Source organism: Vicia villosa, unplaced genomic scaffold (genome assembly GCF_029867415.1).
Source record: "Vicia villosa cultivar HV-30 ecotype Madison, WI unplaced genomic scaffold, Vvil1.0 ctg.000121F_1_1, whole genome shotgun sequence".
Lineage (NCBI taxonomy): Eukaryota > Viridiplantae > Streptophyta > Magnoliopsida > Fabales > Fabaceae > Vicia > Vicia villosa.
This window is the reverse complement of record NW_026705023.1, coordinates 648,646-720,734: the sequence shown is the minus strand read 5'-3', so window position 1 is coordinate 720,734 and position 72,089 is coordinate 648,646. Positions and strand designations below refer to the sequence as shown.

At 35.9% G+C, this 72,089-nt stretch overlaps 1 protein-coding gene, 2 long non-coding RNA genes and 1 pseudogene across 18 annotated transcripts; 3 read left to right on the top strand and 1 right to left on the bottom strand.

Moving 5' to 3' along the window:
• The first annotated feature begins 11,553 nt into the window (after window positions 1-11,553).
• LOC131624410 (uncharacterized) lies at window positions 11,554-13,046 on the top strand. 2 transcript variants are annotated; one of them, XR_009290581.1, is made up of 4 exons: window positions 11,554-11,648; window positions 11,812-11,892; window positions 12,257-12,380; window positions 12,742-13,046. It is a non-coding gene; the product is annotated as an uncharacterized LOC131624410 (long non-coding RNA). The 2 variants fall into 2 exon arrangements; XR_009290582.1 differs by having other exon boundaries at window positions 11,583-11,697.
• Window positions 13,047-36,309: 23,263 nt separating this feature from the next.
• Window positions 36,310-43,827, top strand: LOC131624429 (uncharacterized; annotated as a pseudogene).
• A 10,882-nt stretch (window positions 43,828-54,709) lies between these two features.
• LOC131624414 (uncharacterized) lies at window positions 54,710-58,139 on the bottom strand. Of its 15 annotated transcripts, none has more exons than XR_009290594.1 (5): window positions 57,213-58,037; window positions 56,942-56,992; window positions 55,528-56,854; window positions 55,401-55,420; window positions 54,710-55,320 (listed from the first exon to the last, which is right to left on the bottom strand). It is a non-coding gene; the product is annotated as an uncharacterized LOC131624414 (long non-coding RNA). The 15 variants fall into 15 exon arrangements; XR_009290596.1 differs by lacking the exon at window positions 55,401-55,420 and having other exon boundaries at window positions 55,528-55,618; window positions 55,794-56,854; window positions 57,213-58,034; XR_009290592.1 differs by lacking the exon at window positions 55,401-55,420 and having other exon boundaries at window positions 55,528-55,618; window positions 55,828-56,854; window positions 57,213-58,032.
• Window positions 58,140-68,836: 10,697 nt separating this feature from the next.
• Window positions 68,837-69,463, top strand: LOC131624428 (uncharacterized). Its single transcript, XM_058895368.1, has one exon. It carries the CDS (start codon window positions 68,837-68,839, stop codon window positions 69,461-69,463), a length of 627 nt encoding a protein of 208 aa, XP_058751351.1.
• The last annotated feature ends 2,626 nt before the right edge of the window (window positions 69,464-72,089 follow it).

Sequence of the window (72,089 nt, the reverse complement as noted above, 5' to 3'; positions counted from 1 at the left end):
TCTCATGCTTTCATACATTATGCATAAACGCTTGTGGAAAACAATTGAATTGCTATTAAAATTTCAATGAATATATCCCATACTATATTCATCTACCAAATTCGAATTAACATTTAAATCCACAATCTTGGCCACATAGCCTTAAACAACATATCCGAGATCTCAAACAAATACATCTGAATATCCAACAAAACATAGAGAATAGCAATATCCAAACATAAGCATAAGTCTAAATAAAATCCCCCCAAGTGTTACATGATCAGAGCATATGACTCGCTACCTAATCCAATAACAAACTCAGGAGCTCCTCGGCTAAATTCTCGGACAAGCTACTACTCGTCGGAACCTGCACGTTATCAACGAAGGATAACATTCAAACAGAAGGGTGAGAATTCAACTTCTTATAGAAAACATAATAATGGGAAATGTAAACATAACAAGCATACATTTTACTATTCATCACACTTCTCAATTAAGCAATTCACATATCATATACCAATCATCACTCCAAAACAAATCACATGTATACAAGACAATCACATAACACACAATGTGACTCGAAATGCAACAAATGTGACTCAATGCATGTGGTACCCAATGTGAATCCAATGTTTCACCGCATTCCGATTCAATGTTTAGAATCCAAGCCACGCTCCCGATCCGGACAAGATCAAAGCCAATACGCCTATCTCCAATTAAGGATCACATCTTCTACGCCTATTTCCATTCAAGGATCAACGTCTCTTACCATGTGAACCCAAGTTTCACCGCTTCCACCATAAAGCCGACCATGCTATTAATGTATGTACAAATACCAACAATTTATGCAATTAAGATTATCTCATCAATCTTAACTTACCGCATATCACCATAATCCAACTCTATGAATTATCCGCCAATTGTACACAACATTCACAACACAATTAACAATTACAACAAGGCATAACAACCATCATATATCCAGTCACAATCATCATGAATATATTACCACACATCTTACCAATAGTTGCTATTCATTACATACCAAAACGTAACGCATATAAAAGCATTTACATGTATTCAATCCACATCTCAATACATACACCTTTAAATGATCATTATCAACAAGACACATGAAAATAGTACATATAAATGTATATTTATATTCATTCCAACATATCATGGATATCACATCATTTAACACATATATGAATATTAACCACAAGTCTTAATTCATAATACACACATAAGTAATCACATGTTATCCATATATTAACATCCAATTTAAACTATTCCACATCAACTAGCATTTAGAATTCAATCACATAATTCACGGTTATCATATCACATAATACATCCATGAACATTGATCATGCACAATTCATCCATAACATACACATATAGGTAAATGTTATTCTCAATTATCATCATAATTTATAAAACAAGTGTCAATCCATTCTATTCTATCATATAGACAATCTCATTATCTTCCTAACGCTTCGAACGGCGCATAAAACGGAGTTACGGGTCAAATGTTATGGCCTTTCAAAGTTTGGAAAAAGTTCTGTAAAACAGGGTTCGCGGCGCCAACAAAGTTCGCGGCGCGAACTGAGTGAATCAAATATTCCTGAGTTTCTGCCAAGCAGTTCGCGGCTCGAACAATAGTTCGCGGCGCGAACTGGCGATTTCAAAAAATCCCAAATCTCAGAAAACAGCATGCGAATTTCATCCCAAAACCCTTAAACTCAACCCAAATCAACTGAAAACACCAACCATCGTGAACAACAATAGAATACATGTTATAACCACAAATATAGCACACATTTATGGGCCTTCTAACATCATAACATCATCAAACATCAATTAAAACACAGTCCAAATCATCAACTCATGCATTTGTTCATAAACCCTAACTTTTCTATGTTTCCATGAAATTGCACAAATGAAGAGATAATCACAACAACACACATTACCCAATCATATAGTCTATAAGAACTTGTATTCAAACCCTTACCTCTAACTCTTAAATCCACCCTCTTCAAGAAATCTACAATTTCCTTCTTCTTCTCTTCTATGTTCTTTCTCCTCTCTTCTCTTCTTTCTCTTCCTTTCCCCCAAATTGTGTTATCTCTAAAACCCTAATTTTCCTCTTCTTACTATCTTTCTCTTAATGGGCTTAGTTATGTTATTATCCACCCATCCAATTATTAATTAGGCCCAATACATAGTATACTACTAATAACCTAATTAAACCATAAAACACAAATATGCATATAATTAGATATTTCAATTAATTAGTAATGCCACATAATAATTAAATAAACAAATAATTAATAAAACACACAAATAAGCTAATAAATAAAATATCTAATAAAATCGAGCTGTTACAACTCTCCCCCACTTAAAAGATTTTCGTCCTCGAAAATTCTCTTCAAGCAACTAACCCCAAGTACAAATCCTTCATTCAACCTTCAAGTATCTTCTCCTCTAATCTCAAATCACTCCGCAAACCTCTTATAAATCCAAAAGAAAAAACTCGGAGTTTTATCCAACCAATACCTGACGGAATACCATGCAAACACACAATCCTCTCGATGTACAACTTAGCAAGTCTTTCCATCAAATAACCCATCCTTATCGGAATAAAATGAATACATTTGTCCGTCTATCCATAATAATCCAAATCTCTTCACAGTTACTCGATGTTCTCGGCAAACTCAAAACAAAATCCGTAGAAATATGATCCCACTTCCACTCGGGAATAGATAGCTGTTGTACCAACTAAACAGTTTTTGATGCTCAATCTTTGACTTTTGACAAGTCAAACATGAATAAACAAATTCCGCTATATCTTTCTTCATACTTTACCACTAAATAGTTTCCTCAAATCTTGTTACATTTTAGTAGCATTATGATGTATGCTCAAACCATTACGATGTCCTTCATTTCAAAATTCTCTTATCCAACTTCGAAGTATCAGAAAGGCAAACTCGATCACGACCTTTCATGACTCTAATCTCGTCAATCCGAAAGTGATTACCTTTACCTTGATTAATCAATGTCATCTCGTTAACCAATTGCAATCCAATTTCTGACTCTCTCTAATCTCGTTAAGAACACCAGACGCAGGCTTCAACATACTAATCTTAACGCAAGAAGACGTCGCTTCACAACCAAACTCAACTCTCTAGATTGTTCCAACGATTTTCAACTCTTGAATCCACCACATAGAAATATGCAATGATTTCCTACTCAATGCATCGGCTACAACATTCGCTCTTCCAGAATGGTAGTTCAAACTAAAATCATAATCTCTCAAGAATCTAATCATCTTCTTTACTTCATTCTCAACTCTTGTAGTCACTACGTGCCTTAATTCTCGATCCAAACAAAAATGCCTCAAAAGTTTTAAAACAAACACAACGGCGGCCAACTCTAAATCATGCGTCGGATAATTTCTCTCATGAACTTTAAGTTTCCTTGAAGCATAAGCTACCACTTTCCCTTTTTCTCAAAACACCACCCAAAACCAACAATAAAGCATCACAATACATAACAAACGGTTCCAACAGATCCGGCAAAATCAAAATAGGAGCAGAAGTCAGCCTTCTCTTAAGCTCTTGAAAATTCGCTTCACATTGCGAAGTCCAAATGAAAGCTTGACTTTTCCTAGTCAACAACGTCTACGGCAAAGATAACTTAGAAAATCCCTCAATGAACTTCCTATAATAACCAGCCAAACCAAGAAAACTTCTAATCTCAGAAACAGACTTAGGAGCTTCCCATTGAGATATAGCTTTAATCTTCGACGGGTCAACAGAAATACCTCCACTAGAGATCACATGGCCAAGAAAACTCACTTCCTTTAACTAAAATTCGCACTTAGAAAGCTTAGCAAACAACCTCTTCTCTTTCAACACCGACAACACAATTCTCAAATGCTCAGCATGATCATCGCCACTCTTAGAATCAAAACATCCTCAAAACATTACCTCATTAGGACATTCCTTCTTCTTACTCGACAAAACAAGTGCAAATCTATGACCATACACTTAGACAAATGAACCTCTTCTCAACAACTCCTCAACTCGACTCCTCAACCTCTCCTTAGTCGCTTTACAAAATACCAAGTTAGCAAGATAAGTTTATCACGTCCAGTACGATCTCGTTTTCTATCAACAATAGATTAAGGGTGATCAAGTCCTCAATTTGTCAATAGACAGTCGAAAATCATAATGAAACATAAACCATCGTTACTAAACCATAATAGTGTTCCTTCGGAACTCGCACTCGAAATTACTTAAAACACCAAGATCCAAAATTCTTCTTAAGATTACAATTACTTGCTTCAACTCCAAACAATTTGTACCAAAATTCTCATCAACTTGCTCTAACAAAAATTAACTAAATCAATTCTCAAAATCTCTACCAAAGATACTCAACAGACAATTCAAACACACATAAGAAGTTGAAACAAAACCCATAGCAGGTGTATCAATAACCATACTTCCATGCATATCAGGTGACACAAGATTCAACCTCTTAGCACAATCCAAAGAAATAAATGAATACGTTGCACCACTATCAATAATAAAACATGTACCTCAGATTAGCTTATCCTTAGTAGTGGTCTTAGCACCAGACAACGCAAGTACTTTTCCCTTCGCTTGTTCCTTCTTCGGTTTGTCACACTTGGTACTAATGTGACCTTGCTCTCCACAGTTAGCAGCTATGTGGCCTGGCCTGCTACACTTGAAACAAGTAGTAACCTCTTTCTTACACTCAGCAGCACGATGACCTTCAACACCACATCTGAAACACTTAAGTGGAGTAGGAGTCCCTCCCCCACTTAGCTTCTTGCCAAAACCAGATTGTTTCCTCTTGATATCATACAGTCTCCTACTGGATTGTCCTCTTCCTCGTTTCAACTTTAGAAACTCCACTTCTTTCTTCCCACGCACATCTTCTGGAAAATATTTTTCCAAAAATTCATCACGAAAAAGAGTCCAAGTGACTTCAATACCTTCTCTTTCAAATCTCTGCACTGTATTACTCCACCAATCGTCAGCTCCTTTCGTCAACATGTGAGTACCCAACTGCACCTTCTGTACATCCGTACAAATCATGATTTGAAAAATCCTTTCCATTTCTCTCATCCATGCATGTGCTTTGTCCGGTCCATACTTTCCTTCAAAAGTCGGCAGATTGCACCTTAGGAAGTCTCTAAAAGCACATAACTCATCCTTTCCTCCATAACCGGAATTCTCTTGCGGCACTTGTCCAATCGCACCAGTCCACCTCATCACCGCCTCAACATTAATGTCAACATTCCTTCCTGCAGCCATTGTCCTAAGACATCCAGCGACCGACAAACAAACAGTATCGATTGTGTCAGACACACAAATCTAATACAACGGAAATAAAGACATTAACGACTCTGACCAACTGGTCGACCAGGCTCTGATACCACTAATGTAACACCCCTTTTCTAACCCCAAATATATCATACAATCAAGCAGAGTAAGCATGCATAAAGGAAAAAGGGCGTCACATGTTATTTTCATCACAATGAAAACCTAAAATAAAACATCCAATATTCTTAATATGCAAAGATCATTTTGTAACACAAATGTATATCTCATGCTTTCATACATTATGCATAAACGCTTGTGGAAAACAATTGAATTGCTATTAAAATTTCAATGAATATATCCCATACTATATTCATCTACCAAATTCGAATTAACATTTAAATCCACAATCTTGGCCACATAGCCTTAAACAACATATCCGAGATCTCAAACAAATACATCTGAATATCCAACAAAACATAGAGAATAGCAATATCCAAACATAAGCATAAGTCTAAATAAAATCCCCCCAAGTGTTACATGATCAGAGCATATGACTCGCTACCTAATCCAATAACAAACTCAGGAGCTCCTCGGCTAAATCCTCGGACAAGCTACTACTCGTCGGAACCTGCACGTTATCAACGAAGGATAACATTCAAAGAGAAGGGTGAGAATTCAACTTCTTATAGAAAACATAATAATGGGAAATGTAAACATAACAAGCATACATTTTACTATTCATCACACTTCTCAATTAAGCAATTCACATATCATATACCAATCATCACTCCAAAACAAATCACAAGTATACAAGACAATCACATAACACACAATGTGACTCGAAATGCAACAAATGTGACTCAATGCATGTGGTACCCAATGTGAATCCAATGTTTCACCGCTTTCCGATTCAATGTTTAGAATCCAAGCCACGCTCCCGATCCGGACAAGATCAAAGCCAATACGCCTATCTCCAATTAAGGATCACGTCTTCTACGCCTATTCCATTCAAGGATCAACGTCTCTTACCATGTGAACCCAAGTTTCACCGCTTCCACCATAAAGCCGACCATGCTATGAATGTATGTACAAATACCAACAATTTATGCAATTAAGATTATCTCATCAATCTTAACTTACCGCATATCACCATAATCCAACTCTATGAATTTTCCGCCAATTGTACACAACATTCACAACACAATTAACAATTACAACAAGGCATAACAACCATCATATATCCAGTCACAATCATCATGAATATAATACCACACATCTTACCAATAGTTGCTATTCATTACATACCAAAACGTAACGCATATAAAAGCATTTACATGTATTCAATCCACATCTCAATACATACACCTTTAAATGATCATTATCAACAAGACACATGAAAATAGTACATATAAATGTATATTTATATTCATTCCAACATATCATGGATATCACATCATTTAACACATATATGAATATTAACCACAAGTCTTAATTCATAATACACACATAAGTAATCACATGTTATCCATATATTAACATCCAATTTAAACTATTCCACATCAACTAGCATTTAGAATTCAATCACATAATTCACGGTTATCATATCACATAATACATCCATGAACATTGATCATGCACAATTCATCCATAACATACACATATAGGTAAATGTTATTCCCAATTATCATCATAATTTATAAAACAAGTGTCAATCCATTCTATTCTATCATATAGACAATCTCATTAGCTTCCTAACGCTTCGAACGGCGCATAAAACGGAGTTACGGGTCAAAAGTTATGGCCTTTCAAAGTTTGGAAAAAGTTCTGTAAAACAGGGTTCGCGGCGCCAACAAAGTTCGCGGCGCGAAATGAGTGAATCAAATATTCTTGAGTTTCTGCCAAGCAGTTCGCGGCTCGAACAATAGTTCGCGGCGCGAACTGGCGATTTCAGAAAATCCCAAATCTTAGAAAACAGCATGCGAATTTCATCCCAAAACCCTTAAACTCAACCCAAATCAACTGAAAACACCAACCATCGTGAACAACAATAGAATACATGTTATAACCACAAATATAGCACACATTTATGGGCCTTCTAACATCATAACATCATCAAACATCAATTAAAACACAGTCCAAATCATCAACTCATGCATTTGTTCATAAACCCTAACTTTTCTATGTTTCCATGAAATTGCACAAATGAAGAGATAATCACAACAACACACATTACCCAATCATATAGTCTATAAGAACTTGTATTCAAACCCTTACCTCTAACTCTTAAATCCACCCTCTTCAAGAAATCTACAATTTCCTTCTTCTTCTCTTCTATGTTCTTTCTCCTCTCTTCTCTTCTTTCTCTTCCTTTCCCCCAAATTGTGTTATCTCTAAAACCCTAGTTTTCCTCTTCTTACTATCTTTCTCTTAATGGGCTTAGTTATGTTATTACCCACCCATCCAATTATTAATTAGGCCCAATACATAGTATACTACTAATAACCTAATTAAACCATAAAACACAAATATGCATATAATTAGATATTTCAATTAATTAGTAATGCCACATAATAATTAAATAAACAAATAATTAATAAAACACACAAATAAGCTAATAAATAAAATATCTAATAAAATCGGGCTGTTACAACTCTCCCCCACTTAAAAGATTTTCGTCCTCGAAAATTCTCTTCAAGCAACTAACCCCAAGTACAAATCCTTCATTCAACCTTCAAGTATCTTCTCCTCTAATCTCAAATCACTCCGCAAACCTCTTATAAATCCAAAAGAAAAAACTCGGAGTTTTATCCAACCAATACCTGACGGAATACCATGCAAACACACAATCCTCTCGATGTACAACTTAGCAAGTCTTTCCATCAAATAACCCATCCTTATCGGAATAAAATGAATACATTTGTCCGTCTATCCATAATAATCCAAATCTCTTCACAGTTACTCGACGTTCTCGGCAAACTTGTCGCACGCTCGCGAAAAATGAACAGAGTCGCCACCAATATATTTATCCCATAAGGGAAAGGAATATCAGAAAACCTAACAAAGGAAGGAACAGGGTCTTGCGACCAGAGAATCAAGGTACGGGAGTCGGTTACGCAAGGGGAAGGTATTAGCACCCCTCGCGCCCATCGTACTCGATGGTATCCACCTATGTTTGTTTCTATCTAAAGGGTGTGTATCTATGTCTATGTCTACATGCGAAATGAATGCAAAATGTAGGGAAAAGAAAGAATTGTACTCGCACGGGCCCTACCCCGCTGCCTACGTATCCTTTTCAGGAATCAGAGTTACCGTAGCTCGGCTCACGATTTCCTGTTTGTTTTTGTGTTTTTTAGTTGGGCGGCGTTAACGTTCGCGCTCTTGCATAAGGGATCGCCTACGATGCGTACGAGCGGAAATAACGGTGCCCTTAGGTGCCAACGAGGCAAAAGAGAAAGAAATGATTGGTTTGTGTCTTTTAGGGTAATTCCATGATGACGAAAACCCACTACAAGGCTTCGCATCACTTCCTTACTTTTGTTTTAAATCTGACCATTTATTAGTGTTTTAAGTGTTTTTGGTTGGTGTTTTTTAAAGGGAATTTATTTGTGACTTAGATCATACCAAAAAGAGTTTTTGTTTGTTTTTGAATATTTAGAGAACGCACATCGAGGCCTACGCCACAATCGTTTCTCTAAATAGCGGTCGAGAAATACATCGAGGCCTCACACCTCAATCATTTCTTCTCCGCTAAGTAAAGGAAATACAAAAAGGAGTTCTTTTGTGAATATTTAGAGAATGCACATCGAGGCCTACGCCACAATCGTTTCTCTAAATAACGGTTAAGAAATACACCGAGGCCTCACACCTCAATCATTTCTTCTCCGCTAAGTAGAAAAGAACATACATCGGGGCCTACGCCCCAATCATTTCTTTCCTACTATGAAATGTAGTAACGGTATGATCTTCATCGATATTTATTAAGTATTTTAAAAGTTGAAAAGAAAAAGAAAATGAAAGACGGGAACTAATCCTACGTTCTAATCTAAGTTGTCTATACAAGTCTAAATCCTAATGTTAACATGGGGTAGGTTCTAAAAGAAGCATTAAAATGGTACCAACAAAATAGGCCAAAAATATGGCCAAAAGCTAAGCAACAAAGTCACACAACAACTATACAAAACGAACATAGAAATAGTGCAAAAACGATTCAAGCATTAGTACAAAAATGAAACTAAGAAAAACTGCTATTATTTTTATGACCTTTTTGTAGGAAATTAAATGCCAAAATTAAACTAAAAATTCTACTATTTTTGGTATTCTTACTATCTTTTATGGTTTTTTGTGAAGGAAATTGAATTCTAATTAACCAAAAAGAGTTAGCCTAAACTAACATTTTTTATAAGCTTTTTAATGTCAATGATCACCTAAAAATCTAACAAAGTGTTAAAGGTTTTATCAAAAGGAGATTTAATAAACAAAAAAAAAAAACTAATGTCAATAGCTAAAATCTAACAAGAGAAACATGTGGTTAGGGGGGTGAAAATGGAATATAGTGGTGTAGTTTAATAAACTGGCGCAGGGCCACTGGAATTAAGCCCAACAGCTATTTTTTTGTTCAGAATTTGTATCAAATGGCCAAAAGCGTGTGAAATGGGCTCACAGGGGGGTGAATGGAAGCAATTCATGAAGGCCCTTTGATCTCTTTTTCAGAATTTTGTTAATCAAATTTATTTACAAAAAACAAAATAAAAATAAAATAAATAAATAAATGACAGAAAGGGGGAGATTAGGCTTACTTGATGCAACGATTGAAATTCATCTCTTCTTCTCCCATGGCCGCGGCGGTGATCTCTGATCAAAATTCCGGCCATTCCCTCCGTCACGATCTCGCCTCTCTTGCTCTCCGGTTTTGTTTGATTCCTTAATCTTCTCTTCCTCTGAATCGTGATAGTGTTATTGCAAGTGGTGAGGATACGATGAAGATGAAACGTGAAGGTTTGGAAATCGTCCTGCTACGGATGAAGATTGATGAGGATTGTCATGTGAAGGAACGAATTCGGTGTAGCTTGATGATTTTCCGAGTTTTGTGATCGTTGTTGCCGATTTTGAAGATGAAGTTGTGAAGATGGTGAAGCTTCGAAATGTTGAAGCTACTTGCTCTGAGATTGGTGCGATGATGAAGTTGTTATTGAATGGTTGCATATTGTTGAAGTTGCAGCGAAAAGAGGTTGAAGAATTGTCGAAGAGGTTCAATCAAGAGTGTAGAAAGTGTCGAATGTTCAAGATTTGTGAATCAGTAAGTTTTAATTTTTCTCTGATGTTGTTGATGTCCGCATAGCCTTCTTCTTCTACCACTTCTTCTTCCTCTTTTTCTGCTTGATTTCTTTGAGTTGTTGCGTGAGATTGAGGGCGTATGTAGGAGTCACGGCAGTGAATGGTGGCTGAGCTCGATTGAATGGAGCTTCAAAGGTTGAAGCTTCTTCAATGGTGAATAGAGCGTGTGGTGAGGGTGATTGAATGAAAGTGCAGAGAAGGTTCAGAGAGAGATGTTAACAATGGAGAAGATTGAGAGTGTGGAGTGAAATTGAAGGTGATGAAGTTGCAGAGAGTGAGAGGATGAAGATGGAATGAATGTATGAAAATGGTTAAGATGAATGAAGTGAGAATGGAGAAAGTGGCGTGAAGAAAAATGGTTGAAGTTTGAATTATGGAGGGAGAGGAGAATATATAGGTGAGAAGGTTGAAGAGATTCAGTTAGAGAGTGATTTAGAACCCTTGGATTGAGAGGATTCTGTTATGAATTGAAGGGTGAGGATTAATGGATTGCAGAGTTAGTTAGAATGAAGTTGAAGTTTGTTAGGGAAGTTATAAATCTGTTGGGAGTTCTGTTAGGTTAGAAAACAGTTATTTTGAGAGTGCTTGATAGGAATAGAAGTTAGTAAATCGAGGTGTGAGGCTGGGTTTGGATCTCTGTTAAAGGTTAGCTAGTAACTTGTTGAGAGTTCTGTTAGGATGTTAGTTACACGTTAATTAGGTTGTTGTAAATTTGGAAAGTTAGTTTTAAAAAACTGTTAGTGTATGAAAGACAGTTACAGGTTGTTAGTTAGGAACTGAAATGTTAGTTTTGCTATAAGCCAGCTAGGAAGTTAGATATTGAAGTTAGAATGGGAAGTTATGCTAGTTATGCAATGTTAGTAATTTTGGTTTCTGAAACTCTGCTTTTTAATTTGATACAGGCTTGCAAGCTTTGGTTCGAATCAGATTCATCATCGAATTTTCCGGTAACGAAGACTTTGAGAAGACTTTGAATCGTTGGTACGAAACCCTTATACCCTTGGTAAAGCAGAGAGTATGTCTAAACAATGTCATAAGTCTGTTCTGATTTTTCAGTCTCTTCTCTTTTCTTTTTGTAACCGTTTTGATTCTGAATGTAAGACATGTTTTTTCCTTGGGCTGGCTTTGGAATTTTTATGCACAGGTCCGCGGAAGGCAGGCTCATGAACATGGCATCGGGGGTTAATGAACAAATGGCGAATGGGTGAAGACGAGGAAGCTTGAGGTAAGTCATGTCTAGCTGAGTCATTTGTATTGAACATAGGCCTGACATGTTCTTGTGAGTAGTATGTGAGCCATGATGTGAATGAGTTCATATGGTGTAGGTTTTGATTTGTCTTTGAATTAACTTCAACAGTGAGTTACAATCCTGTTATGAACTGTTTCGGTTTGGACTCGTTTGAGACACTGTTTGGTAACTGCTAGGTTAATACCATGTGATTTAGAAAAATTTGGATAGGTATGTGTATTGAATGAATGGATGAATCTTAGCAATGATGGACATGTTTGTGTATGAATAGATTATGCATGACTGAAGTAGGTTTACGCCGAGCCTGATTGTGTTTTGTGTATGCTTTCGGTTAATACAGGTTAGGAAGAGGTACATGGTTGTGCGGGACTGCTCTGGTTCACGGTACGGGGCTGCTGACTCGTATTCTCTTCCTTGTGTCAAAGCTGCAGGGATGGCATTAAACAAGTGAATGATGAAGCAAGGTATGGTTTCTATTGATGCTGAATCTGGTGTAAGCCTTATGATAGGAGCCTGTCTTGAATATATGTCCAGTTGGTGTATAAATATGCTGCAAGTGTTTGGTAGATGTGGGTTAGGGAAAGTTTGCGGGCTGTGTATACATCATGTATGAGATGGCTTTATATGTATGAAATTTGCTCTAGTTTTGTATGATTTTGTGAGAACTTTGGTAGTGATGCTGTAGGGATTTGTTATGGTTTTCTGAACATTGAGCAGGTGTTTTGAATGTATGGTTTGTGGCTGCCTTGGTTTCTTTGTATGCAGGGTTTATACAATTTTAAGGGATTATGAATGGTATTTGATGTTGTTATTGGTGTAATGCAGGCTGGTGGTTATGAAGAGATTCTAAGCAAACTTGAAAATCAACCTGATCATGATGTACAGAAGCAGCTTGTGGATGAATATGGATTTGAGATTCATAGAGGCGAACGGTAATGAATGACGATGAAGCCTGATGCAGCTTGAAAGAATATTGGACATAGGCTTAGGAACAGGATTTTCTCTTTTGCATTTGTAATTGAAATTTGTAATGGATTCGGGTTTTTGTATGAACATTTGAATTTGTAACAGAACATCTCTTTATGGATGAAGTTGAATTGTAACAGAATCTTGTGTAGATGAGGTATTGATATGTAACTCCCCTTTTTTCTGTGTAATCCAAGATACAATGGCATGGTGCAACATTATATTGATGAAATTATGATGGAAACAAAAGGCTTTAGGAAGTAGGAATTCAATGTATTTTTGTATAACTCTTCTCTTGGTGCAACCATGGACTTGGATCTTGTAGTAGATCCTTTTGTAAGAACTTGAAATGAACTTTGAATTTATATTTCCCTCCACGTGCTTCAATTCCAATTCAAATTCCCCACTTCTTATACTCTCACTTACACCTTGCAAATTAATCCATGGGTCCCATTTTGCCTTGATGAAGTTCCTTATTGAAGATAATATTTGAAATATAGAGGAAAGCCTTGACCTGAAGTACACAGTAACCACGAATCCAAACCGTGCTTTCACAGTCCAATGCTTCAAGAAGCACAAGATGAATACGTGTTATTTGATATGTACACCTCAAAATCATTATGAACCCTTAATAATTTTAAGATCCTTGATCCCAATGCCAATTTTGTTGGTTAATGGTGCATGTTATGTTAAATGACCTAGTGGAGGGTATGTACATGAGATTATGAAATGCATAAGCCTAAGCGAGATAAAATTGAAAGGGTAGGACAAATTTGGGGTATGACAAAACTCAAAACAAAATCCGTAGAAATATGATCCCACTTCCACTCGGGAATAGATAGCTGTTGTACCAACTAAACAGTTTTTGATGCTCAATCTTTGACTTTTGACAAGTCAAACATGAATAAACAAATTCCGCTATATCTTTCTTCATACTTTACCACTAAATAGTTTCCTCAAATCTTGTTACATTTTAGTAGCATTATGATGTATGCTCAAACCATTACGATGTCCTTCATTTCAAAATTCTCTTATCCAACTTCGAAGTATCAGAAAGGCAAACTCGATCACGACCTTTCATGACTCTAATCTCGTCAATCCGAAAGTGATTACCTTTACCTTGATTAATCAATGTCATCTCGTTAACCAATTGCAATCCAATTTCTGACTCTCTCTAATCTCGTTAAGAACACCAGACGCAGGCTTGAACATACTAATCTTAACGCAAGAAGACGTCGCTTCACAACCAAACTCAACTCTCTAGATTGTTCCAACGATTTTCAACTCTTGAATCCTCCACATAGAAATATGCAATGATTTCCTACTCAATGCATCGGCTACAACATTCGCTCTTCCAGAATGGTAGTTCAAACTAAAATCATAATCTCTCAAGAATCTAATCATCTTCTTTACTTCATTCTCAACTCTTGTAGTCACTACGTGCCTTAATTCTCGATCCAAACAAAAATGCCTCAAAAGTTTTAAAACAAACACGACGGCGGCCAACTCTAAATCATGCGTCGGATAATTTCTCTCATGAACTTTAAGTTTCCTTGAAGCATAAGCTACCACTTTCCCTTTTTCTCAAAACACCACCCAAAACCAACAATAAAGCATCACAATACATTACAAACGGTTCCAACGGATCCGGCAAAATCAAAATAGGAGCAGAAGTCAGCCTTCTCTTAAGCTCTTGAAAATTCGCTTCACATTGCGAAGTCCAAATGAAAGCTTGACTTTTCCTAGTCAACAACGTCAACGGCAAAGATAACTTAGAAAATCCCTCAATGAACTTCCTATAATAACCAGCCAAACCAAGAAAACTTCTAATCTCAGAAACAGACTTAGGAGCTTCCCATTGAGATATAGCTTTAATCTTCGACGGGTCAACAGAAATACCTCCACTAGAGATCACATGGCCAAGAAAACTCACTTCATTTAACTAAAATTCGCACTTAGAAAGCTTAGCAAACAACCTCTTCTCTTTCAACACCGACAACACAATTCTCAAATGCTCAGCATGATCATCGCCACTCTTAGAATCAAAACATCCTCAAAACATTACCTCATTAGGACATTCCTTCTTCTTACTCGACAAAACAAGTGCAAATCTATGACCATACACTTAGACAAATGAACCTCTTCTCAACAACTCCTCAACTCGACTCTTCAACCTCTCCTTAGTCGCTTTACAAAATACCAAGTTAGCAAGATAAGTTTATCACGTCCAATACGATCTCGTTTTCTATCAACAATAGATTAAGGGTGATCAAGTCCTCAATTTGTCAATAGACAGTCGAAAATCATAATGAAACATAAACCATCGTTACTAAACCATAATAGTGTTCCTTCGGAACTCGCACTCGAAATTACTTAAAACACCAAGATCCAAAATTCTTCTTAAGATTACAATTACTTGCTTCAACTCCAAACAATTTGTACCAAAATTCTCATCAACTTGCTCTAACAAAAATTAACTAAATCAATTCTCAAAATCTCTACCAAAGATACTCAACAGACAATTCAAACACACATAAGAAGTTGAAACAAAACCCATAGCAGGTGTATCAATAACCATACTTCCATGCATATCAGGTGACACAAGATTCAACCTCTTAGCACAATCCAAAGAAATAAATGAATACGTTGCACCACTATCAATAATAAAACATGTACCTCAGATTAGCTTATCCTTAGTAGTGGTCTTAGCACCAGACAACGCAAGTACTTTTCCCTTCGCTTGTTCCTTCTTCGGTTTGTCACACTTGGTACTAATGTGACCTTGCTCTCCACAGTTAGCAGCTATGTGGCCTGGCCTGCTACACTTGAAACAAGTAGTAACCTCTTTCTTACACTCAGCAGCACGATGACCTTCAACACCACATCTGAAACACTTAAGTGGAGTAGGAGTCCCTCCCCCACTTAGCTTCTTGCCAAAACCAGATTGTTTCCTCTTGATATCATACAGTCTCCTACTGGATTGTCCTCTTCCTCGTTTCAACTTTAGAAACTCCACTTCTTTCTTCCCACGCACATCTTCTGGAAAATATTTTTCCAAAAATTCATCACGAAAAAGAGTCCAAGTGACTTCAATACCTTCTCTTTCAAATCTCTGCACTGTATTACTCCACCAATCGTCAGCTCCTTTCGTCAACATGTGAGTACCCAACTGCACCTTCTGTACATCCGTACAAATCATGATTTGAAAAATCCTTTCCATTTCTCTCATCCATGCATGTGCTTTGTCCGGTCCATACTTTCCTTCAAAAGTCGGCAGATTGCACCTTAGGAAGTCTCCAAAAGCACATAACTCATCCTTTCCTCCATAACCGGAATTCTCTTGCGGCACTTGTCCAATCGCACCAGTCCACCTCATCACCGCCTCAACATTAATGTCAACATTCCTTCCTGCAGCCATTGTCCTAAGACATCCAGCGACCGACAAACAAACAGTATCGATTGTGTCAGACACACAAATCTAATACAACGGAAATAAAGACATTAACGACTCTGACCAACTGGTCGACCAGGCTCTGATACCACTAATGTAACACCCCTTTTCTAACCCCAAATATATCATACAATCAAGCAGAGTAAGCATGCATAAAGGAAAAAGGGCGTCACATGTTATTTTCATCACAATGAAAACCTAAAATAAAACATCCAATATTCTTAATATGCAAAGATCATATTTGTAACACAAATGTATATCTCATGCTTTCATACATTATGCATAAACGCTTGTGGAAAACAATTGAATTGCTATTAAAATTTCAATGAATATATCCCATACTATATTCATCTACCAAATTCGAATTAACATTTAAATCCACAATCTTGGCCACATAGCCTTAAACAACATATCCGAGATCTCAAACAAATACATCTGAATATCCAACAAAACATAGAGAATAGCAATATCCAAACATAAGCATAAGTCTAAATAAAATCCCCCCAAGTGTTACATGATCAGAGCATATGACTCGCTACCTAATCCAATAACAAACTCAGGAGCTCCTCGGCTAAATCCTCGGACAAGCTACTACTCGTCGGAACCTGCACGTTATCAACGAAGGATAACATTCAAAGAGAAGGGTGAGAATTCAACTTCTTATAGAAAACATAATAATGGGAAATGTAAACATAACAAGCATACATTTTACTATTCATCACACTTCTCAATTAAGCAATTCACATATCATATACCAATCATCACTCCAAAACAAATCACAAGTATACAAGACAATCACATAACACACAATGTGACTCGAAATGCAACAAATGTGACTCAATGCATGTGGTACCCAATGTGAATCCAATGTTTCACCGCTTTCCGATTCAATGTTTAGAATCCAAGCCACGCTCCCGATCCGGACAAGATCAAAGCCAATACGCCTATCTCCAATTAAGGATCACGTCTTCTACGCCTATTTCCATTCAAGGATCAACGTCTCTTACCATGTGAACCCAAGTTTCACCGCTTCCACCATAAAGCCGACCATGCTATGAATGTATGTACAAATACCAACAATTTATGCAATTAAGATTATCTCATCAATCTTAACTTACCGCATATCACCATAATCCAACTCTATGAATTATCCGCCAATTGTACACAACATTCACAACACAATTAACAATTACAACAAGGCATAACAACCATCATATATCCAGTCACAATCATCATGAATATATTACCACACATCTTACCAATAGTTGCTATTCATTACATACCAAAACGTAACGCATATAAAAGCATTTACATGTATTCAATCCACATCTCAATACATACACCTTTAAATGATCATTATCAACAAGACACATGAAAATAGTACATATAAATGTATATTTATATTCATTCCAACATATCATGGATATCACATCATTTAACACATATATGAATATTAACCACAAGTCTTAATTCATAATACACACATAAGTAATCACATGTTATCCATATATTAACATCCAATTTAAACTATTCCACATCAACTAGCATTTAGAATTCAATCACATAATTCACGGTTATCATATCACATAATACATCCATGAACATTGATCATGCACAATTCATCCATAACATACACATATAGGTAAATGTTATTCTCAATTATCATCATAATTTATAAAACAAGTGTTAATCCATTATATTCTATCATATAGACAATCTCATTAGCTTCCTAACGCTTCGAACGGCACATAAAACGGAGTTACGGGTCAAAAGTTATGGCCTTTCAAAGTTTGGAAAAAGTTCTGTAAAACAGGGTTCGCGGCGCCAACAAAGTTCGCGGCGCGAACTGAGTGAATCAAATATTCCTGAGTTTCTGCCAAGCAGTTCGCGGCTCGAACAATAGTTTGCAGCGCGAACTGGCGATTTCAGAAAATCCCAAATCTCAGAAAACAGCATGCGAATTTCATCCCAAAACCCTTAAACTCAACCCAAATCAACTGAAAACACCAACCATCGTGAACAACAATAGAATACATGTTATAACCACAAATATAGCACACATTTATGGGCCTTCTAACATCATAACATCATCAAACATCAATTAAAACACAGTCCAAATCATCAACTCATGCATTTGTTCATAAACCCTAACTTTTCTATGTTTCCATGAAATTGCAAAGATGAAGAGATAATCACAACAACACACATTACCCAATCATATAGTCTATAAGAACTTGTATTCAAACCCTTACCTCTAACTCTTAAATCCACCCTCTTCAAGAAATCTACAATTTCCTTCTTCTTCTCTTCTATGTTCTTTCTCCTCTCTTCTCTTCTTTCTCTTCCTTTCCCCCAAATTGTGTTATCTCTAAAACCCTAGTTTTCCTCTTCTTACTATCTTTCTCTTAATGGGCTTAGTTATGTTATTACCCACCCATCCAATTATTAATTAGGCCCAATACATAGTATACTACTAATAACCTAATTAAACCATAAAACACAAATATGCATATAATTAGATATTTCAATTAATTAGTAATGCCACATAATAATTAAATAAACAAATAATTAATAAAACACACAAATAAGCTAATAAATAAAATATCTAATAAAACCGGGCTGTTACACCCATAATATAGTCCAGGATGCGAGAAAATAAACATGATATGCAAGCAGTAAATAGACTTGATATGCAAGCATAAAACAAATGAGGCAAAACATAAACAATATATAAGCACACCCAAAAAACAAACAACAAACAAAGGCTAAGATCGACTTGCTTAGTACGGACCCGCAATAGGTCTGACGTCCCCAGCAGAGTCGCCAGCTGTCGCACGCTCGCGAAATATGAACAACAGAGTTGCCACTAACATATCTATCCTAAAAGGAAAGGAACGTCAGCAAACCTAAAACGAATAAGAGCGAGGTCTTACGACCAGAGGTAGGGTACGGAAGTCGGTTGCGCAAGGGGAAGGTGCTAGCACCCCTCACGCCCATCGTACTCGATGGTATCCACCTATGTTTGTTGCTATCTAAAGGGTGTATAACTCTAAAGCTTAATTACTAAGGGAATGTATGCAAATGAAAGAAAAGAAACACGGGGAAAACAGGGTTTATAAATAGTTGTGCTCGCTTAGGCCCCGCGGCCTAATGCCTACGTATCCTTTTCATGAATCAGAGCGCCGTAGTTCGGATCACATATTTTTGTGTTTTTTAGTGGACGGAGTTACATTCGCAATCTAGCGTCAGGATAACAGCTCGTTGAGTGGAGTCTTATGCGTTACCAGTCTGCGATCGAAAGGAAGCAACATGTCCGATTAAGGGAAAGAATGCCTCGGAGGCGAGATGAAGAAGAGATTCTGAGCGTTTCGAGTGGAACCCTAAAGCAAGGGAGACTCGAGTTGCTCTTTGGTTTGTGTTTTTTAGAAATTGGGAACTTACGCTCGAATGGTTCCCTTAAGCAAGGGAGATCCAAGCACTCGAATGATTCCCTTAAGCAAGGGAGATTCAAGCTTCCATTCCCTATTTAATGATTTTCACTTTTTTATTAATGACTTTTAGTATTTTCTTGGTATTTTTTTGTGGGATTTAATTTGGATAGTTGTTAGGTGTTTTAAAGTTGAAAAGAAAAAGAAACTAGCCTAAGTATGAAGGGAATTTCTACCTAATGTTATCATGGTTTCTACCTAAGGTTAGGAATAAAAGAATATGAAAAATAAAGCAAACAATGGAATATACGAAAATAGCATAAGAGCATGAAAAAGAACAAGTAGAAAATATAGTAAAAGTGGACTAAAAATACTACTATTTTTATTGATTTTTATGGGAGAAATTGAATTGCAAATCAAGTAAAAGACTAAAACAAATAGCCTAAAACTAATATTCTTATGTGACCATTTTTATATGTCAAAAATTGTATTAAAAGTCTAACAAATTCTAAGAAGAAAAATAATGATCATGGAGGTGAAAACTGGAAATTAGGTGTGAACTAGCAAAGGGGCGCAGGCCCAGGTGGATAGGCCCAAGGGCGTTTTTGTTGAGTTTTCAAGTTTGTCAAAAAAGTGTTATGGGCTCAGAGGTGGTGTGAATATCAATTCGTTGGCCCAAGCTTAATGATCCAGATTGATTATTCAATTATCATTCATATTAGTCCAATTAATCCTAATTAGTCCTAACTAATTATAATCATATCTATTTAATATTAATGTTAATTAAAAGAAAAATGAAAAAAAAGGGATAGGGTTGAGAAGTGTCGTTCCCAATTCTTCTTCAATCTCAGAGCACTCACGCTCTTCTTCGTCTCTCATCTCTCATACTAACAACGGCGCACAAACGACGGCATAGCATCCTCTTCTCCAGCGAGCATTTGAATGCCGCCGTGAGCCTATGTCCTCCTCTTTCAATCTCATCTGCCGCTCACTCTAAACTAAACGAAATCGAATCGAAACACACTAAGAATCGGTTGAATGAAGATAGCGGAGTAGTGAAGGATCAAGCCGAAGGATCTCGATTTAACAGAGTTCGTATAGCACTGAAGCAAGGAGGAAATGACTTACCTGGAGTGACGAACACACGCGAATTGAAGAGAAAGCCGGGGAAGAGGATCCGATGCAAGCTTGTGCGAAATAAACGCAACAAGCAGATAGCTTTTTCAGGTAATCTTGATTTCACGCTTTATCATTCTTCTTCTTGTGCACTTTCTTCTTTCCTCGTTTCAATTTCTTTCTATTCTTTTTTCATTTCTGTTGATACTCTCTAATTCTACTCTTCTATAATTGAAGATGAAGAAAATGAAGATTGATTATTGGTGAGGCTGTGATGATGATGCAGGGAGAATTGAAGACGATGATGATTGGAAGGAGATTGAGAGATGAAGAGAATCCATGGTGATTGAAGTTGTTGCGTGAGGATGAGTTTGGAGTTGGGGATTGAGGAGATTTGAGTGTGGTCTTTTCTGGAGAATTTGTGTGATTTGAAGGTTGGAGAATGAAGCTTGATGATGATGAAGGTGAATTGTGGAGAAGGTTAAGAAGCTGAGTGAAGGTGGAAAAGATGATGAATGGTGATAGTGAAAATGGAAGAGTGGAAGAGAGGTGGTGAAGATGATGATTTCTGGAGAAAATGGTGGAGAGAGCTTTGAATTGGGTGGAGGTTTGTTTAAATAGAGATTGATGGAGAAGAAGTTAGTTAGGAATCAGTTACAAAGTGGAGAGCCCAGAGCCATTGGATTCGAATCTCAATTATCAAAGGAATGGTGAGGATTGAAGTTGGTTTGAGGTTAGTTATCATCCAGATTCTTCTGTTATCTGTTAGTTTAATTTGTAGAAGTTAGTTACAAGCTGTTGTAGGGTGGTTAATTCTGTTATAAGTGGAAATGTTAGTTACAAAAGTGAAGGGAGAGTTTAGGACTTGTTAGAAGTTAGGGTGAAACTGAATTGACAGTTAGCGGTTGGTTTAGTTAGGAAAAGGTTAGAAAATATGTCAATAGGGCTTGTTAGTAACTGTTAGCAGAACTAGAAAATTATGAAGAGAAAATTGTCAATGTGTTAGAAATTTTGTAAAGGATTAGTGGCTGTTGGCAGGATCATGGAAAATTATTGAGTTTGAAATGGAGCCATAGGGATTTGGTTGTTGAGTATATTATGCAGGGACTGGTTATGTTAACTGATATAGGAAGTTAAGGGAAAGGTTTAGGAGTTATTTGTGGTTAGCTTTGATGAATAAATAGGAAACTCGGAATTGAATGGTTAAGAGAAATTTTTGGTTTATTTGATTGAGTTTGTGAACTGTGTTGTATTCAATGGGACTGATGTGTGGTTTTGTGTATATGCAGGGCTGCTGAATTGGTAGCAAGTTGGATGGTTTGGCAAGATGTGGCACATGAGGACCATATATGGAAGCAGTATTGGAGACGGGAACAAAGATGATGCATTTGAAGTTAGTTATGTGGCGAGGTCAGAATGAAGATGACGTGGAACTAGATAGCACGAGCCAAAAGATAACATGTTAACTTTGGTTGAAATGTGTATTTTTTATGCCTTTCCCTGATGTAATATAGTTTTGGTATTTGAATGCCATGTTTGTAATGAGGTTTGTACTTGTAATTTTGATCTTGTACTTTGATGGCTTTCTTCTTCAAGAACATCCAAATAATTTCAAACTTTACAAATTACAAATGAATCCAATCCTTTTGGGAAGTCTTGAACCAAATCGCATCCATATTATTAGATCGTCTCTTGAATAAATGTTTCCACATATTAAAATCAGACCACCTTTCATCTCTCAGTTTTATCAACTTCAAACTAATTACTTATAACACAAGTAAGTTCAAATAGGCCAAATCATCATGACGATCTATGTTTGAAGCTGATCAAGGATCTTGAATTTTATCTGTTCACCCTGCGTATAAGATCATACAATCTTGATGGAGAGTAGTTCTGATTAATGGGAACTCATGATACCATACCAATGAATGAATGCAATGTTATGTACATGACCTAATGGAAGATGTACGTGAACGGAAAAGTCTAAGCCAGTTATTTCAATATTTTAAAGTGCAACCTGTAATTTAAGCCTCCCAGTTCGACCTGTAATTTATTTTTATTTTCATCCTGTAATATTTTTGGAAATAATCCCTAAACCTGTAATTCAACAAAAACCTTTATTTCAACAAAAACCCGTATGTAAGACATTATATACCAACATAATACCATTATAATCCAAAATAAACTATATACACCAATATAGTTCAATTCACATATGTTTGCAACAGATACATATATCTAAATCATCTCTAACATAACTAAATCAGAATAAGTCCGAAATTCTCAAAATCCGACGAGCGGACGGTTTTGGTCCTACAAAGTATGAACAGAACAACACGGTCAACTAAACTAACTTTGCTCAAACACAATTAAAGGCTCCAACACAAAGTCATTATCGAAATCTGTCACACAATAATGTATTCATAACACTTTTCACACAATAATGTATTCATACCTATATGATTCTTTGCTGAATATAAAATTGACACAATTCCTCTTTGATTTCTTCCAACTTAAGTTTCGTGTAAGAAGCAGAATAAAATTCATCAAAGTACTACATAGCAAAAACATAATATGCTTGATTTAGTTAAATGTAATAAATTATAAGAAATTATCCTAAGTTATAAATCCATACCGTGATTGGAATCTCTAATTGATTCATTTGAAGGATTTCTTTCAAAAACCTCAAAACAAAGTATCCGCAATCTGTACTGTTTCGCTGTTGCGGACACTACATAGAAAAACAAAATAAGATTTTATAGTTGTCTTGTTTTATCAAGTAGCATAACTATTATAAGTAAAATTGTGAAAATTAATGTACCTACACTTTGATCCAAGTAATGTTTTTTGATTTAGTCCGTGATACCTGTGCATCTCTTTGACTTCGGAATACTTGTATTGATCTAACAAAATAAAAACATATATTTAGATGAATCTCACATAAATAATTAAATATATAAATATACACGAATATTTAGAACTAAATCACTTACCTATCAATAATTGACTTCATATCCGAATAATTGGTCCACTCACCATCTACCGAATTCAGATAATAGACCACTTCTTTTATAGGATCAATAGCAAGCAACAACCAGTGTGTTCTATAAATTAAAACAAAAGTTTATATGAAAATTTTGCTACGTAAAAGAAACAAAGATTAGATGAACTAAGACTAAAAAACTAACCCTATTGGTTGAGTATTATACGCCCAAAGATACAAGCTTTATGTATTGTCGGTGGCCATGAATCTCACGACTAAGCGCTGTCTAACTGAATCCGGTTTCCTATCAATTGTCGCTCCACTGACATGGGAGGAAGACACGAAATGGAATCTGTTTGACAATTCAGTCCCGCTCATCATTTTGTCATACAACAACCTTAAATAAAAACATAATAAACATTAGACTATTTTAATTGAAATGTGTAAATAAATTGTTCAACTAATTAAATAATATATTTATCGAATTACCGGATGTATGAGTGAATATTACAGACGCCTAATTGTTCATGCTTAAAAATCTCTTCCATGTCCTCTAGTGCAACTTGTTCGTTGAATTCAAAACCAAAGATAGCTTCATCCATATTAATTTCACGAATAGCACATGTCGTCAAATTTGACATATCCACATGTGTTTCAAGCGCCTGTCGGTATCGAGGCACAAAAGCACCTCTTTTTGCCACGGCCTTCGGAAGACCCTTTTCCTTTTCCTTGGGCGGTACGCTACGAGTTTGCTGGCTCACTTGTTGTGACCCTTGAGCAGATACCTAAAAATGATCTAACTTAGCTAAATTATAAAATCATGCAGTTTTAGATTCAGATCATATAATTAACACTTTAAATGTACCTCTTTTAGTGATGCAACAGACTCGTCGTGCTGTAAAATCCCTTTACCCTTAATTGCGGGTTTTGTAGGAGTCTAAAATTATCATGTAAAAAATAATTAACGTAACGGTTCAGAATTGACATTTGAAAACTAAATTATTCATAATGGTTTGCAACATACCTCATCATCAATGAAAATGAGTTCCGAGGGCCATGCAACAAATGACCCTATCTCGCAGCAATGTTGTCTCTGAGACCATGTCAGGTACAGGTAGCAACGCATCATGATCTAATACAACATCATTTGATACTTTCAGGTGTCCATCCGGGAGCGGTCTGTCATACCCCAAAATTTTCCCATCATATTTCAATATATCTTGACTCATATGATCTTCAGTTAATCAAGCATATGCAAGAATTGGGCACACTTACTTATCTCCTAAGCAATCAACCCACAACTAGGGTTTTGTTTTTCTCGAGATCAAATAAAGTTCTAAGACCTCAAATGGATCCCATGTCCTCTCATATGCTTCAAAGGGTCCTCATGCCATTTTTCAAGCTTCAAATTCCCAAGATTGCTTAGTCAATTGCTCAGATAGTCAACAGTCGACTAGTTTGACCTAGAAGTCAACTGTGGTCAAAGTACAACCAAAATTCCTGATTTTTGGTCAACAGGAACATTTTGAAGTAGCATTCATCATTTGATCAAGGATTGATCATGATTCATCAAGGAAAGTTCAGAAATCAACAAAACCTAAAGTTTCTAAATTAGGGTTTTTTTGACCTAAAGTCAACTAAACTTTGACTAGCCATAACTTCCACATGGAACATCAGAAATTTCCCATCCAAAGCTCATTTTGAAGGAAATTGAATTCTCTACAACTTTGTCTCTCACAGGCCAAGTCTAAAAATGCTTCATTTGAGAGATATGGATCAAAAGGTTATAGGTCATTTTTGAAAGTCAACAAAACAACTTTTGGGTCAAAGCTCATAACTTGAGCATGGTAAACTCAATTGAGATGAAACCAAAAGGAGATTTTAGAGGACATTTTGAGCTTTCTAAAATGATCAATAACACCTTCATAGGGTTAAAATTGAGAGAGATACGCATTGCTAAAGTTGGGTTATTTTGGGAAAATGCATGCAAGCCAATATGAGCAAAAATGATCTTTTGAATTAATGGGCCTAATTTTTGGATTCTAAGCTTATCCATGGGTTAATTCAAGGTCTACATATATTATCTTATTTTTATGAATTTTATTTATATTTATGTGAATTTTCATTCATTTAAATGTTAAATAAAATAAATAAAATATAAGATGAATATATTTAAATCATAGGATTTATTTTCCAATCATCAAATCATCAAATATTAATCCAAAATTCGTGCAAGAGTGATTGATACAAGATTGGATTAAAAAAAATCCAAATATAGAAATATTTCATGCATATTTTTTCCAAAATTCCAAGTGATCCAAAAACTCAATATTCAAGCCCATTATTTGACCTAGAGTGCTCCTATATATACCTACAATATATGCAGCCAGGAGGGGACGAAAAATCAGAGAAGGAGAATAGGGTTTACAAGAAGAGAAAAATCAAGGAAACTAGGGCAAGCGAAAATTGTTATTGCAGCCTCTTTCCATCCAAACCGATTGCACCAATCTCTTTTTTGAGCGTCCAAAGGTAAGAATAGCCCAAGGTTTGAGTCCCATAACACGTTAATATATGTATTGCATTTGTTCATATTCATTCATGTTTCAAAATTTCGTAAACCATGCATGACCGAGTTTTAATGTGATATGGTGCCACTAACGTGTTTACAGTGATGTTTAGTAAGGATTAGAATCATTACATTAAAGCTTTGACGCCTGTAGAAAGTTTCACCATGGCTAGGGCATCAACAATGGAGTTCATCGTTCTCATAGTTACAAGCCTTTTTAATCAAAACTACTAGCACCATTGAGTTCACAACCATCAATTTAGTGGATCTGGGCACCTTTTAGCATTGTTAGGTTCGTGTTTGTGGTGTTTCAAATTTGCAGGTTCAAAGATGAAAAACTCGAAGCAAAATTCGCAGGAAAAAGCATAACTAAATCCGCAGCAAAAAGGATGGCTAAATCTGCAGGTATTGCGAAGAAGAAGATGAACAGTAGCGCATGGGACCCCTTGACTTCCACGCAGGCCACTTTTCCGTCTCGCTATTGGCTAGTCAATGCCTGAGCCCTCTCTCTACGCGTGGCGTGCTCCCATTAGCCAGTCAACGATTCTCATTCTCTCTATGCGCGTGTGTCGCTGATTCACTGGCCAGTCAACATTCTCTGGGCCCACGCGTACCCTTTTTTTCATTAGTTTTCATTTTGTTTTTATATATATTGTTTTACTTGTTTATGATACAAATTGAATGTGCAGCCCAGTTGGCAATAAGGGTACGTGAGGAAGTAAGAGAGTTGGGTTCGATCCCCACTCTCAACATTATTTTGACAATTTTTCTTACGTTTTTTATGGCTGTAGATCTGACGTGTCCAGACAACAAAGGACCATCGTGCACCCACCTGTCATCAGCCTTCTGATCGTCAGCATCCAGGATCCAACGTATGAGGATTGCAGGCACATCATATGGTCTCCAGGCTTACCACACTCAATCAAAACCCTGTTTTTTTTTCTACTTTATTTAAATATTTGTTTTATAGTTTTAATTGAAACCTTCTTTAGCACTAGCCTTAGCATTTACAAATCCATATTCTCTATATTTTTTCAAATATTTGATCAAACCTTTTACTAGTTCTATAACCTCATCAATACGCATGTATTTTTTTTTGCAAACTTTTGCTAATTTCATTAACACCAGTTAATAATTCAAACCAAATAATCATAGCTACTAAAAATTCAAAGTTTCCAATAAATATTTGATCAAACCTTTTACTAGTTCTATAACCTCATCAATACGCATGTATTTTTTTTTTGCAAACTTTTGCTAATTTCATTAACACCAGTTAATAATTCAAACCAAATAATCATAGCTACTAAAAATTCAAAGTTTCCAATTGCATGAGTTGCTAAAGATTCAACTTCACTCTTAATTTTGAGATCATTATCTTGTTCATCTAGTTTAAGTAGTGTTTCTCTTACATCTGAAGTTTGAGATTTAATTGCATATATACTATTCACATGACTTTCCCAACGTGTTTGTAACAATGGTTTAATAGTTAAACCTTTCACATTGTCTCTAAGATAAATACAGATAAATATGTTAGCAGTTTAAATTAATATGTTGCATATACTACTTATTTCACTTATCTCACTTAATCTTATCTCACTTATTTCACTTAATTGCCCTAAAAAATATTTAATAAAAGCTTTCCAAATTTTATTCATACAGCTTGAATTAATATGTTGCATATACTACTTATCTCACTTAATCTTATCTCACTTATCTCACTTAATTTTATAATATATTTTTAATTTTAGTGTCTCAATTAAACTCTTTAGTCGCTAAAATTATAGATATAATATTAATTGATTTTATTTTAGGAGAATTAATTGATTTTATTTTACTCTATATTTTATTTATGAGAAATTACATTCTTTTATTAATTTTGACATTGTAATGCCCCTATAATTTTGTTAGTCAGTATTTTTTAAAAATAAAATTCTAGCAAATATTTTTATATTAGAATTTTTTTTTTAATATTTATAAAGGTAAAAATAAATTTGGTACCCCTAAAATTATGGACCCTGAGCTCCCGACCCACGAGCCCGTGCTCAGGGCCACTCTTGTATCCGGTTATCAAATCTTTTGCTTTGTTCTTTTTCATTAGTAACTGACATGAACGTCGTTACTGCCTCTTCTAGGAAGGTGCGTGTACATAAGGTATGCGTCAACAAAGACAAACGAATTTAGTTATAACCTCAACCTTAGGAGTACGAAGTTTATGCATGTGAGGTGGAGATGCCTAAGGTGCACATACCTGATGTGCAAACTCAGTAGGAAGACGAGGTATATGTATAGGAGGCTTGTATGTAACATATTGATTGTGTCATTATAGGGAACATTTTTGCTAGAGATATCTAGGAGGAAATTTGTATGGTATGTAGAGTTTTCCCAAGGTCCAAACTGCTAAAGACAGAGAATTAGGCCTTAGCGGAAGAATTTTGTTATTGTTTTTTCTAAAGGCACGTAGGCCTATAAATTAAAAAATAATAATCCATTACTCTTCATATAGAAACTTATTATAATTCATTTTACATTGAAATGCATAGTTGAAATTTTTATTTAAATATGATGAATAATCGATACATTTATATTATAAAGTATATCTTTTGTACGATATGAGTATTTCTAACATACAATTCAAATATTTTAAATATTAAAAGTACAAACCAATATATCAATCTATTAACCAAATAATTAATATTATAAATTTTCAAAAATAAAATATTCCAAGTTATTAACGAGACATGTTCAAGATGGGAATTTGTGTCTCCATTACCCACCTCGTACCCATCTTTAAAAATCGTTGGAAATCATAACCTAGATCCGAATCTAGTTAAAGAGGGTTTTTCTAGTCAAAATCGGGGTGAGTTTGTTTTCATATTTAAATATGCCTCTCCATGATTCAGTTTATAATGTTTCATTCTTGTTTCAAGGGGCTATAACTTGGACGCTTATCTTCATCTTATAATGGCAATGAATCTCGAAACTGTTGGTTAAGCCCATAAAACACTTGTAATAAACTAAATATTTTCCTAACTAATAGAGGGAAAAAGGGACCTTGGAGAAAATACATATTATCAATTTTGTTGGTTGCGACCATAGAGGATCACATAATAGCATGATTTATGATGATCATACGAGAATTCTAAAAAACTAAAATACTATGATTAGTGTTTTTCATTCAGTTTGCTTCATGATACCTCAAAATTGATTTGTGTAGTCATTATATTTGTTGCATTATAACTTACACTAGCATATTGTTTTGAGGCATCCATTATAAATTTGAAAAATGATTTAAGTATATGGAAGCTTATATTTTATTATAATTTCTGATAATTTTCTAGAATTTACTGTGCAGATCTTGGTGGGTTTTAAGGACTATTTGTTCAATGACATGAAACTTGTTTATATGACTATGTGCATGGCTTGCTTCACTATGCCAAACAGCAGCTTTTACAGCGTTTTTTTTGGGCTATTAGAGCGCTTAAAAGCGCTGCCATAGCCAGCGCTGCCATAGGTAAACACAGCGCTTTTTGGTACGCCAAAAGCGCTCTCGTAGCCTCGCCTATAGCAGCGCTTTTTCCAGAAAAGCGCTTTTGTAGCCTCCTCTATAGCAGCGCTTTTTCTAGAAAAGCGCTCTCGTAGCATCCCCTATAGCAGCGCTTTTTCCAGAAAAACGCTTTCTTAGGCCTACTTTCACTAAAAAACGCGGCTGATTTGCGGGACTTTTTAGCCAATTTGTGGGGGTTTTTGACCTCCGCAATATATTGTAAATATGTAAAAAAAAAGAATACTCAAACTTTCATTATTTTTCTTTACTTGAGAATGCAAATAATAAATATATCAATAAAATACATAAATGTTCTAAAACCAATACCCCAAACTTGGACAAATAATAAATATCAATAAATACACAGCCAATCTTATAAAGAAACAGGGCCTGCACAATACACAACCACAGTAAAATGTCATCGACACTATCAAAAGAACAACTTGATACCAAGCTCCCCTGGGAAATTGCAGCACACTTGCTGAAAGATATGCAACCTCTACAACGCCAAAACATAGCATAAAGCATGCATATATCAATAAATTCTTCTCCCAATACAAAGCGATGACTAGTGACATGAGGCTAGTTGTCACCAGCATTCCAGATATTATAGCGAAACCTGCAACAAATTGCGAGTTTAACCACAAGTTAAAGTCTAGCAGAAATGAAAAATAAACTAGAATTGCGAGTTTAACCAAAAGTAAACAATAGTATTATTTAAAGCATTAAGAAGCAATGATATGCATTGTTCATTAGTGATTAATGGAAAACATATACTATGGATCTAAGATATTATAAGAGATACATGTATGCTAAAAGTAAAAGGAATGCATGAATGATATACAAATTGAATCATATTAGTGTAGTTAGTGGAATTTCTAGGATGGGTGGTTCTACCCCTAGTGCAGAAAGGTAATGCATAGACTGGAACAAGTTAGTAGAAATTACGAAAAATCAGAAACACAAAATAGAGTTTTTTCAATCAACGAAAGAAAGTTATGAAAGTTTTTGAGATTACTGCACATAATAGCTGGTAGAGAATCACTGACTTGATCAAAGTACCATCTTGAATGCTAATGGCAAGAATGGATAAGTTGATGAGTAGCCACCCACCATTCCAGCTTTAACAAAGAAAAATCTGCAATTTATAACTTTATGAGACGTATAGCAGCATATCAGAATGACTTAAGCCATATTGAATTAAAAAATTGTCAGTTAAGATGCACGTGAGCCATACATTTAAATTTTGTTTAAAAAATATTATCTTGGAAAATAGGGACATTAACCTTAAATTTGGTCAAATGATACAACAACAATAACATTAAATGACATAAATTTTAAAATTAGGACATGAAATTAGAATGTAGAAGAAGCCACATATAATTTTTAGGAAAGTTATTCATATGTTTAGATCCATTTGAAACGTGTTTGGATTATTATTATAGTTTGTCAGTAACCACAAAACTAAACACACACCACAGAACAACAAGTCCTTTCTTCCTTCACGTTCACAAGTTCAGCAAGTGAAACAATCAATAAGAAACAGAAGCGAAAAAGGAAAAGAAACTTCGTTGAATGAAATTGGTTAAAGCCTTCTATCGAACACCTTGCGAGCAAGACTAAAAGCCGTATTTTTATGCATTTTTAACGGGTAAACGTTCAACCATTTAGCTTCATAATATTGTATGCTAGTATTTAAAATCAATACCGAAACCGCAAAAACGTACCTGACTCGAAATTGTGTCAAAAAATTAACTTGAAACTATGAAAACAGAACCATAAAAAGTTGGTTACCGTAAGAAAAGAAGACAAAACTTCTAAACATCAAAGAAATAGATGGAGGATTCACTTGATCTTTTTACTTCAATTTCAGATTTAGAATGCTTCAAAGTTTGTTTCCCATTGGAATGCGTAGTTTCAGCATAAATCTCCATTGCATCTTTTTACTTGCCAATCGTTACAACTGCGTAATGAGAAAATAACTTTAATATACAATTTCGTATAATAATAAAATAAACCTTAATCACAATTCCTAGCTCCTCCACAACTTACCTTGCCTGATAATACAGAAAAACAAAACTAAATACATGCTTGTACAAAAGGATATTACCGGAGAGATATTATCCAATTGAGATCTGAATCCGAATCAAGAAACAATCAAATAAAACACAATCAAAATTCAAAAAAAGAAGAAAAACTTAAGATTTATTGATTATGTCTTCATTTAGAAAAAAAACTTACATGTTTGACCAACAAAATGAACCGACGGAGAAACCAAAGAAAATCACTATTACGAAAAATGGGTTTTGGTCCAAACAAGCACTTAACCATAAGAAATAGCAAAAGGAGTCTCACCTGAACGTGAAGACCGCCTCTACTCTCGCCGGAAAAGCTCCGTTCACCTCCGTCTTTGTTCGTTTTCCGCCTTCGCACCTTCAGAAGGTCGTGGATCCTCCCATTCATCTGTATCCACCTTTATGTGATCGTTTTGTGTTTGATTTTGAGCTTAGGATTTCGAATCTTTCTTTATAGATCTGCGCTTTTCAGTGGTTGTTTTACAGGATCTACCTTCGGATTCGTGTTGAGAAGGACCAGACGAACGCATTGGTGTGAAAAAATCCTAATTCTGGAATCTACACGGCGGCGCCGCCGTGAGCACCGTCGTCCTCCGTCTTCACATTCATAACACCACCTGCGCGTTCTTGGATTTTGTTGTTGAGAGGTTTGTTAATGAGAGAGTTTGGTGAGATATTAAGAGAGGAGAGAGAGTTGATTTGAGAAATAAAATGAGAGAGAGAGTACAAGTAAAGAGATTTAAATGAGAAATAAAACTTAATTATAAAATTAGCTATATCAGCGCTTTTAAAAAAACGCTCTCGTACCCCCCATTTACCAGCGCTTTTAACAAAGCGCTCTCGTAACCTCCCATTTACCAGCGCTTTTAATAAGCGCTCTCGTATGCCCCCCCTTTACCAGCGCTTTTAACAAAGCGCTCTCGTACCCCCCCTCCTTTCCCAGCGCTTTCAAAAAGCGCTCTCGTACCCCCCCCCCCTTTACCAGCGCTTTTTCCCCTTGTTTTTTAGTTTTGTTTCTAGCGCAACCTATAGCAGCGCTTTTCTCAAAAGCGCTTTCGTAGATGCGCTGCTAAAAGATAAATTTGTTGTAGTGCTTATGCATATGATTGATGATAGCATGTGTTTTGTAAAGAAGATTACTAGTGTGTATATGCTTGCTGTAATGAGTTGTTGTTGTGATGATCTATAACATTACAAATATGAAGTACGTGTGGTGTAATTGATGTGGTTGTGATCTTTGTGTAATTTTGATGTATAATTTCTTTGATGAATTGATATGAGTATACCTTGATATAATATGATGTCTGCTCTCTTTGATGAACGGATATGATTATGCTTTGATATAATATGATGTATACTATCTATGATGAGTTAAAGTCGTTATAATGATGATGCAATTATTATGAAGTGTTTGATGATGATTATGTGATGGTGAATATGTGATGTGTTAAATGAAGTAATATTAAGCATGTTTCAATGTGCATACATGCTATGTGAAGGATGTTTTTATGATGAGTGATATGAATAATGATGCGTGTTGACTAGCCGTGGTCATGTTTTCTTGTGTTGTTGTGCATTATGCATTCATAACATTTCTAAGACTTCGGTCCAGTGATGATTTGTAGGACTCCGGTCTAGTGATGTTGGTAGGACAATTGGTCCACTAACGACCCTTAATCCTATTTAAGGATGACAACGGGTCGGGTCGAGTGCGGGTTTTACACTATCCAAACCCGCACCCGAAATCTTCACCCGAACCTGAACCCAAAGGATGTTCGGGTGGCAAAATAACACCCACGCCCACACCCGTTTTGTTCGAGTTTTTTCACCCAAACCCGAACCCGCAGCAAAATACATAAAATACATTTTTCCTACAACTTTACCCTATATATATATATATATATATATAAATATATTATTTAAATCTAATCTCCACCATTTATTTTAAAATCTAATGGTTCAAATTCATTCTCACATTCTCATACAAAGAAGGCATTCTCATATGATATGCCTTATATGTATATACATATATATATATATATATATATATATATACAAGCGGGTGTGATTTTAGGTTTTGGGTGCGGGTTTCACGCTACCCAAACCCAGTCAACTCAAGTTCGGGTGCGGGTGGGCCCCGCGGGTTTGACTTTGCTTGCCATTGCTAATTCCATTGTTCGGATTGAATGCAATTTGTTGATTTGCTCCGGTTTCAAGCGGGAATCGATCCTATTGTGGGGATCTTTGGAGAAGTATGAGTGAGTCATCAGTGAAGTATTGGTACCACATGCATGAGTCTATTGGTGTTGCATTGTATTATTTATGACATTGCATGATCGAATAATGTTTGATGGGATGTGTTGATGTGCATAAATACTCAAATATTGTTTATATTAATCAAAGTATTATATTTATTACTCAAAATAATATACAGATTAGTCAAAATAGTATAAATATTACTTAGAACAATGAATATATTACTCAAAATAGTTAAAATTCGATATTACTCAGAATGGTGTAAATATTACTCTGAATAGTGTACTCATTACTCACAATTAATAATTACTCATAATTAATAGATGTGTATAAATAATGCATATATTATTCATGGATTATGATATTATTGCTTGTTTCTAACTAAAATGTTACTCGGAACAATTTAAATATTACTCGTACGAGACTTATGCACCGTATATAAGGATATACCTTATGCACATCAACCTGAACCATGTTTGATTATCCATGATGTGAATTATAATTTAAATGATGAGTATGACTGAACTGTATGATGATGTGATGAATAGATGATGATATGCATGTGTGAGTAAGTATGTGAAGCATGAGGATATGATGTATCGATATATGTGTGGTCATTGATTATTTGTGTAGCCCTACTATATTTATTCCTTATGTCTTATATAATAATTCTGAAATACCCACCCTTTCTGTTTGAATGTTACCTCCACGTGGGTAACACACAGATAATCAAGAGTAGTCCCTTGAAGTTAGAGGGTAGTTTCGTGGAGTCCTTTTAACGCTTGTTTTAAAATAAAGGGAGTCTTGCTCTAATACGTAACATCGTGGTTGGGGACGTTTGATTTGAACTATATGTTCTTTGTTAGAATGTTGTATCGAGATGATTTTTTTTTTTGAGGTATTCTAAGCATGACTTATGAGTTATGAAACATGATGATAATTTTATTTATGAAGTTTAATAAAGATGTTTTTGAGACTATAATTTCCGCTGCGATGTTTGAAGTTCTTGATGATATTTTCAATGAGATAAATGTTACAATTTTTAAAAACCCGTGTTACGAAGCAGGACATTTGTTTATGAAATTTTTATGAATGTGACACCCTTGTTGGTGATTTATTTGATTTACTTTCGTAAAATTATATGCGAAATATTTGTGGGTTTTAGAAGGGTGTTATAGTGGTCCTCCAGATTTGAGCTCTAGCTTGATCCTTCCTAGGATTGCAGTTCTTAGAGGACGGTTTTTCAAGAGATGACTTGTTTTGTTTTCGTGCTATTGTCATTTTGTCTCCGTTTATTTGTGTTTGATTGGTTTCTCTGCGGTAGCTTTTGTTACATCTTATGCAATTTTTATGCTCATTTGCACCTTGTTTAGGTTTTTTACTCATTATTTTAATATATTATTTTTCTTCTAAAAAAGGTAACTATAACCTATTTTTGTTATAACGGGATAAGTAATAACTTTTATATCAAATATAGGTGCAACTAATCATAGAAATATAATAGAAATATATTTATCACTTCACTTGACCTTTTAGTTTAACCGATTATAGTATAAGTGCTTTGTATTAAAAGATACTCGCATAAATATAAAAAGGGAAAATAATATATAGAAACAACCACTAAATCCTTTTTCCATGGAATCCTTAATAGAAATTAAATCTATTCATTCATCCCTGCATGTCTATTAATGGGATTGTATCAATATAAGTTTCATCTTGAATTTGATTTGTGATATTAAGTGGTAATTGATTTGTTTCGAACATTATATGTTGTTGTTTTGGATGCATGCAATATGTTCCCGGCATTCTTAAAAGGTGTCTACTAGAATTTTCATTGAGTGGGATATGAAGTATATCTTCAACATCCATTATGCATAAAACATCCAAAAGTATTTTTTTACTCCATTGTTGTTAATTTTATATGATATTGTTATGGTTCCGTTACTCTAAATTAAATTTGTTTTCACTAAAAATAATAACAAACTAGATAATAAACCGTTGCATACACATGAGTACTATTTTGTTGTACATATTTATTCACAAAATTGAAAATTAATCGGGTTGAAGAAAAAATAGATCTTTTTTGTGTTTTTATTCTTTTCACATTTCTCACTTTGTTCTTGAGTTGTAACCATTTCTCGCTGTAAAGGAATCACAACAGTGGCTTCAATGGACTACATCTTTTAAGAAGATTCAAATATCTATGAATCTGAGATTGAAGACTACTCTGAGAAACCTTATGAAAAGTTAAAGGTTGAGAGATACAGAGTTCAAAATTTTAAAGACACTCTAAGGTACTCATCTTGTTTCAAATATAAAGACTTGTTGCAATACATGTCATAAGTAGGCAAAGGTTCAGCAAACAAAACTGCAATGTAAAAGGCAAACCACCTTGCTCTGGCAAAGTATTTGCAGACCAATTTAGTTAATGAAGTAGAACAAATACCTCACCCAACTGTGACTCAAAGTTCCATTTAAATTGTCCAGCAAGTTGAAAATTATGTTTAGTAGTGGATAGGCATAATTATTAACTAGATGAGCGAGTTGCATATAATATAGGATAAAGGAATTTTTCAATTACACACCATTGAATGTACATGTATTCATTATGGATGGTGATGCTTAGGCTGTAATAAAATATAACAATGACAAAAATATTTTCATAAATGCATGTGATTTTGAAAAACCTTGGAAACGAAAAATCATGGAAAAAGGGATTGGAATTGGATTGGATTGCAGGCCAGTTCGGATATTTATCGATGTGTTGCACATGAAAATAATTTTTACCATAGAAGGCTATCTGGGGAGTATCTTTGCAAAAAAGGAAGCATGGGAACAATTATAGATATTGTTTAAGAAGCATATGAAAACAGAAAAAGCATTATGCAAAATCTGACTAATGAAATTGATATTATAAATGAAAACCTCAACAAAATGCACTATAAGTATATTGAGAAGACAATGTCCTTAAGTAGGATGCTAGAGGAGAAATACAAAACTTCACAAAAAATTTGTTGAGAGTCGAGGAGTATGCAATATAAAGCTCGTTGCGAGGTACAGAAGATCTTGGAATAAGAGAAAATGCGGAAGCTTGACTCTTGGAGGAAAGATCTAAATAAACGCGAGGTTTTAATTGATTTTTTTAATAGGCAATTGATTAATAAAGCTCGCACTAGGGGTGCAACCCTTACAAACAGAGAATCCTAGAGAATGATTTCGTCGGATAAAGAAAGTTTAAACCAATCGTAGTAATCGGATCTAAACTTAGAATATCCGCTAGATAACCATCTCCAAGAGAGGAAAATAATATTAGAACAAATGACATCAAAACAAAAAAGTCTCCCGTCAAAGATAATAGCATTCCGCATGATCCAAAGACACCAAACCGTAGATAACCACACCACATTGATCTTAGCCTTCCTATTATTGTTCTTCACCTTTTCTTGTAAAATCTCAAAAACAAGAAACTCCTCTATGGTGATCGCCTCCGGTATGCCAAGCCACTCGAACATATGTTTCCAAATCTCTTTCGCCCTTTGACAATAAAAAAAGAGATGAAAAGAAGTTTCGACATGGACACCACAAAACTCACAATTCGGATTAGACAAATTAGATACTCCTCTTAACAATAAAAGATCTTTAGACGGAAGGCGGTCGACAAAAAATCTCCACGAAAACATCTTTATCTTTGGCGGTAATGGAATGCTCCACATTACTTTCAAAGAACGAATCACACTAAGATCCCAAGCTAAAGATTTAGAGTTATTTATAATCCACGAGATGCCCGCTACCGTAAACTCCTTATCCGAATTAAAGAACCAACCGTAAGAGTCACTCGCACCATCACTCGGAATGTGACCCTCCACATGCTCACGAAACCGGTGCCAACACGGCAAAAGGACCGCTGCTGCCCCCATAGCCGAAACACTACCATCTCCCCGAGAAAAAAGAGCTTGAACATCCCACACATATCTTCCGTCAACCCAATTCAATATTTCCGCTACCGAACAATATTTCTTAATAGATAAGTCATACAAATCCGGGAAAGAAAAGCGAAGGGGTTTGTCTCCCACCAACACGGTATGCCAAAAAAGAGTATCCTTCCCATTCTTGCAACAACTTTTGAAACACCCGGTAAAACCAAACTCCACATGATCATCTAGCAAATTGATCTTACACAAATCCCTCCACCAAATCGAATCGTCGCTACTAATCAAATCACCACTAGAAACTTGCATTTTTAATTTTGGTCTAACATACCTCGCTTTAAGAAAACTACTCCATATAGCATTATCATCGTTTAAAATTCTCCACTTCCACTTCAAAAGTAAAGCTTTATTAACCTCCTTGACATCTCTAACCCCCAATCCTACTTTCTCCTTAGGCCTACAAACAACATCCCACCTCACCCAATGAATACTCCTTTTATCCAAATTACCTCTCCAAAGAAAATCACTTTGAAGCCTTCTAATCTCTTTGGCAATGATTCCCGGAACTTTGAAGAAGGAAAGATTAAAAATGGGAATTGAATTCAAGACCGAATTAATAAGGGTAAGTCTTCCTCCCATTGAAATGTTCCTTCCCTTCCACAAAGAGAGGCGCCCTTTAATTTTATTAACAACTTCCGTCCACACTTTCTTTTTTCTAGGACTCTCCCCCACCATGATTCCTAAAAATTTGAAAGGAAGCGTACCATTCTTGCAAGCAAGAAACTTCGTGGCGGCGTTGAGGTACCAATCACCCACATTAACACCTAAGATGTTGCTTTTAGAAAAATTAATCTTCAACCCGGACACCAATTCAAACCCTCTCAACAACACTTCTAGATTCCAAATGTTGTCACAAGAAGCTTCTCCTAACATAATGGTATCATCCGCGAATTGGAGAATGTCCACAAACTCACCTTCCCCATACTTGAAAGGCTTGAATTTACCCAACTCAACTGACCTTTTCACGAGAGCGGTTAAACCCTCCATGGCAATAACAAAAAGAAACGGAGACAAAGGATCGCCTTGTCTAAGACCCCTATGCACCTTGAATTCTTTAGTAGCGCTTCCATTAACCAAAACGGACATATGGTTACTAAAAATGCAAGCTTCCATCCACCTCATCCATATCTCTCCAAAACCCATCAAAGACATAATATCTCTAAGGTATTGCCAAGACACGGAATCATAAGCCTTTTCGAAATCCACCTTTAGCAAAAGGCAACTTCTTTTCTTCCTCTTCGACCAATCTACTATCTCATTCACCAAAAGAACCCCATCCATCATGTTTCTACCCGGAACAAAGGCGGTTTGGTTGGAAGAAACCAAACCTCCTATAACCTCTTTCAATCTAGCCGCCAACAACTTAGCAATAATTTTGTAAATACTACCCACCAAACAAATGGGGCGGTACTCACCTAAGGATTGAGGGTTAACAACTTTGGGAATCAAAGAAAGAAAAGACAACGTAATCGATTTCACAAGAGAGCATTTACTATGAAAATCATTGCACATCTTCACCACGTCTTCCCGGATCACCATCCAAAACCTCTTATAGAACTCCATAGAGAAACCATCCGGCCCCGCGCTTTTATTACCGTCAAACGACCAAATAGCAACATTCACTTCCTCCTCCGTGAACGGACGTTCAATACTACAAGCCTCCCTCTCAAGAAGTTTCTTCAAACCCAAATCACCAAAAGACGGCCTTCTCTCAAATTCTTCTTCGAAAAAAGACTTATAAAAATCATGAACATAGTCTTTAATCTCCACCACATTTTCCAACACTCCTCTATTAGAGGCAAGAGAACATAAAACATTCCTCCTTCTTCTAGCTTTAAGAGAATTATGGAAAAAACGCGTGTTACAATCTCCATCGGATAGCCACAATTGCCTCGACTTGAGACGGAGATAACCTTCCTTTTTATAAAGGTTGTTCCAAAAATCAATAGCCGCCTTCGATCTTTGAAGCACAATAGCCTCCGGAACATTACCTGCAAAATGAGCAAACTTGTTATCTAAAAAGTGCATTTCTTTCCCCGCTTCTTCTATGTTAAGATCAATCCATCCGAAAATCTCCTTATTCCAAATGCGGATTTTGTTTTTAATAGCTCTCAACTTCTCCACAAAGCAATAGTCCCCTCTTCCCTTCAGCTCTAACTTTTTCCATTCCGCCTCCACAAAACTAAAGAATTCTTCATGAGAAAACCAAAGATTGTTAAATCTAAAAGGTTTAGGACCCCAATCTCTCTTGTTGTCTTTGATCCAAATGGGAGCGTGATCCGAGACATCTCTTTCACCTATAGATTGACCTTCTACCTTCCAATCATTAACAAAAGAGTTGGATAATAGAAATCTATCCAATCTACTCAAAGCACTTCCGCTTTTGTTGGACCAAGTGAACTTTCCTCCTATGGTAAGGGGATCCACCAACTTCATATCAACAATGAACTCATTGAAACCTTCTATCTCCCTCTTGTAGTTCTTATTAGAAATCCCAACTCTCTCTTCCAAAGACGAGACAATATTGAAATCACCTCCTAAACACCACGACCCGGCTACACTCTTTCTTTTGAGATCCACTAACTTCTTCCAAGAAGCCATTCTAGTGTTGTGATCACAAGAGGCATATATATTAACAAAGTAAATTCTATTATTATCTTTTTCCACGCACACTCCTAAGAATCCTTCACCCCGGAAGCTATAAAGCAAGCTGAAAAAATCTTTCTTCCACATTGTTAGAATTCCCCCCGAAGCCCCTACCGCCTCCATATGGGACCATTCCACCAAATCATTACCCCACAACTCCTCGGCATACTTGTGGTGAAAAGCATTCAATTTAGTTTCTTGAATAAAAGCTATGTCCACCCTTCCCTTTTGAATGTTGAAACCAATTCTCCTCCTCTTCACTCTCTTACCACCACCTCTAATATTGAGAGAGTAAATAATCATTTCAACCTATTAGAATTCACCTTAGGGACTTCGCCCCCTTTTACACCTCTAGACTCCATCTCATCCAATTTCTTGATAGGGTCGAAAAAAACGAAAGAGTTTGAGATTCCCAAGTTGTTCATAGATTTCCACAGCCCCTCCGAAGTATTACCTAAATTTCTCTTGATTACTCTAGTATTGCAATTCATGACATCAGAATGAGTGAGCGAATCATTAGAAAGAGAAATCCCCACCGTTCCTCCTCCATGAGTGTTGTCAGATGCATTTCCAGAGTTCATCGGAAAAATCATCTCCGCGGGATAAATATAGTTCTCCACTCTATCTCCTAAATCGAGTACCTTCCTCATATGCTTCCTAACTATTTTTGAATTTTTCAGCCTTTTACATTGATCATCAAAATTCAATAAAACATGGTCAACCGAATTCTCACTGTCTGCATGCATGCAAACTCCTTTCCCTTTGAAAATATTCCCTTTGTCAACCTCCCAGGGTCCCACCAGCTCCACCTCATTCTTTTTTGATAAATGTTCCATAAGGGGTAAACTAGTCACTTCCGCCTTCTTTTTTGGAATGGAAGGGGCCGAACCAATAACCTCATCCGGGTCCACACTCAAAAAGTTTAATGGGCCAAAAGTCGTGGGCCCCTTAGAAGTGGTTAATTTATAGTCCAATATAGTGTCATCATCTTTACCGCTTCCCTCTGTAGCCTCCTCAAAGCTACCTTCTTTCTTTTTCATCACATTTAATGCTCCTTTGAAAGAACACTCAACCCTAGAACAATTTTCACCAGAAAAGGTTTCTGCACATTGCTCTTTCCTACAGTCAGAAAAACAGCCGCCCCTATCGTCCCCTAAAAATGAAACTCCCTTCTCTTCCAACCCTCCTTTCTGCGGCCCAGAGGATTTGACCTCTGAAAACCTGACACACCTCGAAAAACCACCATCTACTTTTCCAGGTCTCACTTCACCTATAGCCTCTTCCGGTACTGCATCTGCCTCTCTCTCCGCCATGGATTCGCCGTCTGCCTCCTCCTCCGAAGAGGACTCTGACCTAGCCTAAGATTCTTCCTTGTCTCCGTCGTCGAACGAAGTCTCTTCCTTCACCAAAATGTCGTACGACACTCCATCCACCGATACCACAATCTTCCGGTTGATAGTCTCCAAGAGCTTCGAGAAGATCATCAATCTGGTAACGTCCATCCTACTTTGTTTCCCCTCTAGACTATCGTCGTTAGCCACCACCCCAATGTCTGATAGCAGTAGATCGCAAAAATGTTTGTTTCTCACAAAACAAGGAATACCATAGATAGAAAACCAAACCAATCTGAAACACTCCACATCTTGAGTCTGCCACCTCCTAACCTCCTTAAACCAGCTAGCCTTCCACTCTGTATTCTCAGAAATCAGCCTTTCGATTTCCCCTTCGTTGTCTTTTTCTAACAAACAGAGATTCGGCCCCAGAGGAGTTGCCGTCACGGAGAAAAAGCCTTCGGACCACAAGTTGTCGCACACACCATAAGCCAACCCAGGCGACTTTGCGATGCCCACCCAAGCTTTTCGGTAACGAGCTTTCTCTTCTTTGTTAGCACTAAAGTAGAATGTTTTATAAATGGCCTCCTTTAAACTAACATCCCCTGGGTTTGAGACCGCTATGTTCTTCAAAGATGAAAGACCTTTCGATGAAGAATTTATCTTCAAAGAATCTGCATAAGAAACGCCCTGGGTCTTAAGAAATCTGTTAGCAACCCCTCCCCCATTCTGTCCTCTACTCTGATCTTCCTTTCTAGCACCGCCAACTGACCTTAGATTATCCTCCTTTGGCGCTGAACGATCCACCAAAGCTTTACCGAATGTCTCTTTCCTTTTAAACCTTGAAACATTTGCCTTCAATTTTCTCCCATCAAGCCATATATTATCCAATTTGATTTCCAGCGTCCTGATGTCTTCGACATTCGCAAACCTCACGAAACCATACTTTTCGCCTCTCCAATCCCTCTTAGCAGGTAAAACAATTTCGTCCACCGTCCCCAATTCTTTAAACTCAAAGAACAAGTCTCTAGCTCTCCATTTGAGGTCAAAATCCGTAATGAAAAACGAAGTTATCACCCTGATGTCTCCTACATTTGTATTCTTCATAATGTCCCATTTGAATCCTGAATTAACATGTCTCTCTTTTCTACTCACCCTTTGCCAACCTCCTTCTGTGATCCCTATTTTTGCAGCCATGTGAAAACCAGTAAACAACTAAACTCTCTCACTGTTTTTCTCTCTAACTTTCTCACTCATGATTTAACTGTTTGCGAGGTTTTAATTGATCAAGAGATCCAGAAACTTGAAGAGGACAAGAAGAAGAAAGACACGAGGAATGAATCACTCTTGTTAGCTTCAAAGGGGCAGAAGATACCGGATGAGAATATCTTCAAACTTGTTGAAGAAAAACAGATAGAAAAATGTCATTAAGAAATTATTTCTATTGTAAAAGTAACTAGATAAAAATTTGAAATGGAAATCGAAAAGTTAAAAGGAAAACTGCAAGTTAGGAAACACCTTAAAGATAAAAATGATGAAGCTATCAAAAAGAAATATTGATAATGAAACATTATTAGTTTTCGCATGGGTACATTCTATTTATTTTATGTCATAAAAGAATCAAAAAGAAATATATACGGAACTCAAAATATATAAAGAAATAGAAACAGAAAACATATAAAATAATTTTGAAATATAATATATAATATATCATAAAAAAAATTAGAAAAATGAAATTGTATAAGGAAAAAAAAATTTATATTGGTAGATTATTGGAAGTCATAAAACGTCATTTTGAATATATATATATATATATATATATATATATATATATATATATATATATATATATATATATATATATATATATATATATATATATATATATATACTAGTCTGTTAACCCGTGCAAGGCACGGGATAAAATTTTATGCTAAAAAAATTACTTTATAATTATTTACGATTTATAAATGAAGTTATGATAATATAAAAATGGATAAGTTATTAGTAGTTCAAATGAAATAAATAATAATTTTATAATTATTTACGATTTACAAATGAAGTTATGATAATATAAAAATGGATAAGTTATTAGTAGTTAAAATGAAATAAATAATTTAATACTATTTAATAAGCAATGATTATATAATCTTTACCGTAAAGAAAAATTTGATTGTATCACTGGAAATTGATTGAACCATTATAAACAATCTACAATATTCACTATAAGGTGAGGTGAGGGTAGGAGATCAATTGAACCTTCATACATACTGATCAAGAAAGAAGAGTGACAAATTAACTATAAATTTTCTGGTTTGTTTGCCATTTCAAGTATAAAGTTCTCATCTAACTTTTTTTTATTATGAATGATTGTCATCATGATTGTCATCTTCAAATTTAATTTCACTATTTATAAATCCTTTTTTCTTCTTCATATTAAAATACAACATAAAATATTAATTTGTCTTTTATAATTTAAACTCATTTACACTTTTTATGTCTTTTACAAATAATATATTTATTTTTTAGTAAAACAGCACAATTTAAAAAATATACTCTATTTTATTTGATTTGCATATGCCTAAAATTAAAATAAAATATATCATAAATATTAAATAATTGATTTAATTTTTTACAAATAAGACATTTAATTCTAATAAAGATAAAATATATCCTCTCTTGTCTTATAATAACTATCTATAATATTTTCACATATTTTTTAAAATAAATAAATAATTATTTTTGCAGTTTTTAAGTCTTTTACCAACAATATAATTATTATATAATCATCAATATAATTATTTATTAAAAATATATTTATTTTAGAAGCATGTTGTCTAATTATTTAAGAATTATATTCTTTTTATATATAAAATCACTCATGATACATGGAAAATAATTAATTCTCCAATTTTTAATTTCAGCAGCATATTATTTTAACAATAATGACACAAAAATTTCCATCACAGTCCATTTAAAAATTAAAGAAAATTAATTCAGGTATAATATGAATATTTAAACCTTAATAAACAAAAATTCAAAATATTTTGATAATGCATAATAAATATATTTAATGAAATTTATTACACATTTATAATTTAGAAAATTCAATGTAACTAATTTAGAAGTAAAATTAAAAAAATTACAAAACACTGAATCTTAGAGTGATCAAAGTCAATAATCATTTTTGTCTATCATAATGATTTTTTTTCTTTAATAAAAATAAACATGTAATAGGAAAAATCCACACAAATTTTAATAATAATAATCCATGGGAATACTTTAAAAAAGATTTAAGACTTTATATTAGAAATTTAAATAATTATTCTCTCGTTACTCGATAAAATTCTAAGAATCACTTATTATAAATGTAAAAAAATTGTGATAATTATTAAAAAATTGAAAATCATAATAATATTTATAGAAATTGTTAATCCATTTTAATAAACACAATTGATAATAAATATAATTGTTTAATCTTTTCAATTATTTGATGAAACCAAATTAATTTTTACGTTTTATATTTTATTGAAATTTTATAAATATTTTAGAATAAAGAGTATATATTTTTAATAATGTATTCTCTTTATTGAAAGCACAATAATCTTTTTTATATATATTTTCTTCATTTGAGATGGGAGCAAGATATTTTAACTTTTGAAATCTATAAAATAATTCATTTAAGAAAAGTAATTACCATAATAATCAACTTTAAATCCAAAGTAAAACTAATTAAATCTTCGAACATTATTTTGCATATCTAATAATTTTAAATAAAAATAATATTATTTAATTAGTATTACACATTACTTATGACAACTTATAAATATTTTACCATAAATAATGATAATTGTCTCATTTAATAATTATTTCATTTAATCATAATGATAATGATCTCATTTAATATTTATAAAACATAGTAATGGTTACATTTCAGTGAATTCGATGAAAAAACAAAAAAACTTCTTCACAACTCAAAACTTCTTATGAAGTATTTCAGATTGCTCAAGTCCCAAATGACTTTGCATGAGAGAGGGTTGAACCAAAAACCCTAGATTGAACAAAAATACGGCTGCCTCTTTGTACTTTTCTTGTTTCTCTAAATCTCAATTAATCAACTCAATAAACAAAATTCTTTGTCTGCTTAAACATCCCACTTCCCTCTCTCTCACGCTTAATTCCTCTCCTTCCTCTTGTTATCCCTTCCACACTTATCTCTCTTAAATCTCTAATCTCACGTTTTTTTCCCTTCTTTTCTCTTATCACCGAACAAAATCATATTTAAGCCCTCATCTCTTTTGATTACCCAAATCAAACACCATCATCAAACAAAAATAAAACAGATAAAAACCCAACAACCCTTACCCTAATTCATTCACATTATTATGAGCATTATAGGTTACATCAATCGTGATTGCAAAAGGTAAAACATGAAATCGAGTAATAAAATGAAATTCTTCTTCTGGATCCTCTTTCCTTCTGAATCCTCTTCTGGATATGAAATGTTGTCCTTATTCTTCTTCTGAGTTTGTGGTGTTTCTGAATTTGTTATGTTATGAGATTTGGCTCTTAATCAGGTCTAAAGGGTTGAATACAATGAATACCAATTCGCCAATTCATCAAACAATGAATGAACATTCTCAAGATCAAGAAGCTTCAAAACTGTCTTCTTCTATTCATTACTGTGAAATAACACAAAATTGCTATACATCTCTAGCAAAATCATAGTTTCAGAAGAACTTGGGCTGCAAAATGCTTCTTGCAATCAGGAAGTTACCTAAAATAATTGAAATATAAACACATAGCACGAATTTAGAATTCAGTTTGTAATCAATCATATACATAAACGAAATAATAAGAAATAATGAAGGTGGCCATACAACGAAACTGCAAAATGTAGAGTAAGAGTATATCCAATTTCCACATCTTTATAGGATGGAAGATGGCCCGAATCTGAAAGGTTGGAATTGGGAAGGTAGAAAACATTAATTAGGGTGGACATGCATTGATTGAATTTAGGCTGGGATCATTGAAGCATTTGTTGCTGTTAAAAAATTCAAACGTCACGCTCATATGAGAATAATTAATGGCAGAGAGCATTGGAAGAATTAAAAAATAATAAATTAAATAATAATAAAATAATTAAGTTAAATATAGTAAGATTACTACTAATAGCATGTTTTAAAATAGTAAAACTTTTAAGATGATGACACTTGGCAAACTTGTCAAAGAACTCATCTTGCTTTATTCTATTGTATGATTCTATTGTATGATATATATATATATATATATATATATATATATAGGGGACGACTCAAGTGAGAACACTTGGTTATTATGAGAAATGAGAATAATAAATCATGACCATTAAATTTGATTTTAATGGACTGGATTGGTTTCTCTTTCTATGATCCTTAATATTTATTTTAAATTAACATAGAAAGAGAAATCAATTCAGTCCATTAAAATCAAATTTAATGGTCGTTATTCATTGTTCTCATTTCTCATAATAACGAAGTGTTCTCACTTGAGTCGTCCCCATATATATATATATATATATATATATATATATATATATATATATATATATATATATATATATATATATATATATATATATATATATATATATATATAATATTATATTAGATATTAATTATTAATTCATTTTGCATTAATATATATGACATAATTTATTAACTTTTTTAAATGAAATTATGATAAAAGTAACAAATATTTAATCAACAGTAATAAAAATTTCATTAAAATAACTTGACAATGCAATGCAAATAGGAGTACTTATTGTAATAACTAATGTTGATACATTTAATCCCAACAGCAACTACCAGCAGTGCTCATATCACTTCCCTCACCATTTTGTTCCAATTCAAAAGCATCGTTGCTGATTAAAGTTGTTTGTTCAATGACTTCAAAATTAAATTGATTTGTCTTAGGCACATAATAGACTTTTATTTGTGTTGGTACATTAAAATCAAAGTATGATGCCACTATATGAGCATTTCTAATGTATGCTGTACCAAATTGAAAATAATAAAGAACTTGGCAGTATTTATTGTCATGAAGATTGTAGAGCCATATTGTCTTTTTCTCTTTTAGTGTTTCTCCAAATAATTCGATGTAGTAGCGACAAACTTCAATTATTTCCTACAGAGGCAAGTTAAAATAAAATTAAATAGTAATAAAACAACGAATGAGATAAAATATACAAGAATGTGATATTTTTTTACCGTTGATGGATAATAACTGTATAAAAATATATCCTGCATGAAAATATTGAATTAATTGAATTAATATTAAACAAAATGACAAATTATTAAAATCAAAATCATGGCAAAAAGAACTAAAAAAAAGTTAGTATGATAAAAGAAACTAGTGTGATACCCGTGCGTCCGCACGGGTACCTGTTGTAGCCGTGTTATTTTGTTCAATATATATACTATTCTAGAGGTAAATGCCATAAAATTAGATGTGTAAAATATATAAATTTCTTTTTAATAGGATGGGGCAAAGCTTGGGATATTTTCATCAATAAAAATTATTTTCCCGTTAATTTTCAATATTTCGATCAGTAACTTCATGTTCCCGTAAATATTTAATATGTTTATCAGTAATTCATATTCTCGTTAATATTTAATATTTTATTCAGTAACTTCATGTTCCCGTTAATATTCAATATTTTGATCAGTAACTTCGTGTTCCCGTTAATATTAGATATTTTGTGAATAACTTTGTGTTCGCGTTAATATTCATTATTTTGATTAGTAACTCCGTGTTCCCGTTAATATTCAATATTTTGATCAGTAACTTCATATTCTCGTTAATATTCAATATTTTGATTAGTAACCTAGTGTGATACCCGTACGTCCGCAAGGGTGCCCGTTGTGGCCGTGTTATTTTGTTCAATATAGATATTATTGCAGAGGTAAATGTTTTAAACACGAATGTATAAAATATAAAAATTTATTTTCAATAGGTTAGACCAAAGTTTTAGATATTTTGATTAATAAACATCATTTTTCCGTTAATATTCAATATTTCGATCAGTAATTTCATGTTCACGTTAATATTCAATATTTTGATCAGTAATTTATATTCTCGTTAATATTCAATATTGTATTCCGTAACTTCTTGTTCCAGTTAATATTCAATATTTTGATAAGTAACTTCATGTTCCCGCTAATATTCATTATTTTGATCAGTACTATTTATTTTAAAATCTAATGGTTAATATTCATTCTCATGTTCTCACATAAAAATGACATTCTCATAATTCTTTTCAATCTAATGGTTAAAAATAATAAGGAATGGTTTTCTCTCTCCACATTTAATTACTTATTATTTTTAACCATTTGATTGAAAAGAATTAATGGTCAAGATTTAGAGTAAGTTATAATAACTTACTCATGGAGTAAATATATATCATATAATTTTTTCTATATATAAATAATTTTATTTTAGAATTATCTATAAAAATATTTAAATCAATAATAAACTTATTGTTGTTATTACTTAATATTTAATTAAATATGTTAATATCAGTACAATATGCGCGTATTATATAAGTACGTGTGTGTATCCGTACTATATATTATTTTGTATTTAAATTTATTCTTGTTATTATTCAATATTTAATTAAATGTGTTAATATGTGTACCATATACGCATACCATATAAGTACCCGTGTGTATTTATACTATATTATTTTGTATTTGGATGAAATTGACCCGGTAAAGTTTTAATTTTAATATTTCAATTATTTTATATTTTATATATAGATAAATATATATTAATCATTAATAACATGCTGAATAGATAAATATTATTTCACGGAGAAAGTGAAATATATTTGGCTTACTTGATGTGTAAGTGTTTAAGAAAATTTCTTTGGCCACCTCCCTACCTTCTAGTTCACCTCTGGTGAAAAACCCAAACTACCCCTGACTTCGGAAATGCATTTCCGAAATGTAAGAAAAAGTTGTTTTCGGAGATGCATCTCCGAAAGCGCCTTTTTTTTTTGAAAAATTTAACTTATTTCGGAAATGCATTTCCGAGAACACATTTTCGGAAGTTCATTTCCGAAATACTGCGCGTTTTGCAGATTAAGCAAAACAGCCCCCTCCCCCAAATCATTTACCCTAATCTTCTTCAAACTCAACCTCAAAGAGATTTTTGTGCAAACCAGTTCCAAGCTACCTCAAAGGCTCCATCTACTTGCTCTATTACATTCTAAAATCCTCCAATCTATTCAATAGGTAAGCATTTTGATTTTAAGATCTATGATTAAAATGTATATTAGGGTGTTTACAAATAGCAAAAAATGTATTAGGTTAGGTTTATAGTGATGTTTAGGATGTTTAGAATGTGTATACATAGGTTTGAATTTTGATTTTGGGGTCTGCCATTGTAGGTTGCAGAAAAGCTCTGCGCAGGGGTGTTTCGGAAGTTCATTTCCGAAAACACCTCCATCCCAGTTTCGGAAATGAACTTCCGAACTGTATCAGAAGTGCATTTTTTTTTTGTTTTTTCATTTGTCTCGCATATTAATCGATTTCGATTGTTTACAGGAACATGTCAGGCAACCAGCCAGCACGCATCAGACAGGGCAGGGAGTCCCAGACTGCGTCGGCTAGACGCGAGCGGGCGGCGGCGCAGCTGGCGTCGACACGCGGGCGGGGCCGGGGACGCCGTGTGCGCGTTCCACAGGACTTGGTGGAGAGTTCATCTGCTTCAGGCTCTAGGAGTAGGCTGGCTCGGGTATCTTCTTCCCGCCAGCGAGAGGAGGAGGATGAGGATGAGGAGGAGGTGATACCGGATGTTGACCCTCCAGTCGGGGAGGAGGAGGAGCAGGAGGTGGATAGCTATCCGGGAGGGCCTTTTGACACTTCCCTGCTGATTCACTACCAGGATCACGTCGCTCGGCGGATCTGGGAGGGAGAGGTATTTTTTTTTAACTTAGCCGTTTATTTGTCACCATTTTTTATAATTTTACCGTTTATTTCTCGCTTATTTGTTTTGTTTTTGTAACAGGAGAGAGAGCCATTGAAAATGGTGAACCACTCCAGGAAGATTTTCGGTCTGTTTAAACCAGCAGCTCAGTGGTTTAACGATCATGTGCGAGGTTCAGGGCTTAGCGGGCTCTGCATGACCGGGTACACCACCATCAGCACCGGCATGCAGGGGGCATTTGTGGAGCGCTGGCACAAGGAGACGTCTTCTTTCCACTTGCCGGTGGGGGAGTTGACGATCACCTTGCATGACGTCCAGTGTCTTCTCCACCTGCCCATCAGGGGGTGGCTGTTGGACCACTCCAGGATCCAGAGGGTCGAGGCCATTGAGTGGATGATGCACTATTTGGGCATGCCGCACGAGGTTGCTCACCTGGAGTGCGTCTCGACTTCTGGGTGTCATGTCCGGTTCAACACACTGAGCCTCTATTTTGAGTTCCACCTAGACGCGGCGGCCGAGGCCGAGCAGGAGGGTAACGACCTATTCAGGGAGTATCACCGCGGCTGCGCTCTCCGGTGCTGGTACATGCATGTGGTAGGCGCTACATGCTTTGTGGACAAGAGTGCCAGGTACGTCGACGTGGCCTACCACCGCTATTTCATGGACCTGGATACCGTTCACCAGAGGAACTGGGGGTCAGCTACTCTGGCATATCTCTACCAGAAGCTGAATGAGGCCTCCAACTGGAGGACGAGGCAGTTGGTCGGATCCTGCACACTGCTTACGATACGTTTTATTTTAATACATTATCGTATTTATTTGTTTATATATGTTTCGTATTTAATTTTAATACATTATCTTGTTTCTGTTTCAGAGCTGGATCATCTCCTACTTCTCCCGCATCCACGGCTACCACCTCGATCCTGCGTACGTGGACGCCTTGCCCAGGGCTGCCAGATACGATCTCCAGAGGGAGAACGATGCGGTGGGACCATATCGTGGATACCTGGACCGCACTCTACACGACGACGTCACCTGGAGGCCGTTCATCGACTACGCTCAGATTGTCCCCTTTGACGGCATTGCACTTTATTCTGGCTGGTTGGCTTGCGGGACTGGCATCATGGTTCGATATCTCCCTGAGCGGTGCATGCGTCAGTTCGGATTCGTGCAGCGGATACCCAGGTCACCCTTTGAGGCTGCTCCCGACACTGTGACCCGAGTGCAGCTCACTGCCATATGGGAGCATTGGGACGATCATGTGGTACCGCTGGAGTACCGTCTCACTCGGGTCACCCAGGACTGACACAGTGAGGAGGGATACGTCACATGGTTCTACCGGGTGTCACATCCTCTTCTGAGACCCGACATTCCCGGCGCTCTTAGGCCAGCACACGAGGAGATCCTGGAGAACCAGCAGGCCGAGGATGATCACGCCATTGATCTCATGCCCATCTGCCAGCGGATATCGATGATTGGGCAGGACGCGTTGGATCGAGGTATCGTGGAGCGGGGCGGTCCAGAGGCAGTCGCCGTGATAGAGATGATCGTCACTGATGCGGGCCGTGCGGCGACATACACGCGGCAGAGGAGGTCTCAGGGCGAGAGTTTTAGGCACACCCAGTAGTGGTCGGGTTTATATATTTTTTGTTATCGGATTGTATCTTTAGCACACTATTTTTATTTTTTTCGGTTTGTATATATTATTTTCATCGGATCAGTATTTTTTTTTGTTTATTTATCATATTAGTATTTTCAGTTTATCTATTGCTTATTTTATTTGGCGTTTACGTTTAATTAAAATGCGAGACTGTTTTAGATAAAACATAAAAAAAAAAACACACAGTTTCTGCATAATTCGGAAATGAACTTCCGAAACCCCCCAAAATCTGAACAAAGGTGTTTTCGGAAGTTCATCTCCGCAGACACCCCCCATGAGGTGTTTTCGGAGATGCACTTCCGAATTAAGGAAATTTTTTTAAAAAAAAAAAGCGCTTCGGAAGTTCATTTCCAAAGCAGGGGTATTTTGGGATTTTTACTGGGGTGACCCCCATATGGAGGTGGCCAAAGAAATTTTCGTGTTTAATGAGTTTTTTAACACGTTTATATACTTCCTACCAAGTGTAACTTATTAACGACACTCCATATGCATGTGTGGGACTAAAAAAAAATCAATAAGGTTGGATAATGAAATTCATAGTTAATATTTATTTATTTAGTTAATTTTAAAGTTCAAATTTATGGATCATTTTTTCTATTTGTAAGTCTACTATATTTTTCAATATTGTCTGATAGTAATGAGAACCATTTTGAAGTGATTATCCTAACTATTTTACTTTGAATCTATACTTGTTATTCTCATTCGATCCATTGTGAAAAAAAGAGCATTGACATTAACGTTGCCATTGGAAAAAGAGAAACCGCCTAAGTGCTCATTTTTATCATTTCTAAAAATCACACCACAAGCACACCAAGAAGGAAGTCCCATCCACACCATCAATGTTTCCCTTAATTCATCTCAGTGAGGGAGGTTGCCATAACACTTCTATACATCTTTTCAACTTGGGAGGATGGATGGATGCCCACATTGAAAGCTTTTAAAATGCTGAAATCTTCCAAGAATGGACCCGTAGTTTTGTTAGAGTTGTTGCCCACCATTCTGACATCCTTAACTATGCTCTTGATGCAAGTTTTCCAGTCATGAGAAGCCTTGTCAAATATGGATTTATTTCTATCCAACCAAATCTTAGACAGGCTGAACGGGATACCTGCAGCAATGACTACATGACATTGAGGAGACCGACCTCTGTATATGATCTTCCAACCGTCATTAAGATTAAAAATGATGAAGTGCAGGTTGATGATATTTGAGAACCACTTCCAAAGACAGGCTGCAAATTTGCAATGAAAGAAAATATGCTCAGATGATTGTTGATGACTCAGGCAAAGACGACCTTGAGAAGAGAAATAAATTCCTCTAGCATGCAGGTTATCATTAGTTAGCATGACATTATGAATAAGTCTACATGGGATTAGAAATTTAGAAGGAGGAATGGAGACATGCCACATTAACTTTCTCCACAAGACATAGTTGGGATGTCCATTAATGTTCACCATATTCACATATCTCTTTGATTGTATTGTTTCTCGAATAGCCATTAATGCTCACCATATGCACCTATTTCTTTGATTGTATTGTTTCATTTCAAATTAAAAATATTATTCCGGATTTTCATCTTATAAGAATAATTAATATAATAAGAAATTTATTAAATGGCACTGGAATTTGTAAAATCTAGTTATAAATATTATAGTATTAGTTACAAATTAGGCTCATTTTCTTAGCAAGTGTTTGGAGCTGTGTTAGAAGTTCACATTTGTTAAAGCTGCAAATTGTGGCATCACAATTTTCATGTTTAAAGTGCATAAGTGAGAATAAGGCTTTAAGAACCATGGTTACAAGTGATAGATAAGATTCAAGACATGATAGATTATATTCACAAGGAAGTTGATTGATACTAACATAAGTTCTTAACCTTAGTTACAATTGATAGACAACATTCAAAACATGTTAGGAATTATAATCTTACCTACAAAATATCATCATGGGTTAATAATCAAAACACAATTTCAAGTACAACCACAACAGATACTACTGAGAATGAGAGTTCACCATGAGAGCACCATCACTATCGTCTCGTCTACTCTTTGACCTGATAATCATCGAAATTGAGTAATACCAGTCACCTTCAGGCAGATTGTTACTTGCAATCCTGACACACCTTGAGTGGTATGCATAATGCAGCAGGGCAACCATCACAACATATTAAATTTCCGTCCATCTTGCAAAGGCAACATTCATCACTGTTCAAGTCAGTCGTGTCATCCATCATCTCTTTAGTCAAGGAAGAGCCTCCAGAAACATCCATATATATATATATATATATATATATATATATATATATATATATATATATATATATATATATATATATATATATATATATATATATATACACACACACAATAAAAAACCAGCCCTTGCATCAGTTAATGCACACACATTCATCCCAAAGAAAGCCAAACCTGCATCATTCCTAAACCTCATACCATGTCCACCAATTCAAAATAGTTCATTCAATACAAAACCAAATAAACATTCAAACCTTGGCCTTTCAAGGCAGCCCTTTAACACATTCAAAATAAGACATGTCTCAAAAGGTCATCATCAAAAAATCAAACAGGGCAGCAAAGCATTTAGGAGAAAACATAAACCAGCCAGACATAACATACCTTAAGCATCCTCGTCATCCTCGTCTTCATCCATACTTCGTTTTGTTCATTAACCTCCGATGCCATGTTCATGAACCTATCCTGAACCAACCTGTACATGATAATTTAAGCAAGGGATCAATATGATTCATTCTAAATCCAATCAAAAACAGACATATTAGACACAATGCATTTCAAGGATATAGTTGGGTTCACAGATTATAGATAGACAAGAAAGTAATCAGATAGTTTTAGGGGCAAATAAGTGTAACAATTAAGCACTTTACATAGGTGTGATAATTTTGATAAGGATCTCTTAACTCCATATGAAGCTGATAAGTCCGAGAGTGCTGGAGCGAGGACTACGGCTCCAATAGTCATACAGGAACCAAAAAGGGCGAAGAACAGAATCAGATAGTGACAGAATTTGTGTTTCTCAATGGCCCTTCTAGCTCTGGAGTAAAAGTTGATCTTAGAAGGAGGAGTTGTTGTGTCCTCCAAAAGCATAACCTCATTGGCAGTTCTATCACAAGGTAGTAGACCAACTTTTGCATTTCTATACAACAGTGAGTATAAAGTAAAAGTACCACCTGCTAGAATATTGTTAATTAAAAGTTAATTAAACCTCGGCAAGATCCCCGGTGAAGCTATGAAGCTTACCAGTGAGAGATGACACATGCTGTAAATGAAACCATTCTTACATAAATGTTTCCGCTAATGATGATATCAACTCAAAAAAAGCAGAGACAAATCTTTGAGAACTTCGTGACAAATTTGAATACGCATAGTGCTTCATGACCTAAAACAAAACATCAAAATAGTCACCACAATATTTTCATACAGACATGAAAATAACCCAGGAAAAATGTCATATGCACTTAAAATTCCTGTGAATAATATTGATACAATACCAAACAGACCAAGGCCTTAAACCAGCATGTACCTAAAAAATGTAAGAGTCGTATACTATGCACACCAGTTGATGTGCATAGCATACTTAGATGCTTGGTCATAGCTAAAGAACCTAACTCCCAAATTCGGAACAATCTGCTGCATTTCAATCTGTATTGTATTGTATGAACGATAAGAAAAATTAAAAGAATTAAGTACCAGACAAATTTAGGTTACGCCTGTGATCCCAAACGTCAACGCCTTTTCCAACGATGACCAGAAGCATTACCTGTGCTGTCAATAGTAATTTGAAATGTGTGGTATGTGGATGCAGCGACGGATTGGCGAAACTGTAGGCTCCTTAGGAATTGAAACGGGGACCAGAAAATCTGCTGCAACGTGAAGTATACGGGTTTCTCCCAATGGTCGGCTTGGCTTGCTCTCAATGCTCGACACCCTTAATTAATAATGATCAAAACAGTCAGTGACAAGAAAAAAATAAAACACTACAAATTAATATGTACTTTATTTTGTGTTTGCTTACCCCTGTCTCTTCCTTCACTTCTCTAATCACAACATCATAAATATCCTCACCCTGCAAATAAAATTTCCAACAAATGTCACATTAACAACAACAATAAAACATCAACAACAACAAATTTGAAACCGAAAAATAAGAAAGAGATTGGTTTGGAACTTTCATCGAACACTTAACAGGCAAGGTGCAAAGCTCTGTATTTTGAAAACACATTGTTAACATGAACAACAACATAACACCACACAAACGAAACAGAAGTGAAAGAAGGAAGGAGTACCAGAAAATAAATCAAAAGGGAATAGGAGATCCACGTTTATCGACCACCAGAAAACCGCCTGAAAATTGCTCCGATGAAAACATTTGACAAAAAACACCAAATAGAAGAAGGAAGAGAATTGCTCCAATCTCGACCATCTTCAAACCTCAAAGCTTCTTATAAAACTTGAATTCATAAACCAGACAAATATTTAAGAAGCTCAACACCAGTTAACCTACCAATGTTCAATTCCTGTGAAAAACAACATCAGTTAGTGAAATCAAACACCACTGACAAGATACGAAATTGCATATGTATGATTGAGTTCAATAATTTTATCGGCTTCGGTTAGGACTTGTTAGCAACGTGTTATAGATAGGATCTTGATTTGTTATTGAAAGAACTTTGATGGTATCATTACGGCTTGGAAAGAAGAGGAAAAAGGAAGCAGAAGAAGAAGAAGAAAGAAGAGGAGGAAGAAGGAGAGAGAGGACGTGAGAGAAAGAAAGAGAGAAAGAGTCTGCATATACGTGTAACTGCTAGAAGTGGAAGGTTGAGTGAAGTAAATAGCAGTAACCGATGGAAGGTGTAACTGCGAGAAGTGGAAGGTTGAGTGAAGTAAATATCATTAACCGATGGAAGGTGGAAGGCAGAAGAAACAAATAGTAACTGATGGAAGGTTGAGAAATCAATAGTGATGTGGCGCCTTATGAAGAAAGGAATATTGTGTTCACAGGAAGCCACTTGGCAGCACCAGATTGAAAGTTAAAAAAGATATAGTTTTCTTATATTATAGATTAGTACATAAATGTTGAAAGAAAATAGTAATCAAGATTGATGAAAATTTAGAAGATTAAAAATAAATGGCGATAATGAAAGAAAATATTACATGATTGCACAATGAATGAATAAAGTGTGAAGAACAAAGAAAAAACGTGAATTTTTGAAATTGTTGCTTTTCTTTCTTGTTTTAATATTTTAAAGGGTTGAAATGACTCTTATTTATATAGGATGTAATTGATTAATTAAGAATATGCCATGAAAATTAATTATGGACGGTGAATTTATTAAAGAATATTTTTAATTGAATTTATTAAATTACTATTTTTTATTTTATTCTAATAATTGATTGACGAAATTGGTACTTTACATTTGTGTCATGTTTCATGCTACATATACAACATATATAGTATAAATTTCAATGATATTTTTTACATATATTGACCGGTGTGACCCTTTAATCCATTCTTAATTTTTTTCTACCTGGGAAATCGAAATCTCAGACTTTCTCTCTCCTCGATGTTCTCTCTGCCCTCTCTCTAGAAGGGGGTAGGGTTTATCTTTTTTGATTTCCTGATGGCCGTGGGTGGACGCCGGCAGTGCGCAGACTAGGAGGATGCAAAGAGAAGAAATTTCAGGTTTTCTGCTCCGCGGTGGGACGTTTTTCCTTGGGGAGGTGGAGTTTCTAGATGCAGGGATGCGCAAATCACATCTATTTACTTCTCACGTTTCCCAGACGAGTATTCGGCGAAACATTTCTTCGAACTGTTTGCGTGCATAGGGAAAGTGTTGGAGGTGGTTATATCACCTAGGAAGAACCGTTTCGGTAGGAAATTCAGTTTCGTCAGGTTTGAAGATGTTGAGGAAGGAAGGATGTTAGCTGTAACACCCTTCTAACCCCGCGGCAATTTAAACAAATAATCAGAGTAAAAACATACACACAAGGGTGTCACAATTATTTAAAATAAATAAACCAATCATGGTCAAGTCATGCTTTATTAGGAAACGATTTACCAAAAAACAAAATTATGTTTATCACAGCGGAATAAGAAACATCATCAACATAACCAAATGGAAACATAGTCCAACACCAAATAAAATAGAGAATTCTCATAAATCTCTATAACTATCGCCCCCAGTGTTACAAGATCAGAGCATGACCGACACGACCCAAAACAACGGATAAACTCTACGAGTCATCCTCACCAAGCACTAATGCCGCTACTCCTCAATCTGAAAATGACAACATGTAAGGGTGAGTCTCATTCTCAATTAGTAAATATTATGCAATTCATAAATAACAAGCATCATAATATACCGTTCACCCAATTATACATATTCAGATTCACACAATAATGGATTACAATATATAACACCGAAATCCATACAATCATGTTATGACAAAATGCAATGACACAACCGACACTATGCATGTGGTACCAATAAACCGTGGAATCAATCCACCTAACCGATCTACGCCTCATCGAGATACGGCCCACCGACACAATTTCCGCCCAATGGGAAATATGTCCACCAACGATCCAAAACATCACCGGGATCCAACATCAAATGCATATGAATGAATGAAACACACATAACATACTTAAAACATCACCGAATCACGATGAACAATTCACCTCAACACCACATCACCGAATAAGTATGTACATGTTTTCAACATCATTCAAATAGTCATGCATTCATCACAATCATAATAATAATCACAACCAATTCATCATCACATCAAACACATTGTCACACCTATCTCATATGCACACAATGTTCAATTCTCATCAAGTAATTAAATCGAGTTTTAAAGGAATAAAGTCGGCTACTGCCCATATTCATCATCCATCGTATAAAACATTTAATTACTTGCACAATGCTCAAAACGGCACTAAGAAATGATTCACGGATCAAAAGATACGTTATTTTAAAGTTTTAGAAATATTCACACACAGCAAGGTTCGCTCAGCGAAGCAAGACAGAAGCGAATCCTTCAGACCTCCGCTCAGCGGACCACTAGCGACGTCCAACAGAAGCGAACTACGTTGGGACCTCCGCCCAGCGGACTCCCCTCCGCTCAGCGGACCTGCGATTTCAGCAAACCCCAAGTCTGCGACAGACCCTGCGATTTCACACCCTTTTCACCCAAAAACGTTTCCAGACATCACATACAGGAATACAATCATCATATATTCAATTATACACCACAAAACATCATTTAGACGCATTATTAACCAAATAGTTCACACAATTATCATCAATTCAATCCAATTATAACAACCTAACCTAACAACCCCAATGTCTAATTGAATCAAACCATACATCAATCTACCTATTACCTAAGACCACATAAGAGATACTAAAAGGAAGAGTCCCCCTTACCTCGATGAATCTCTTGAATGCTTTCCTTCTGGTTCCACGTTCTTGCCTCCTTCTCTTCTCTTGCCCTTTTCACGCGTTCTTCCTTTTCTTCCCAAATGGTTCCTTTTTTTTTCTTCTTATTTTATGAAAAATAAAATAAAATAAATTAACCACAACTTAGTAAAAGGCCTAACTAATTAGCACCCCTCTTTTACTAACATCGCACCATAAGCCCAACAGCTTTACTCCATCATTTTCCAATTAAATCCAATTAAAATACTAAAATTCCACTTATTTAATTAAATCCAAATCAAATTAATAAACTGAAATTATGGGGTGTTACAACTCTCCCCCACTAAAAGAGTTTTCGTCCTCGAAAACATACCTTAGACGAAAAGTTCCGGGTAAGAGTCTTTCATCTGGCTCTCTAACTCCCATGTAACATTTCCACCGGCTGGTCCTCCCCAAACCACTTTCACCATTGTTATCTCTTTACCCTGCAACTGCTTCACTTTACGATCCTCAATCCTCATAGGTAATGTCTCTACAGTCAGATTATCTCGCACCTATACATCATCTACCTGAATCTCATGAGACGGATCCGCAATGTATTTCCTCAACTGAGATACATGGAACACATCATGCAAATTAGCGAGTGCCGGCGGTAAAGCAATCTGATAAGCAACCTTTCCAATCTTCTTAGTATTTTGAAATGGACCAATGAAACGCGGAGTTAAATTCTTCGACTTCAAGGCTCTCCCAATGCCAGTCATCGGAGTAACTCGCATGAACACATGATCTCCCTCCTTAAATTCAATATCCTTCCTTCTTTTGTCATGGTAACTTTTCTGACGACTCTAAGAAGCTTTCATCTTCTCCTGAATCATCTTGATCTTTTCTGTAGTTTGTTGGACAATCTCCGGTCCAACCACCGCATTCTCTCCAGATTCGTACCAACACAATGGCGTTCTACATCTCCTACCATACAATGCTTCAAACGGAGCCATACCAATACTCGAAAGATAACTATTGTTGTAGGTAAACTCAATCAAAGGTAAGTAACTATCCCAAGCACCACTTTTTTCCAATACACATGCTCGCAACAAATCCTCTAACGATTGAATCGTTCTCTCCGTCTGACCATCTGTCTGCGGATGATAAGCAGAACTCAATCTCAACTTAGTACCTAAGGCTTCTTGCAATCCTGTCTAGAACTTAGAAGTAAACCTCGGGTCTCTATCTGACATAATACTAGCCGGAACACCATGTAAACTCACTATCTTCTCAACATACAACTGAGCCAACTTCTCCGTCGGATAATCCATTCTTATTGGAATAAAGTGAGCAGATTTCGTCAACCTGTCCACAATAACCCAGATAGAATCACAATTCTTGCTCGTTCTAGGTAAACCAGATACAAAGTCCATAGAAATTCCATCCCACTTCCAATCCGGAACAAACAACGGTTCCATCAATCCAGACGGTTTCGGATGCTCAATTTCGACTTCTGACCAATTAAGCAAGCATAAACAAACTCAGCAATTTCCTTCTTCATTTCAGGCCACCAAAACAACTTCTTTAAGTCATGATACATCTTGGTAGCACCAGGATGAATACTCAATCCACTTCGGTGTCCTTCTTCCAGAATACTCTTTCTGATCTCAGCAACATCGGGTACACACACTCGGTCTCCAAACCTTATAACACCCTTCTCATCGACTCGAAATTCACCTCCTCGACCTTGGTTAATCAATGTCAACTTATCTACCAAGCCAACGTCAGATTTCTGCCCATTTCTAATCTCCTCAAGGATGCTATTAGTCAACTTCAACATTCCCAACTTAACACTATTTGAAGTACTTTCGCATACTAAACTCAAATCTCGAAATTGCTCGATTAAATCCAATTCTCGCACCATTAACATAGACATATGCAATGACTTCCTGCTTAATGCATCAGCAACCACATTTGCTTTACCAGGATGGTAATTCAAACCGAAATCATAATCTTTCAGAAATTCTAACCATCTCCTCTGCCTCATATTAAGTTCCTTTTGATCGAAGAGATACTTCAAACTCTTATGATCGCTGAATACTTCAAATCGAGAACCATAAAGATAATGTCTCCACAATTTCAACACAAACACCACAGCCGCTAATTCCAAATCATGAGTCGGGTAATTTCTTTCATGAATTTTCAACTGTCTTGAAGAATAAGCTACTACCTGCTTATCTTGCATCAAAACACCACCTAACCCCATCAGTGAAGCATCACAGTACACATTGAAAGACTTCGCTGGATTAGGCAAAATTAAGATCGGAGCACTTGTCAATCTTTTCTTCAATTCTTGAAAACCTTTTTCACATTCTGAATCCCATACAAATACATGTCCTTTTCTTGTTAACTTAGTCATTGGTAACGCCAACTTTGAAAATCCTTCAATGAACTTTCTATAGTAACCTGCCAGACCAAGAAAACTACGAATCTCTGAAGCATTCTTCGGCGTTTCCCACTGAGATACTGCTTCTACCTTCATAGGATCCACCGTGATACCATTCTTCGAAATTACATGGCCAAGAAAACTTACTTTCTTCAACCAGAATTCACATTTAGACAATTTCGCATACAACTTCTTCTCCTTCAATAGCTCCAATACATCTCTCAAATGCTCTACATGTTCTTCATCACTCTTCGAGTAAATTAGAATGTCATCAATGAACACTACCACAAACTTGTCAAGATACGGGTGAAATATCCTGTTCATATACTCCATGAAAACACCAGGTGCATTAGTAACTCCAAATGGCATAACAGAATATTCATAGTGTCCATACCTCATTCGGAATGCCGTTTTCTGAATATCTTCCGCCTTCACACGAATTCGGTGATATCCAGACCTCAGATCAATTTTGCTAAACACACAAGCTCCAACCAGCTGATCCATCAAATCGTCAATCCTCGGCAACGGGTATCGGTTCTTGATTGTCACCTTGTTCAGTTGTCTATAATCAACACATAGTCTCGTTGAACCTTCCTTCTTCTTAACCAACAGTACCGGTGCACCCCACGGTGACACACTAGGACAAATAAACTTCTTTTCCAACAATTCCTCTAATTGTTTCTTCAGTTCAGCCAATTCCGATGCCGACATGCGATACGGTGCCATCGACACATGACTAGTTCCAGGAATCAATTCTATAGCGAACTCCACTTCTCTTTCAGGTGGCATCTCATTAACATCTCCTGGAAATACTTCCGGATACTCATTCACTACTCGTAGTTCACCAGTATTATCGCCCCCTTTCACTTCCATCGAAGAGCACAACATAAATACCACTGCTCCATCATTGACAGCTAAATTCATCTGTTTGACTGACATAGTCAAATCCTCAACACTAACCTCTTCAGGAAAGATAACCGTCTTCGTAAAACAATTGATATGAACTCGATTAAATTGCAACCAGTTCATCCCCAAAATGATGTCAAGTTGTTCAAGAGGAAGGCACACTAAGTCCATTCCAAACTTTCTACTAAATATGTCAATAGGACAGTTTAAACAAGCAGAAGAAGTAGTTACTGAACCCGACGCAGGAGTGTCAATAACCATACTTCCATGAATAACAGATATTTCTAATCCCAATCGTTTAGCACAATCCAATGAAATGAACGAATGAGTCGCTCCAGTATCAATAATGGCAACTAAAGGTGTGTCATGGATAAAACACGTACCTTTAATCAGACGATCTTCCGGAGTAGTCTCTGACCCAGACAAGGCAAAAACTTTTCCACCAACCTGATCCTTCTTTGGTTTAGTGCAATGTGGACTGATGTGACCCTCTTCGCCGCAATTGTAGCAATTCACGATCTTCACCCTACAATCAGAAGCAATATGACCCGTCTTACCACACTTGAAGCATTTCTTTTCTCCACTCTTGCACCCATTCCCTCTATGCCCAGTCTCACCACAGTTATAGCACCTAACGGGAGCACCAGAATCTCCCCCACTAGGCCTCTTCTAATCCCCAGCTCTAGGATTTCCTCTACCATATGGCTTACCTCTATCCATAGGCTTCTTACCTTTCTTGTCAACCAACTCGCAAGAGTAAGATGACTTCAGCTTAAGGTTATCCTCTTCGAAGATCCTACTACAGTCCACCAAATCGACAAATCGCCGAATCCTCTGATACCGGACTCCTTGCTTGATCTCATCGCGAAGACCATTCTCAAACTTGATGCACTTTGAGAATTCACTGGCTTCGTCATTGTTGTAGTGAACGTAGTACTTCGCCAACTCAACAAATTTCGAAGCATACTCTGGTACTGTCATATTACCCTGAGTCAGCTCCAAAAATTCGATTTCTTTCCTGCCTCGAACGTCTTCAGGAAAATACCTCCTTAGAAACTCTCTTTTGAACACAGCCCAGGAAAAAGCTACACCGTCAGTATCCAGTTCAGCTCTAGTAGCCATCCACCAGTCATCAGCCTCTTCGGACAACATATGAGTACCATACCTCACTTTCAGGTTCTCAGCACAATCGATGACTCTGAAAATCCTCTCGATCTCCTTAAGCCACTTCTAAGCACCTTCAGGATCATGCGTGCCCTTGAACAACGGAGGATTGTTCCTCTGAAAACTGTTCAGCTGCCTGTAAGCACCAATCACCACTCCATTGACATTCCCTCCCAGCACACCAACAATCATGCCCAAAGCCTCAGCGATAGCATCGTCGTTTCTTCCACCTCTTCCAGCCATTGTTCTGCTACTCCACAAAATAGTTCCATTAGAATCAAAGTATCGACAGTGATAACTCGCCCACGTCGCATACAAAAGGGAAAGACTGACACTAAGACTCTGGTCACAACGACCGACTATGCTCTGATACCACTATTGTAACACCCTTCTAAACCCCGCGGCAATTTAAATAAATAATCTGAGTAAAAACATACACACAAGGGTGTCACAATTATTTAAAATAAATAAACCAATCATGGTCAAGTCATGCTTTATTAGGAAACGATTTACCAAAAAACACAATTATATTTATCAGCGCGGAATAAGAAACATCATCAACATAACCAAATGGAAACATAGTCCAACACCAAATAAAATAGAGAATTCTCATAAATCTCTATAACTATCGTCCCCTAGTGTTACAAGATCAGAGCATGACCGACACGACCCAAAACAACGGATAAACTCTACGAGTCATCCTCACCAAGCACTAATGCCGCTACTCCTCAATCTGAAAATGACATCATGTAAGGGTGAGTCTCATTCTCAATTAGTAAATATTATGCAATTCATAAATAACAAGCATCATAATATACCGTTCACCCAATTATACATATTCAGATTCACACAATAATGGATTACAATATATAACACCGAAATCCATACAATCATGTTATGACAAAATGCAATGACACAACCGACACTATGCATGTGGTACCAATAAACCGTGGAATCAATCCACCTAACCGATCTACGCCTCATCGAGATACGGCCCACCGACACAATTTCCGCCCAATGGGAAATATGTCCACCAACGATCCAAAACATCACCGGGATCCAACATCAAATGCATATGAATGAATGAAACACACATAACATACTTAAAACATCACCGAATCACGATGAACAATTCACCTCAACACCACATCACCGAATAAGTATGTACATGTTTTCAACATCATTCAAATAGTCATGCATTCATCACAATCATAATAATAATCACAACCAATTCATCATCACATCAAACACATTGTCACACCTATCTCATATGCACACAATGTTCAATTCTCATCAAGTAATTAAATCGAGTTTTAAAGGAATAAAGTCGGCTACTGCCCATATTCATCATCCATCGTATAAAACATTTAATTACTTGCACAATGCTCAAAACGGCACTAAGAAATGATTCACGGATCAAAAGATACGTTATTTTAAAGTTTTAGAAATATTCACACACAGCAAGGTTCGCTCAGCGAAGCAAGACAGAAGCGAATCCTTCAGACCTCCGCTCAGCGGAACACTAGCGACGTCCAACAGAAGCGATTTACGTTGGGACCTCCGCTCAGCGGACCCCCCTCCGCTCAGCGGACCTGCGATTTCAGCAAACCCCAAGTCTGCAACAAACCCTACGATTTCACACCCTTTTCACCCAAAAACGTTTCCAGACATCACATACAGGCATACAATCATCATATATTCAATTATACACCACAAAACATCATTTAGACACATTATTAACCAAATAGTTCACACAATTATCATCAATTCAATCCAATTATAACAACCTAACCTAACAACCCCAATGTCTAATTGAATCAAACCATACATCAATCTACCTATTACCTAAGACCACATAAGAGATAATAAAAGGAAGAGTCCCCCCTTACCTCGATGAATCTCTTGAATGCTTTCCTTCTGGTTCCACGTTCTTGCCTCTTTCTCTTCTCTTGCCCTTTTTCACGTGTTCTTCCTTTCTTCCCAAATGGTTCCTTTTTTTTTCTTATTTTATGAAAAATAAAATAAAATAAATTAACCACAACTTAGTAAAAGGCCTAACTAATTAGCACCCCTCTTTTACTAACATCACACCATAAGCCCAACAACTTTACTCCATCATTTTCCAATTAAATCCAATTAAAATACTAAAATTCCACTTATTTAATTTAAATCCAAATCAAATTAATAAACTGAAATTATGGGGTGTTACATTAGCCATTCGGTGTGACAACATGATGATTACGGGGAAAAAGATCTACGCCAATTTGCCCAGGTTTGACCGATCTATCTTGGGGTTCGAAGGAAAGTCGAGGCAGAGTTCGCTTCAGGGGAAAGGGATTCAGCTTCAGATGTCAGAGAAGGTTGGGACGAAGGGAGAAGTGCTGAAAGTAGGGAAGAGCAACATCTCAAACAGGTCATATGCAGATGTGGTAAATGTTGGGGAAGGATGCAGTAGAAACGATACTCATAGGTATGTGCTTTGTTACACGTCAAGTGATGAAGACAGGAGAAGGTTGGAAAGAGCATATGTGGGGTATGTTTTGATTCCAGGTTCGACTTACAACATTAAATCGCACTTCGAAATGGAGGGTTACTTTCAAGTTAAAGTGACACCGATGGGGGGAAACTTGTACCTTTTGGAAGAAGTGGAGGAAGGTGTTATCGAAGATTTAATCGGGGAGGGTGAAAAATGGTAGAAGCAGTGGTTCTCAGTGATTAGGAGGTGGAATGTATTCAATCGAGACGAAGGGAGAGTCATCTGGGTTAGTGTCTACGGGGTACCAATTCATGCCTAGAATGCCAACTTTTTTGTTGCTCTAGCAAATACGATGGGTAGGTTCATTTGTCTGGACGAGTCAACGGCGGATAGGTCCGATTTCGACACAGCGAGGTTCATGGCGAGGGTTCAGTTAGATCATAAGCTGGATAATAAGGTGTTGGTTCAAATTGATGGGAAGGAATTCACTCTCTTCTTGAAGAAGGACGCGATTGGCTCAATGCGTAACTCTTCAGGTACCTGAAAACCTCTTTCCTCTGTGTTTGAGTCTGTGGAATCTGAGGATGTTTGGTCAGTTAATTGTTTATATGATAATGATGTTGCTAATTTTGTTAATGATGCTTCGGTGAGTGCTCATATGTCTGATCCAAATATTAGGAATAGTTTAGAACAATCTGGTTCTGTTAATACCGAGGGTGGGGATTTTGAGAGGGATGGATTTCTTGATGAGCATAATAATGGTCTGAAACAGAGGAAGTGTGGAGCAGTGTTGGATTCTAGTGTAGTTTCTGTGGTCCCTGAGTCTGGTTATCTTATCTGTTCCGAGCAGGATCCTTTCATTACAACTCAAATTTCCTTTGATGCTGCGGTGAAGGAGATGCAAGGTTTGAATGGTGCCAAAACAATGGATGAGGGTAAGGCAGGTTTTAAGGACATCTTGGCGGATGGAGATTCAATCAGTAAGGGGAAGCAATGCTTTGTTCTTGGCAGTAGCAGTGATGCTGTTGTGTTTGCAACTGGTTTGAATGGTGGAATTCGGGAGCTAGCAGCGGGTTGCGGGGCTGGTGTTTCAAAAAGGGTCCGGTTCATGAAACTTCAGGATATTGGTAGAGAAAGGGGTTTGGTTGTGAAACATAAAAAGGGAAGGGGGTTAAGGGGCAGCGGTTGTGCTCTAAAAGTCAAGAAGCTTAAGGGGAAAGTGGCGAAGGTAGTGAACTCAAATTTTTCCAACTCAGATTCGATTCATTCCATTAGTGGAGATGGATTGGTTTTTTACGGAAATCACAAGGAGGACTCGGACATTCAAATATGCAATAATAGACAATGGAATTTCTTGGAAGGAGATGTAGGTAGGAAATTGTTGTCGGCAATTGTTTCTTTGGGGGTGGTGGATGCGGAGGGAAGGGAAAAATTGAGGAGTAGGATTGAAAATCTTGAGAAAGTTGGGAATGTCATAATGGAGGGTAGGAAGGAGTTATCAAAATGTTTGAAATGATTATTGGTTCTATGAACATTAGGGGAGGAGGTAGTTCTTTAAAGAGAAGGAGGGTGAATTCTATCATAAAGAAAGGGAAAGCGGATATTTTCATGATTCAAGAAACAAAGATTAAAGATTTTAAGGACTATTTTGCTAAGAGTTTTTGGAGTGGTCAAGATATTGGATGTTCTTTCTCTAATTCTTTGGGAGCTTTAGGGGGATTATTAATTCTTTGGAAGGAGGGAAATGTGGAGGTGGTTAGTAGCTTTAGAGGGGAAGGTTATCTAGGCATCAAGGTGAAGTGGGAAGATCATTGGTATTATGTTATAAATGTTTACTCTTCATGTGTTCTGGAAAAAAAGAAAAGGTTGTGGGAAAATTTGTTGTGTTTGAAGGAGAACTTCAAAGATGGGGAGTGGATTATTGGAGGGGATTTCAACGCCACAAAAAATAGTAGAGAAAAAAAGAGGATAGCGGCGGCGGTAAACCAAAGCGAAATGAATCTCTTTGCGGATTTCATCCACAATTCTTCTTTGGTGGATATTCCGTGTAAGGGCAAGAAGTATACGTGGTATAGTGGAGATGGTAAGTCAATGAGTAGAATTGACCGTTTTCTTATTTCGGATGCGATGGTGGATTGATGGGGTGTTGTGGGTCAATTTGTGGGTGCGAGAGATATCTCGGACCATTGCCCAATTTGGTTGGTGGTAGACAAAGTTAATTGGGGCCCTAAACCGTTTAGATTCAATAATGAATGGTTTTCTTTGGATTCCTTTCTTTCTTTTCTTGAGAAGGAATGGAATTGTCTCGTCGTGGAGGGTGTCATACCCCAAAATTTACCTGATCCAGTTCACGTCTTTTAATTTATTGAGGGTGTTAAAATTAAGAGCCATGGGGTTTAATATATCTATTGTTAAACTCGACCTCTTATAAAATTCCCTTATAAATTGGTTGAAATAAAAATAGGGGTTTGAATAGCAAGGATTTTGGGATCTAAAACAATGGGCCCAATTGTTACAAAAATTCTATGACTCTTGGGGAAATCATTTGTTTTTTACTAACATTTGTTTCATTATCATTTAATTTTTATTGTTAATTTTTATTAATATTATGATTATTATTAGGTAGTATTAGGATTAATTAAGTTTATTATTTTTAATTAGGTTTTATTAATTATATATTATTAGGATTAGTTGTATCATGGTTATTTTCAAATATCATTAGTTTTATTATCATTAACTATTATTATTAGTAATTAGTATTAGTTAGGATTATTATTATTATTAAATATTATTACCACTAACTATTATTATTAGTAATTATTATTAGGTTGTTAAAATAAAAAATAAAAATAAAACACCAAAAAAACAAGTTGATTCACGTTTCAAGAAAAAGAGATTGGATTTGTAAAAACAGCAACAAAGTAAATATGGTAAGAAATCTCAATCAGCTTCAATCAAGAATTAATGGAGAAAAAAACCTAAATGGATGCCATATATAAGAGAAGAGAGGGAGGCGCAGAGAAAGGGGGCGGCAGACAGAAGTAGCCAAGAAAAACACAAAAAAATCTGTGGCATCCAAGAGACTGGCCGATCAGTATTTCAAAGGATTTAAGCCATTCTAAGGGTTCTAATCGCTCCATCGGCATTCTCTGAACGATTTCAGTCCGTCCCAATAAACCAAAACGCTCCCAAACGTGAAAATCACGTTCATGTTAGTTGGTTCATGTTCAAGTTCGATCTCATACCTACATGTATTTTTGATTGATTTTGATTATATAAACGTGTTCATAATCTTGTTTACAAGCTATCTGGATCCTTCGATTTGAGTTTTATTGCAGGCTAAAAGGTTTACCATTGTTAGGTTTCTAAGGTTTCAAATTGGGAACCATGGATACAAGTAAAATTGGACAATATTAATGGTGCCATTGAACTCAGGGAACGATTTCAGGTTGAATCATGGTCTTGTTCGCGATTTATCGAGCATGCTTTGTTGATTCGGACTTTTGAAGGGTATGGAGGTTTTCACGTTTTCGCAGAAAAAAAAGCAGAGGAAGAAGAACGGAACCGGCGCTGAGTTTTTTTTGTTTTTTTTAATTTTGGTTCGTTTAAATTTTAGATATGTATATACGCAGGCATGATACAAACAACTAAGCAAAGTGGCATGGATGGAAAGACAAGGCGCGCTGGTGACCATGGTGTCTGGGGCTCGATCCTCACCCGCGACACTTTTGATTTATTTGACATTTAGTGTTGTTTACGGATCCTCTGCAACCCACCAGCGCAAGCTCATGGAAGGTCTTCACCTTATGACCATCAGATGTGTATGAGGTTTGATCAAACGTTCACGAGAATGCAGTCCTATGGTATTCCCTCATGTCCCACGCAGGATTTCTATCCAGGTTTTTTTGTTAGTTTTATTTTATAAACTTGTTTTTATTTGCATTTTCTATTTTAGTTTTAAAATTGAATCTAGGGTTTATTTTATAATTTTAATTTAGGTTTTAAATGTTAAACTAGGATTTAGGTTAATAATTTCAATTAATTTATTTAGTCAATTAATAATTAGGTGAATGATTTAGTAGATTAAATATTTAATTTAAGTTGGATATTTAGATTTTAGTTTGAATTAAATTGATTTAATCTAGCCAATTTAGGGTTTGCCCAATCCCATTTGCCCATTTGGCGAGACAGTAAGCTTCGATTAATTCTCTCCTCGACCCGACTAAATCTATTAGTCGCATTAGACGAGAGATAAAACAAATTTAAACAATTCTTTAATAATTCTCTCCTCGACCCGACTAAAGCTATTAGTCGCACTAGACGAGAGATAAAAAATACATAAATTTAAAACACACTTAATTTGCTGCCCGCGACGATCAATTTATCGGTCTGAGTAACCAGCGATGTTTATTAATCTGTTAGCTATACTGATCAAATCTATTGATCACCGCATCTAACAGTGCCATATCAAACCAGGGTTGTACGCCCAAACACTTAAAACACTTCAAATCAAACTACGGATTTTTATCCCTTCGATCAGGCAATTCCAAATGCCTTGCAAAACACAAATTCAAAACTACGATAGGCCATTCAAAAAGCCTTCAAACCACTCCATATCAATTCTAAGGCGTACAATCCTGTGCCCGAACTACGTTGACTCTGATCCTCCATAAGGAGGTACGTAGGCACTTGGTAACAAGGCGAGTCTCCCCCCCTTAAAATCTCAATTCAGTTTTAAATCTTAATTTTTACCCTTTTCATTTCA

Coding starts and splice junctions, on each gene's coding strand:
- LOC131624428 (XM_058895368.1), top strand. CDS start 68,837: ATGATTATTGGTTCTATGAACATTAGGGGAGGAGGTAGTTCTTTAAAG.